The sequence below is a fragment of the Arvicola amphibius genome, chromosome 9 (genome assembly GCF_903992535.2).
Source record: "Arvicola amphibius chromosome 9, mArvAmp1.2, whole genome shotgun sequence".
Lineage (NCBI taxonomy): Eukaryota > Metazoa > Chordata > Mammalia > Rodentia > Cricetidae > Arvicola > Arvicola amphibius.
Genome location: NC_052055.2, coordinates 22,579,532 through 22,651,620, shown reverse-complemented (window position 1 = coordinate 22,651,620; position 72,089 = coordinate 22,579,532). Strand labels below are relative to the sequence as shown.

The following is a 72,089-nucleotide window of genomic DNA, read 5'->3' as shown; positions in this document are numbered from 1 at the left end:
CTGCTCACCTGGGTACCTTGTGACCCGTAGCTCTCTAGCCTAGTTCTCCGTGAAGTCTGCAAGACAACGGTCTTCTAATGAGCATTTTAAGAAAAGAAAGGATGGCACTAGAAATACCGTCCCATTCAGACTGCTCGGGGAACAAATGACTTTGCCATTCGTCCCAATGGGACTGAAGCTCTCTGGGTTAACTTCGCCAGCAGGTCTGCGATGCCTGCGAGAGCTGGAAACTTCCCGTGTAAGAATCACTACTTCAGGACAATAGGACTGCGCCCTGTTGCCTGGGTACAGGGGAGCCGGCCCTGAGGGCGTGAGAGTGGAAGAGTGAACCCCAATGTCGTCTGTCCTTCAGTGGTGTGAGCAAGGGAGAAATACTACACCCTTGCCCCTTGTCCCTTGCCAAAGTTGGTCATGGGGGTCACAAGAGCAGGAGAGGTGACTGTCCCTCACTGGCTGCAGCACTCAGAAGAGAGGGCCGTGTATCTCGTCCTGGCAGCAGAGTAGAGCTAACCTTATTGATAGGGGCACAGGTGATCTGCCCCCATGAAAGTGTATTGGAGTTCTGGCTTCATTCTTATTTGCCACACTGTGGAGTGGGCTAGGAAGAGAAGACCTCTCCTGTTCCCTACCCCTCACAGCCTGTGGTGGTTGGGAGACCTGGCCTTGAGGTCATGAGAGTGGCAGAATTGGCATTGCTCCTCTCCCCCAGGGAGCACGCTCAGTAGAGCTGATTCTCTTGGCAGGGGTGCAGGTGAGCCAGCAAGGAGGGTACGAGAGCTGATCGTGTCCCCCCTCATCTGCCATGTGGTGGCATGAGTAAGAGAAAGATGCCCTGCCCCCTCTCCTTGCCCCTTGCTACCTGCTGGTCCCGGGATCTTGAGAATGGGAGAATGGTTCTGCCCCTCACTGGTTGTAAGTACAAGGGAGGGCAGGTGCTCCACCTTGCCTGGGGGGGCTTCTAGAGCTGGGGTGACAGATGTGTACAGTTACACCTGCCTTTCTAAAGAAATTAATTAGAACAAATTTCTAAGTTTTCAGAAAAGTTAAAATTTTTTGAAAAGTTGGAAAGCAACACACTTCCCACACTGTTTTAATTCTCTGTGAGGCTGCTATCCCGGTGTGGTATATTTGCCAAATCTAAGAGAACAGCCTGAGCACATCACTTATTAACTAAACTACACATGAGTTTTAGGAGCTAATGACCTTCCGTTGGTATGCTTGCTTTTCCAGAGCTGAGGTCAAAATGCTACAATGCCTTCGGTTGCCATGTCTCCATCTTTCTTTGAATCTGTGACAGTCTTCCATGTTTATATGAATTTTAGTTTCAAGGAGTACTTTGTAGACTCTCCCTACATTTTTATGTCTCACCCCCCCCCCCCCCCGCCATTCTACTGAGGTTGTGGAAATATACTGCAGATACAAAGTTCTGTTCTCATACACCCGCGTGCACTTGTATCTGATGATGCTGAGTTTGAACCCTTGCTTAGAGAGGAGTTTGTCTAGTTTGTCCAGCGTTGTACTCTTCTCCAGCATGGGTTTGGGGGTGGGATGCTGTGCAGTAGATGATTCTAATTACTACTTTTTAGACTGGTTGCTTGGCTGCTTGTCAGAGGACAACTTGCAAGAGTCAACTCTTTCCTTCCACCATGTGGGTTCTAAGGACTGAAATTCCATCAAGCATCTTTTCCCACTGAGCCATCCTCCTGGGTGGTTGTTCTATTGCGTTCCCAAATCCTGTGTGCGCCAACCTAATCCAGCTCTCAGACTATCCTTGGTTTTTCTTCCAACTGTAGTCTCTTACCTTGACAGTCCACCGCTGCTCCTTCCAGACTGTGCTGTTTAAATGCCATTTTTGAAATTTTGAGTTCTGGTCAGATGTCTCTGTTTTCATTAAGTGTGCCTCCATTCCCCTCTTTCTTTACTTTAGAAATCCCTTTACTCATTCCTATTTTTACTGAGCACTATCTAAGAGCCTGAATATTTTCAGGACCCTGGGCCAGGAGGTGAACCAGATAGAATCCCTGTTCTCTGGAATCTAGCCCAGGGAAAATGAATAATCCAGCAGTAAAAAAGAAATACCTTCTTCTCTGATGAGCACATTCATGTGATAGAACTGGTGGACTGGTTGTGCCACAAACCGTAACTGTGAAATTAGTTAAGAACAAATTCAGCACACACACACACACACACACACACACACACACACACACACACACACACCATGTGCTTCGAGTCAGCAGTTGTGGTTGGTGGCTACAGTGGAGACCTGGGTGATGGATGATGCTCCTGGTTCCTCTTGGAGTCACTGAAAGCAAGTGTTGCTCGTCTAACCCATCAGGGTGTTGAAGTCTTATGACTTAGAAGCACTGAGGGGATTTTCAGTGGTGGTAGGGTAGAACTCTCTCCTTCAGCTCTTTTCAGTCTGTCTACTCCTGTGTTAGCCGATGGAAACCAATAGCTCACCCACCTCAATGCCAAGTGGAAATTCTCTCCAGCAGGGCTGGTGATAGGATAATACATGGCTTCCAGGGAGAGCCGGATTCTCTTTCAGGGTTTATGACTATGAAGCTACCTGATTTGATCTGGAAAGTTGGAGATTACTCACCAAACTTCCTCATCTGGTCAACGGCCAGACTTCTGATAGTTTGACTGCTGTCTATGTATGTGTGTGTGTGTATGTATGTAAGGTGTTGTGTATGTGTGCTGTATGAGCATGATATATGTGGATGCTTATGCCTGCAAATGGGCGTTGAGGCCAGAGGGGGTTATCAAGTGTGCTGTTCTGTCACCGTCTACCTTATTCCCTTGAGGCAAGGTCTCTCATTGAATCTGAAGTTGGGCTAATGGTCAAGCAAGCCCCAGAGATCCTCTTGTCTCTGTCTCCCATGGCACTGAAGTTGCAAGCACACACATGACCCTACCTGACCTTTTATTTTATGTAGATTTTAGGGATCTGGACTTGGGTCTTTGGGCTTACGCAGCAAGCACTCTTACCCACTGAGCCCCCTCCCCAACCTTATTGTCCTTTTCTTCTTCTAGAACATAAGCTGCACAACAGAGACCTTCCATCACCATTGCTTCTCAAGTGTCTACACCTGAACCCACTGATGCAGTAGATGGCACATATTAGTGGAATAAATAAATGAATGCCATTTCAGAAGGACCAAGAAACCAAGACCACCAATGCTTTTAATGAGAAAATTTGATTTTGTTCTTCTTTGGTTCAAAGTCTTTTTCTCATGTCTTCTTCTGGTCTGTAAGGCAAGCAGAAACACTTCAGCCTGTTGCTGGCCAGGGTTCTTTTTAGCTGTAAACAATAGAAACTAACATCTAGCTTGTCTAAGCAAACAGCACATTATACACTGCACTAAAAAGCCTTCTGAGTTATTGCTTACACAATCATATACTTCCTTCAGGCACAGATGGATCAAGGTGTGTGGTCAGCTCATCAGAACTCCGCCCCCCTCCACATAGACCTGTGAGTTGGCCTCCTCTCTACACAGACTCTTCTTATGTGGTTGTTTCTGGTTACTTGAGCCAAAACATTTGAAGCCAGTTTGAGCTTTTTGTTGCCTGCAAAACATTAAAAAGTTCCAGAAGTCTCTCTCTTAATCAGAGCCTGGCTTTGTGGATGATTGAAAACGGTGAAACTTCAGGAGGAAGAACAGAATTCTTCTTTTTCTACTTGCTCATGATCACTGACCACTGGCGGAACCTGAAGCCCAAGTCTAAGGACTTCATCTTAGAAATAAGACAATAGCAAATGTAATTTAAAAATTATAGATTTTTGTGGCAACTTGTAAATGTATTTCTATTATAATAAATTGATACTCTGATTAAGAAAGCACTATAACAAAATACACTTTAATAATAAAATTATAAATGCAAATTTATACCTGTAAATGAAAGACTGCATGCTTTGTTTGGGATGGTACATTTCAACGCATAATTTGGTTTTCACCGGGCAGTGGTAGTGCACTCCTTTAATCCCAGCACTGTGGAGGCAGAGATAGGCGTATTTGTGAGTTCAAGGCCAGCCTGGTCTACAAGAGCTAGTTTCAGGACAGGCTTCAAAGCTACAGAGAAATCCTGTCTCGAAAAACAAAACAAAACAAATTTGGTTTTTGAAAAGATCACATTTATTTATTTGGGGTGTGTGTGTGTGTGTGTGTGTGTGTGTGTGTGTGCCATAGTGTACAGGTGGAGGTGGTTCTCTGCTTGAAGAACTGGTTTTCACTTTCCACAATGTGGGTTCAAGGAATCGAAATTAAGCTGTCAGGCTTGAAAGCAAGGGTTTTTATTTATGAGATAGCTTGCCACCCCTAAATTATGTATTTAGACAAGCATGGAGGTTGTTCTGGTTAGTTCTGAAAGACTAAAATAGCCTGGAGTCATTTGGTGGGAAGCGTTTGATGAAGAAACTGCCTAGATCAGTTTGAGGTGTGGGCTTGTCTGTGTAGGATTGTGTTGCTTATTAATATACCAGGAGGGCTCAGCCCACTGTGGGCAGCACCATCCCTAGGCAGGGAAATCCTAGCTGTATTGGAACTCTAGCTAAGCATGAGGCTGTAAGGGGGCCAAAGAGTGATCCAGCAATCAGAATTTCTTTGTGGTTCTTGCTTCCAGGTTCCTGCCTTGAGTTCCTGCCCTGATTTCCCTCAATGATAGATTATGACTTGGAATTGAGAACCAAAACAAACCTATCCCTTCCCAAGGAGGTTTTGGTCAGACCATTGTATTACAATATCAGAAAGGAAATGAGAACAGAAATATCTGTCTATAATCTCAGCATCCAGGAGCCTAGGGCAGAAGGACTGCTAGTTAGAAATCAGGCTGAACTATGTATAGAGAATGCCATAAAACAAAATGTGTTTTAGAGATTGGAGTTGAATCATCCCATACTTTTCTCCAAACAGTGGTAGAAATTCTTGATAGATTTCAGGGTACTGATTTTTTTTTCTGCCACCATCAGAACAGAATATAACCCATAGTCTTATCTCCAAAGAGCTCAGCTCCAGTTTGTAGAGATGGTCTACTTTGGAAAGGAACAATGAGTTTGTAGTTAGCAACCGAATTCCCATTATAAACTGTGAGCATCTTTGGGGATCTTTTGCATTAGGTTTCTGAAAAAAAAATCCAGAATTTTTTCCTATTCTTATCACTTCTCCTTTGCCAACTGGCCAACTCTGACCACTGGATCTAAATTCTACCTCCAGGGTAATCCATCTTATAATGTTCCACAGAGCCACCACCACCAGCATAGACTCTTTTGGGGTTATCAGGACAGGATATGGAATCATGTCCCATCTCCCACAAACAAAGCATTTTATAAAAGGAAATCCTCCAAGAGCTCGGTCTCCCTTAGCTCTGTACCTGGTTGTCTCTTGCTCAGTGGACCCAGACTGGTAGATGACACTCTCCAGTGCTGTATCCTGATTTTCAAGAGCACTGGTCAGTCATCAATTCCATGGCCAGGTTTCTGCAATGGAAACTTACCATTGCAGTTTCCTTTTTGACTTCTTATTTAATCATCTCCTTCCAACCGACTTTTTTAGAGATGGTTGTGAACCACCATGTGGTTGCTGGGAAATGAACTCAGGACCTCTGGAAGAGCAACCAGTGCTCTTAACCACTGATCCATCTTTCCAGCTCTGAACTGACATTCTCTAAAGCAAATGCAGTTTCTTTTCCTTATTTCCTGACTGTCTGTTGCTATCATCTTCCCAAGGGGGAGACATCTGTGAATTCTCTTAGATAGTCCATGAATCCATTCATATGTACACTTAAGTCTTCCTTCTTTCTGTTTTATGTTTTGTTTGGGAGGGGTGCCTTATTATTCTCTCTCTCTCTCTCTCTCTCTCTTTCTCCCACTCTCCCTCTCCCTCTCTCTCTCTCTCTCTCTCTCTCTCTCTCTTCTCTCTCCTCTCTCTCTCTCTCTCTCTCTCTCTCTCTCTCTCTCTGTGTGTGTGTGTGTGTGTGTATGTGTGTGTATGTTTGCAGGAACATAGACACATGCATACATAGGTCCACAGGCATGCTTGGGAGTGTGCTTGGGGAGACCAGAGGTTGATGTTTGGAATCATCCTCGGTTGGTTCCGTCTTATTCATTGAGGCATATCTCTTAATTTAACCCAGAGCTCACCAGTAGGGCTCATCCCCCTAGTCAGCTTGTTCTGTGAACCTTCTGTCTCTGTCATCTGAGGCTAGAAGGACAGGAGGGTTACCACATCTCTCAGGCATATTTTACATGGATTCTGGGAATCTGAACTCTGCTGCACTCTTACACGACAAATACTTTAAACACAGAGGTACATCTTCAGTCTTGGGGGTTAATCTTTTTTAATGCTTGAATGAATGACTTCAAGTGGTTACTCCTGAAATCATTTTTTCTAAGACCCCTTCTTCACATCTTTTCATGACACGCAGATGAGGTGGATGTGTTTGTTATCTGTGGTAGCAACCTGTGCTCATCTGCCATGATTTCCAGAGGTATATCTTCACAATCCCTTGTGAATCTCCAGAGCATCAAGTCAGAAAGGCAGAGAAGCCTACCCTCTACAGTGGCTTGACCTTTGGAAGTGGATGGACACCTTCCCAAAGACTTACTGAGATCCCTCTCTGGAAGGAGGAGGAATTAAAGAAAATGGGAGAATAAGAGTGGGTACCTTGTCTTAGATATTATTGAGATATGTTGCACACATGTTATCAAATTATCAATGAAAACATAAAACATGTTTTTTTGAGTTTTTCAAGACAGCTTTCTCTGTAGCTTTGGAGCCTGTCCTGGAACTAGCTCTTGTAGACCAGGCTGGCCTTGAATTCACAGAGATCCACCTGCCTCTGCCTTCCAAGTGCTGGGATTAAAGGTGTGTGCCCTCACTGCCCAGTTATATAAAAAAAAAAAAGTTCTTAAAGACCCTTCCCAGTTATGTCTGACTTGACAAAGGAAGGTGACTGGAAATTGAAAATATTAGTAGTAAACAGTTTTAAAACAATTTAAATAAGAATTTTCCTGTCTGGGGAATCATCAGGTACAATGGGTTGAAAAGGGAGATGGGACCAGTTTTTCTGAGTAGAAAGGGAAGCTGGGTGTGGTGACCCACGCCTGTAATCCCAGCACTCAGGAGGCAGAGGCAGGTAGATCTCTGTGAGTTTGAGGCCAGCCTGGTCTACAAAATGAATTTCAGGGCAGTCGGGAGAGAAGCCTTGTCTTGAAACCCAAACCAAAACAAACTGGAATGGGCAGCCCTGCATGTCCTTATCGACTTGTAGTGGTGACCTAGCAGCCTCTGAAGATTCCTGTGACTCACCTTGCTGGTGCTGAGTGGTGGAAAGTGTTTTGCAACTGGCTTCACGGTGGCCTCTCCCAATGGCTGCAAGGGAATTCCTTAGTGTATCATTGTCATGAATATTAAAAGTTTAACAGTGATGCAAAGGAAGTCAAAATGTAACACATAGAATATTTCTTCTCAGCTAGTATTTGGGGCTTTGCATGTCCACCAGTTTCCCTCATGGAAAGGCAGGGGCTAGTAATTAGCTTTGGCCAGTGAGCCATTTCCAAATCCAGGTCATGAAGAGTGCAGGCCTTTCTTTGTGCTCTTTAGTTACTAAAGAAAACTATTGTTTAGGGTCGCTTGGCCTCCAGTTCATGTTTTGTCAATAAGAACCAAGAATCACTAAGACCTCAGTCTCTTTACAGCTGCTGCCGAGCTTAGCTCACCTTGTCTAATAGAAATAACGTGTATTTCCTTTGCACTAGAGTACTTGCATGGCTGTTGGCCTAGATGTGTTTAAATGAAGCCATGAGCATCATCTTGGTCTATGTATTTATTTACTTTTGACTTCTGAAATTTTCAGTGTTGCCTTGAAATCACTTGGACACAGTGGACACGGCTTGAGTCAGAGAGCTCGGCCCCAAGTTCTCTCACTAACCTTGTGGGAATTGTTTTACGGTGCCGAATTCCCAGTCATTTGTAAGAAATGGCAAATGGGGCCAGGGAGATGGGGTCAGTGGGTGAAGATGCTTGCTGGGTGAGAAAGACAGTCTGAGTTTGGTTCTGGGAAGCGGTGTAAAGGTAGACAGAAAGAACTGACTCCACAAAGCTGCCCTTCAATGCTCAACATGGCGACAATAACTACTAGTCATAATTCCAAGCAAACTCTTTGTTGTCCCAACTCCAATCTCCTTCCCAGTTAGGGACAGAAAATAATGTTCCTTGGGTCACACAGTTGGGCAAATAGAATTTATTTTGCAATGTATACTCTTTCTTTATTTATACATTTCCTTTGTTAATATTTTCTTTTTTTTTTGTATTTCTATCTTTTGCTTTAATTAAGAGCCTCTTAGGATAGTGAAAGTCAATTCCTGAACGTAGAAACTACTTCTCTGACAATTCATGTCCAGATTTCATGTCTTTATCCTTAAATATCTTGAAATCCCCGTAGGGATTCTGTATCAGTATTTGTTCACTTTGGGTTTTTCTTTAATTGATTTTATTAAGCTATTCATTTTTTTTCTGCTCCCCTCCCTTTCTCTCCCCTCCCCTTCAACCTTCTCCCATTGTCCCCTTGCTCCCAATTTACTCAGGAGATCTTGTCTTCTTCTACTTCTCATGTAGATTAGATCCATGTAGGTCTCTCTTAGGCTCCTCACTATTGTCTAGGTTGTTCACTTTGTAATTGTAGCTTTTCATTCACTAACGGCAATGCTATTTATTTACAGTGCATGGTATTTTAGTCATGTGGAATCCTTGCATTGCTGGATGAAGGGAAACTGGAGATTTTCTTTTGAGGTAGATATACCAGCAACCATTGAGCTCAAGTGTCATTGACCTCTGAAAGTAAATGACAAGGAAAAGAGCAAAGCCTTAGGCTGGACCACTGTGGTCCTTCACACTGTTCCTTGTTTGTCTCTCGAATTCACCAAGAATTCTATTCTCACTGTCTCTCTCTGCTTTATTCCTTTCCTTTTCTTTTCCTGGACTGTACTTGGTCTAGGACGCCTTTCCTTTTAGGGGAACTTAGACTCTTTCTGTGCTTGAGCTCGTGAGCTGGTAAAGAAGAAACTTTGAAGCTGAGCTCTGAGCACCTCTCCCTCCCCTCTCTCTCTGTATGTGTGTGTGTGTATGTGTGAGTGTGTGTGCATGCTCAAACAATGTGTACCCTAGTTAAGGAAGGTGGACTGCTGCCGGAAGCAGAGGGCAAAGTTAAATCCACACCTGAAGAACACACTCTAATATACAGATAAACGGAGAACCTACCCTGTGTCCCGAAAGAAAGCTGCAGCAATTGCGCTGATAAACAGACTAATTGAGAGCAATCGCCATCTCAGCTGCTTATCTGAAACCAAACAAGAATGGGCACAGAAAGTCTGTAGGTAAGAAGTCACCTGAGAGGAAATCCAGGGAGCCGAGTTCCCTGTGTCCCCTGGGAAAGAGGACTTTGGCACTAGCGCCCTCCCAGTGCCCCTCTGCACTCAGACACTGAGAATGTATAAAATAAGGAGTCTTGGGCAGGATCCCACTAGGTACTAGGTTTTGCGATAGGGAACACAACTCAGTTCCAGATAATGGCAAATTGGATTTGTGTAGAAATTCCTTCCTTCTTTCCTTCTTCAGTACTTCTACCTGAATTTTGTGGTTGTTTTCAGAAGGATTGGCGCCCCCAAATGAATGGTAGAAAGAACCAATTGACTAGTCTCAAAACAAAACAAAATTCAACAAAGGTCTTTTTTTCCCTCTCTGACTATTCCCATGGAAAGTAAAAGCTGAGCCGGCTTGGAACTACCTTACTGCAAAACAATGCTACTTTTATGAAAGGCAGTTAACTTTTCATTCAATTTAAACATGGCTCCACAGAAACTGTCCAAGTCCTCAAAGAGGATGTAATCTTCAGACTAGAGGCCAGGGCAGAGAAATTTAAGGCTGAAGGGAATGTTTTCCTTTTGAACGAAGCAGAAATAAAAATCAGAAGACCACCACTCTCCTCGGATTATGCCAGTGCACACAGTAAGATGCCCTGTTAAGAGATTGGCTAGGGAACAGAACGCTTGTCTGGTAGTCCTCTCCCTGGCTTTCCAGAAACGGGAAGCTGCTTTGCTTTGATGATTTCTGAAAACTGGTCTAGTATCTGTAGGAGCACTTTTAGATGTGTTTGGGATCCTGCATAGTTTATACTTAATAAAACATATTTATATGGAGATGGGCACATTGCCAACTTAGTCTTTGGAAACATGCACGTCAGCTTTAAAACCCACGGCAGGGAGAGAGAAAACATAGCCACACCATGGAAAGACTTGTCCTGGTTGAGTGAGCAGGGCAAGGGACTTGTGTGTTTTTCTTTAAAGTCAAGTGTGGGGAATCTGTTGTAACTTGCCATCCATTTCTTTTTCCATTCTGTGTCTCAGGAATCCTCCTGAATACAGTCCCCCCTCCTCCCCCTCCCCCCCGAGAAGGACTAAACACTTGTGAATACAGCTTCAGGAAGCCTCGCCTCTTTCTCCTGGGAATTCAAGCCACCATTAGTTTTCATTTAAACACATCTCCTTGGCAAAGGGCACAGTGTGATAGATCTCAGCGTTAACTTTGACTTGGGTATATACCAGCTAAGTGTGTGTTCATATGTGTGTACACGTATGTGCAGTGTGTATGTGTGTGTATGTGTGTGCTTGTGCGTGCATGTGTGTATGTGTGTGTTTGCGTGTGCATGCCTGTGTGTACATGTGTGTGCACTTGTGTATCTCTATGTGTGTGCATGTGTATATGTGTGTAAGTAAGAGGATAACTTTTGCGAATAGGTTCTCACCTTCTACTGTATTATGAGATAGAGTCTGTCTTCTCATTTCTGATGCTAGGTTGCTTGCCCTGTATGCCTCTAGCTGATTCTCCCATCCTGCCTCGCTCCTCACATCAGGGGGACAGGGATTTCAAAAGCAAATTTCAGAAGCATGCTGTCATATCAGGCTTTTTATGGGATTTCCAGGATCGGACTCGGGGTGTCAGGGTTAGGTGTCTGGCTTTTACCTGCTGAGCCATGTTCCTGGTCCTGTTCACTTTTTTTTTTTTTAAATAAGAGAAATAACTAGAATTTGAATAAACCCAAGCTCAGCAAAAGCAACTTCAATTAGACGGCAGCTTCTTTGGAGACAAGGTGTATATCTTATTTGCTGTTTTGCCTTCTGTTTCCAGCACACAGGGCTTGGGTTAACGACTATTGCAGGGTGAGGTCAGACACTGCTGCGGCCACCTTATCCCTCCTTCATTTATGTTGGGCATGACCACCCAACCTAAAGACGATGTCAACCTCAAGAAAGTGGCTCTTTCCTTCGCTGCTACCTTAATATGAGCACTAATGGGATTTTTATTTTGAAAGCAGTTCATTACCCAAGCTCACAGTGATGTGACCAGCCACAGTAAAGAGTCAACATGGGTGTCCATAGCAAGTTTTACTATCTTTTTAAAGTCTGCACTCTGCTCCAACTGGTCCACAGAGGAAATCAGTAGGAGGGATCTGGGGAGATAGCTCTGGTGATGAGGTGCTTGTCCTGCAAACAAAAGGACCTGCCGTCCCCAGGAGCTACGTAGGCCCAGTATGATGGTTTACATTTGTAATCCCAGTGTCAGAGGGGTGGAGATCAGTGGAGTCTTTGGGACTCACTGGCCACAGGGCCTAGACAAATCAGTGTGTGCTAATCCAACGAGAGACCTTTATTTCCAAAATACAGTGGTGTGACACCTGAAATGCTCCTCTGGTTTCTGGATGAAAGTGCACCCCCTTATTATATGACAAAAACTTTTCCTCAGTAGATGATACACATCTACTCACCCCAAATAAGGAACAAATGATAGGCCAAACTATGGCTACCATCCAAATCCAATTTAGTGAACCAATAAGTTTTATTGGGGTTACTTACAGAGTATGGGTGATGGGGTTCCTTATAAGAATGTGGGGAAGGGATTATTTACAGTAGCAGAAATGACTCAAACACAGCTACATCACCAAGGCCCACCCCAACATGGGTGACAGCTCGCAGAAGCTCGAAAGCCTAGAGTACACAACCTTCAGACAGCTCAACAGGTTGGAGATCCACCTTTCCTTTAGGTGCCCCAGGTAGCCTAAACTTCTGGTAGGCAGCTCGGCTGGTTTCTGTTCTTCCGGGCAGCTGGTCTACTCTGAGTCTTCTTTGACTCGGGCCTCTGCTTACTCTGACAGGGAAGGGCCTAGTGAATCTGGTCAGTTTTAGGGAGTTCTCAAAGCTCTTTTTGTTGTTGTTGTTGTTGTTTTATTGTTTACCTCCCTGCTTAAGGAATGTCCCTGCAGGATGGAATGCTTTAATCAGAGAGGAGACGGTTATCTAACATTCCTGCACCCCTACATACATCTGTGCTCACCAGGGTCACACAGACAGACAGACAGTCAGTCAGTCAGACAGACAGTCAGACAGACAGACAGACAGACAGACACACACACACACAAACATGAGTCAAGCATAAAAGAATTCAGGAGGACAAGAGTTCTAGGCCATCACTGGCTACATAGCAGGCTAAAGGCCATCCTGGCTATTTGAGACTTGGTCTCAAAAATGAAAAAAAAAGAAAAGAAAACAAAAATTGGCATGAAAAATTTAAAAAGGTGATACAGATCTTTGCTACCTCTTTCAATTTTTAATTTTTGTGCCGTATTCTAAGACTTCATTAGAATGAGTGCTGGCCATCACTCCTTATGTTACGTGTTTTCTTTACCCAACCTGGAAGTCAGTGGGACTATCTCCGTGAATTGCGTCTGAGAAAGCAGCACTGCAAAGCTCAGTTGACTTAGTGAAATGATATCCAAACCGGGTTGGGTAGTTATGGCCTTGGGGGAAAAAAAAAAAGAGAAATCAAAAATAGTAGGAATATTCATCATAAAGCAGAAGTCTGGAAAGCTGCCCATGCTCTTAGAAAATATTCTCACCAAATTATTCAAGTCCCTGTTCAGATTTGAGTGGGTAAAACTCCAAAACCAGTTTCTCTAATTCAGAGGGAAAGGGAGAGGGTGGGGAGGGGAAGACATGGAAACAGAAGGGGAGGAGGACCCACATTTGTAACAGTGATCTAATTCCGCTAATAATGAATTTACTTGTGAGGATTAGATAATTTATTAAATATTTAATCACAGACTTCTATCTAGAAAAGAAAAGATTTTTTTGGTGGGTGCATTTGGAGGCATCTAGTACCAGTTACAGCTTTTCTCTAATGGTTTGTGTGACCCTGTACGTGTCTGAGCTTGCTCTGCCTCCCTCTCCTCGGAATGAGTCTGAGAAGATCTGTTGACCTGAGATAAAATATCAGAGGACTTTGAAGCACACAGTAAATGCTTTACCTGTCTGAGGTTTCATTATTATCTTCGCTTCTCTATTTAGTCATTTTCTAGAAGAGAGGAGAAAAATGGCTTATACGACGTTATAGAGGCATTAAAATTCAAATAAAAAACAAGGCTATGCATGATGACTGTTAAGTAGTTTTCTGTTAATTGAATCATTTCCCCCATTGATTTGCATAAAAAATGATGATTGGTTTCCATGAGGGCAGGTGGCTCACAGCAAAGCAAAAATCACACTGAGAAGTGCAGAGTGTCTTCCAGTAGTCATTTAGAACCCCCAAATGGGTCAAAGGTGAGTAGGAAACCTGACAGTGGGTACACTGGTGTTTTAAAGGGAGAGGCTTGGGTACCAGGGCCTTCAATCAGACTTGGAGGAATTAGAATCTTTCTATTTGTTGTGGGAGGCAGATTCTTTTTTTGTTTTGTTTTGTTTTTTGTTTTTTGGTTTTTCGAGACAGGGTTCCCCTGTAGTTTCTACAGCCTGTCCTGGAACTAGCTCTTGTAGACCAGGCTGGCCTCGAACTCAGAGACCCGCCTGCCTCTGCCTCCCAAGTGCTGGGATTAAAGGCGTACACCACCACCACCCAGCTGAGGCAGATTCTTTGAATAAAGTAAGGGAGTAGATTCGCAAAGTTAGGGTCTGACTGGAGACTACCAGCTACGGCGCGGATTCTAGAGATTCAGGCACGGTCTGTTTATTTATAACTGGTTATCTATTTATTTGGTTTTGAGGTAGGCTTTTGCCCTATATAGCCCAGCCTGGCCTTGACCCTTCTCTCAGGTCCAGGTTGTCTTTGCTTTGATCCTCCTACTGTAGCCTTCAAAACACTAACACTGTAGGCATTTGCTACCATACAAAACAGCAAAACAATAGGTGTATCCAAAAGAATTAAGGCCACCTCGGGCTTTTGGAGATAGCCGAAGAAGGTCAGGGACAGCAGCCAGCTTTTCTCGCCTGTGGGCAGGCCCAGTGGATCTCAAAATTTCTCTCATTCTCTCCTCCCGTCCCTCTCTCAGAGGGCATCCCAACTCTCTCTGAGGGGCCCTCCCAGGAACTGTTTCGAGTCTCATGGGCTAACTGACATCCACTTGAAATTCCAGAACACTGCAACTTTTGTGTGTGCTGGATCCTGACGAGCAGTCACCCGTAGAGGATGATCATCTTCCTCAGAGGAAGAGAGGACAGCGGGAGAGATGATGGGTGAGCTCCTGTCTGTCCAACCGGTTGTCAGTGTCGCTCCTGTGGTGGCATACCCAGGTTATCGCGGGAAACTCCTAGCTGCTTTTTCTTTTTGAAAGAAATACCACTCATCTTCAAAAACGGATAATAAAATGTAGGCTCAGAGACATTAAATAGTTGGCCCACCGTCCTATACCTGAGGTTTATCTACTTGAATTCAAACTCTGTAGAAGGGGAATTCTCATCTCTGTCTCACATCTAAGACAATGATACCTTAGTGGTATCAGAATCACCTAGGGAAAGCCCCTTGACCCCAGAGTCTCTAGGTCAGCAGCTCTTGGCAGGGGATGGGGTGCTGAGATATGCTATTCAGCAGGCTCCCTGGTAATGCTGAAACTGTAGGGCCCTAGAGCAGTGGGGTGACCCTTACCCACAGGTACTGGTACTCAGCCAGGCAGGGTCTATACAGTTTTCAGTATTTTTCCTGCCCTTGCAGATGTTTAGCATAGACTAGTACAGATGTTATCTCTCCTCCCCCTCTCTGTATGTGTATGTGAATGTATATGAGGGAGAAAGAGAGTTTCTGTATGATGTATGCATATGTTTTTCAGCATACATGGGCTCATTTTTCTGAGCACCATCTCATATGGAAAAAAAAATCTAAGGAAAGAGACGGTTTCTCACAGCCCCTTCTGTTTTTGTACTTTATCTGAAATTGTGTACACATGTGTGGCCTGCAAATGATGGAAGCTTCTTGAAAACACATCTGGGATCTTCATAGTCATGGTGGGTTTCTTCTGCCAGGGGTAAGCAGTTGGTGATTTAACGAACTTATGTCGCCACAGGTAGACTGACTGCCAATTTTAAGATCTTGTGGGTCAATGTGAAGACCAGGGTGAGCTGGGTGGTGTGCTTAGGGTGTAGGATCTGAAGAGACACTCATCTACAACCTTGTTAGACACCCAATTACTGATGTCATCGGACACTCCATCTACATACATTGCCTAAGATGGTTTTTTATTGGCAACTGGGCTTCAACTTTGAATAGCAATACTTTTCGCTCACACTATTTCCAGGAACTGGCATTGCATTGTCTAGAGCCTTGACTCTCCAAGGCCACAGTATTGTTATTCATTGCTCCCGGTGTGCAAAGCTTCTGTCTGTCACATGCCAAGCACCGAGCTAGGTGCTGGAGACACAGAGACACATACTATGGACAAATTTACCTCAGCCCCATCTTGGCTTTCTTAGAGGTCTTGAAGGGTTGCTGTTGGGGCTGGGAAAATCTTTAAGGTTTATAATCTTTAGGTTATAGACCTAAGAAGGTAAGGAAAATGATGTAATACAGACCAAACATTGTCGCAATTTGGAGATAGACTGTAGCTGGAAGGGTGCACGGATGTGAGGAGGAGGCCTTTGATGGCTTGCACTCCTGCAGCCAGGCTTTTGGGCTTGCCTAATTCCTGGCACTTGGCCCCAGTGGTTGGGCTCATACTCCAGCAGGTACCTCTTTTCTAGAGATATGCCCTGTATCAATGCACGCTCCTCTCCTCCAGATGCCTGGAGATTGTATCTGCGGCACGACTTTCTGAGGGGATGTGAACAAACACTAGTAACCTCTGACAGGACACCAACAATAGACCACAAAACACGATTCCATTCAGGTCTGTCTCAGTGAAACTGTGAGTTGGGGGTCACTCACTGACGTGCGGATGACTTGGACAGCGGAGTCATTGAAAAGCCCATCCTAGCAAGGGGTGATGGCTCATGGCAGATGCATTTGTGGAGCTCCACGCCCAACTTGGAGGAAGCTCATGAAGCTGTCTATTGCTTATATAATCTTGCAGAGAGAACTCTGGAGTCTTTTAAGTTCCTTGTGAGCCTTGTGGGTGCTCCACTCTTCAAGCTTCTGCAAAATACCATCCTCTTAGGTGTCTGTGTCCCCTTGGATGCACAGCTAGCACCAAGTAATCAGTGCTTCTTCTCAAGGTTGACAGCTTTTCGGGTGCCTTTTTGGCCTAGGGCTTCATCAACTGAGACTGTGGCTGGCCTTAGTTCTTCTCCCTATTCTTTCTCTTTCAAGAGCAGAGACCTGATAACCATTTCCACAGGTACCTATCCGGTGCTCTGCTTGGGGGGCTTTAGACTTAAGATAGGCCAGGAGAACTTCAGTGTTGATACAGTCATCACCTGTGGCCTCAAGGGCTTTCTGGTTCTTCTCCAACCTCTGACAAGTCCCTCCTGATTTGCAAGCCATGCAGCTGAAGGCCTGAAAGAGTTGAGGAACTTTGCTTAAGTACACTCAGCCAGACTATGAACCTTTCTCTTCTGTCTGGAAAGGTGATCCGCCCCTCGCGACATCAGCAAGAAATCAGGAGAAATAACACCCGCGGCAATTTCTTTCTGTCACTACATTCTAGATTCAGTGGTGATGGAGGGAAAGAAGCGGCAGTTTCCCGACTGTGTGAGCCGTGCTTTGGAGGGGGCGGTCAGGACTCACGAGTCATGGAACGTCTGGTAGGACCACTTAGGTTTTCTGTTCCGTGTGACGCAGATCAGGAACAATGCGGCGACTGAGGGCAATGGAACAAACAAAAAAAGGAGATAGATGCTTGCTGTGGTAGAGAAGACATTTTATATAATTAGAAAGAGCTGGATCCTGGGTGGGAGAAACGTGAATTTTCTCACTAAAGCTTGTCTTGCTGTCAGGGACTCATCTTAGGAATGACAGAAAAGCCCCACTCTTTTCTTTTAGCAGAACAGATCCAAGAGTCAAGTCATCACTAAACAGGGTGGATGTTGGCCCCACATGGCTTCTAAGTAGAAGAGCCCTCCTTGGTCTCTAAGTCCAGTACCTGGCATGAGGCATGGCTCCAGGATCACAGCGAACAAACGAACGGCTTCTGCCTCCTGTGGCTGAATGGTTTTTCTAAGGCGGCTGCTAAAACGGTTCTGCTTGGAGCCTCCTCTGCAAACTGGGTCAGCAGGTCAATTGGGCCTTTTATATGCCAACCAGGCTGCCCGTACTTATGTCTAGGGTCAGATCTGGGACAGAAAAAGACTCAGGCCAAAGAAATCCATTTAGAACTTCCCCATGTAGACTCTGGTGCTGTGGAGGAGCTGTTCATTATTTATAGACTGCACAATTGTGTTTTGTACAGTAACCTTATTTGGGCATCTGAATAAGCAAAGGCTAAGAGCAGAGAACAAAAATGCATTGATTTTTTTTTTCTTCTTCTCAAATGAAAGGTAGATGGAGCGATTTTATATTTATGGATTCCTGGCTGGTTGTTACTCAGACATCAAGAGTTAGAATGGAATTAATCCTCTAATCTATACTAATGGGGGTATTAAAAGCACAGTTGTCTGTTTTTTCCTAAATTCATCTTTTTGATATTTTTAATATATTCCACTGTAGCCTGGCATTGTACAGGGAAATAATAATACTATTTGGCAGGTGTTAGATGCTTATTATGATTGGAGTAGGCACTGTACTGAAATGCATTTATCCTTATTCAGTCTTTATTCTGTACAAATGGGAAGATTTATAGCCAACTCCCATTTTATAGAGGAAAAAGTTGAGGCAAAGACAAGTACACTGGGTGGTTGAAGTGGATCCTATTGCCTCATCCAAGTCTTTGGTGCTAGGTTTCTGTTTCATGGGACTGCCCAAGCCACAGTTTCCCAGCAAGGCTGTACACAAATTCCTGGTCCTGTGACACGGAGTTGATTTGTGCTCATTGATGTTTTTGGTCACTTTTTGAGATAATCTATTTAAGCCGTGATAAATGTAACTGAGACTCTTTAGGCTGGAATGCTGGATAGGGATGATGGAGAGGGCAATCAGGAAAGGCTTCCTGGAGGAGGTGATGACTGAACTATGTCAGAGAAAGAGAGAGAGAGATTTGTGTGGTAGAAGTTTCTAGGCTAGTGGAACAATATGTACAAAGGTTTGAAGACTCAGCTCAGCATAGAAAACTCAGCACCTGCTGGACCAGAGAAGCAACGAAGTAGGTGAGGGGGATGGTTCACAACGAGGCTGCTGTACGTCAGCGCTGCTATGACCACACACGTGGGCCCAGAAGAAAACTCCCTTCCTCACCCTGGAAATGAGAAAGCAGAAACTGGAGAAGGAAAAGGATTTGATTTATAGTTCGGTCAAATGAAAGCAAGGGTTGGAGTCTAATTTGTCCTCTGCCATGCCTGTGGCCATCTTACAAAGGCTAGGGCATATGTCATGTGTGAATTTAACTGTGAGACAAGTTAATTGGTCCTTTTCTTTGGGTGAAGCAGACCCAGGCCCAGGATAACCCCACTCCCTGTGGCAGAGGCAGTTTTTCGTTCAAGACCAGAGGAATGAAATAGAGTATTGAAGATCCCCTATATCTTAATAATATTTTATTTTGGTGTGTGTGTGTGTGTGTGTGTGTGTCTGTGCACATGTATAGGGTACCCACTGATATCAGAAGAGGGTGTCAGCGGCTCTGGAGGAGGTTGTGAACCACGTGACATGGGTGCTGGGAAGTGAACACTGATCCCCTGTAAGAGCACGAAGCATAAACCGGGCGGTGGTGGCGCATGCCTTTAATCCCAGCACTCGGGAGGCAGAGGCAGGCGGATCTCTGTGAGTTTGAGACCAGCCTGGTCTACAAGAGCTAGGTCCAGGACAGGCTCTAGAAACTACAGGGAAACCCTGTCTCAAAAAACCAAAAAAAAAAAAAAAAAGAGCACGAAGCATTTCTGACCATAGAGCTATCTCTCCAGCCCCAAGAGTTCCCCACTTCTGAAAGAGAGGAGTCTTGAACTTCTTGTGGTTATGAGTTCCCTATGCAGCCCGGGGCCAGATAGAGTTCTTTGTTCCTAGGCCCATGAGGTCAAAGCCTCAGAGACCCTCTCTTAGGAGGTCAGCTTCTGCTTTGCCTCCCACACATCTGTTACACACATGATCTCTGCAAGTGAAGAAAAGTGCCCATCCACCAGGTGAAGGGAGCATCTTCCTTTTGGATGTCTCTTCTCCCACCAGGACTTTGGCACAGGTCATGGCGACAGAGCAGTCAGTGAGAAGTAGAGGTTTCTGTGAAGTAGGCTGTCTGTCACCCCTCAGTTCTGTCTGCGTGAGCTCCACACCTAGTTAAAGGCTTAGTTTGCCTGATCTTTCAATTTGTTTGAAAGAATTCATAAATTGTCTTAAATAGAAAAGCCTATGTGCAAAAGGCAGCTAATCCAAACTGCTTGGTAAGAACCTTCCCTGCTCCTCAGCCCCTTCTGAAGTCCCCTCCCTCCCCCATGAGTCAGCTGGTAGAGGCTTTGACTCTCCATCTTCGTTCACGCTGACCTTTGCTCTAACCTGCTATCTGGTTAGCCTGAACGCCATGGGATTGGTACAATGATTAACTAACCCAATGGCTTTCCAAATGGTGGTGTACACCCATTCAACCACACTCAGTCAATTTGAGGACATATGAGGAATGCCACAGGAACTCAGCCAAGCCACCTGCAGCTGACGGTTGTCACAGAAAAGGAGTCAGAGCAGAGGGCCAGAAGGTAAGAAACCTGACAGTGTGGATAGTGAGTCCTACGTGCCCTTCTGAAGTCACAAAGCCGTGGTGTTTGTGCTTACGTGCCCTGTTTTAAGAATATGGCTTTAGGGGGTTGGAGAGATGGCTCAGTGATTAAGAGTACTGACGGCTTTTCCAGAGGACCTGGGCTCAATCCTCAGTGCCCACATGGTCACTCATAACTCTGTAACTCCAGGATCCACCAACCTCACACAGTCATACATACAGGCAGAAACACCAACACAATTAAAAAAAAGAAAAAAAAAAGAACCTGGTGTGTGTGTATGTGTATATATATACATATATACACACATACATATACATATACACACATATATACATATATACACACATATATACACATATATACACAGACATACATATATACACACATATATGTATCTCTCTCTATATATATCTGTGGAAGTGACCATGCCATGGAGAGAGATGCCAGTGGCCTCCGGGGACTTCTTTTATGTATCGGGCCTGAAGGCTGCAGGCAGTGGTGTATTTAAGCCCCCACAGCAGCTCTAAGTGGTTGGGATTATTGTGGTTCTGAGTTCTAGAGAAGTTTACTGCCTTGCCAAATGCCTTGCAGCCAGGGAGGGGCAGGGCAGAAACCTTTCCGAGGTTGGCTGAGAACATATATTATTACCCGTTCCTGGTGAATTCCTTCGCAGAAGTGAATGAGAGGAAGCAGTGGGGTCTCTGAGTTTTGTTTCAGGGAGGACCCCAGCACCGGCAATCCAGGCAGGTGGGCAGGTGATAGCTGTTTCGGAAGAAATGTTTAGAGAGCAAGCACAGTTTTGGGTGCTTTTTTTTCCCTTCAGAACAAAATGTTTTCTTCCTCACTTCCGGGAAAGATACCTCTGATACTATTGAGAGAGACTTAGATTTGAACTGAATTTCATGGACCACCCATGTAACAAATGTGCTGAATTCAACCCAGGTGATGTCTTATCCAACAATCAATTATTTCCATCGGATCATGTGCCTTGGTGTATGGTGGGAAATAGCATAAAGTAGAGGAGAAATTGTTGGAGCCTGGAAAAATGTGGCTTTCAGTCCCGAGCTAGTCCCTGAAAAATGTCCATGGATGCCTTATATAGCCTGTCTGGGTACCAATCTCACCTTCATGTCCATGGATACCTTATGTAGCCTGTCTGGGTACCAATCTCGCCTTTACATCTGTGGATGCCTTATGTAGCCTGTCTGGGTACCAATCTTGCCTTTACGTCTGTGGATGCCTTATGTAGCCTGTCTGGGTACCAATCTCACCTTTATGTTCATGGGTGCCTTATGTAGCCTGTCTGGGTACCAATCTCAGCTTTATGAGGTCAAAAGTACTAAACTTAGTGTCACTAGTGCTCTGGGCAGAGTCTGAGACGTGGTAGATGCTCAATCAAGCCATGTTGTATGCATAAATGAATGAGGAACAATTGGAGAATTATTTTGCAGAGCATATGGGTCCCCAAGTGTGTCTGCAGGATTTAATATGTTTAAAGAAGGAATTGCATGGGAAGAAAAGATAGACATCAGCATGGTGACAAGGATTCCAGGCTTGAGGGACAAGGAAAGACCAACAGAGAGGACAAGAGGATGAGAAGGTCCAGGATGCCACAGTGACTTCTTTGTCCTGATTTCTTAGAGCCCAGTGGCTTGCTGGGTGCTGACACCCTTTTATCAGCTCTTTTAGCCTCAGATCTCAAAGCACTGCAAGTGTTAATTAACCCTGTTCACTCCTACTGAGACAAATATCATCTATCTGCCTTTTCCAGATGAGCAAATCCAGACATATCAGATGGTTTTCTAGGGCAGTGCCCAGGTGGGTGCCAATTTCCAACCTGTCTCAGAATTGCCAGTCTTAGGAGGAAGCAGAAAGAAAGCTTAGATCCTTTGCTCATATATACAAGAAACCAAAAATTAGTATGATATTGAAAATCATTGTAAGTGGCTTTTACACATAAAGCAGAGAAAACCAGCCTACAAATCACAATCCCAGAGAACCTAGACAACAATGAGGACCCTAAGAAAGACTCCATGAATCTAATCTTCATGGGAAGTAGAAAAGACAAGATCTCCTGAATAAATTGGGAGCACGGGGACGATGGGAGAGGGTTGAAGGGGAGGGGAGAGGCAGGGAGGGGAGCAGGGAAAAATGTAGAGCTCAATAAAAATCAATAAAAAAATAAAGACTCCAGTATCAAATAATAAAAAAGAATCACACAGTCACACCAAGATGGCACATAACATTCCTGCTGAGGTGAGCGCTAGAAACAGCAGTTCTGTGATGCCTAAGATGCACCAAAGAAGAGATTTCCCTAAGTCAGTAAGGGACCTTTGGGATACTCTAGCTAGGATTGGGAGGGTGAGAGAAAGTGAGTGGGTAGAGAGGAATGGAAGATAAAGAACAGATGGAGCATCAGGGCAGGAACAGCCCAAACTGAAGAGAGGTAGAAAGGTTCATTCAGACGGAGAGGGAAAAGCCCTAATGGGTGGACATGGGGAGAAAATGTGTGCTAGGGAGGAAGGGAGGATACTGGGGCATTAAAAGTTTAAGTTGGGCTGGAGTTGGGAGTAGGGTGGGGGAAGGAGGATATGGAAAGTGGATAAAGCAAAACTAAGGATACGTGAAGACTCATATGAAAATCCACTATTATGTTAGCTAATTGAAAAAATCTAAGTAAGGGCTGAAGTGATGGTTCAGCAGTTAAGAGCATGTCTTGCAGAGGAGCCAAGTTTGAGGCCAGCACTCAAGTCGTAGCCAAGCCTAATGACCTGAACTGGATTCCCAGGCTCCACATGGTGGCTTCTAGCCCCCTCTACCTCCAGATTCAGGGATTCTGACCACTATGACCTTTGTGGACACTAGTGCTCATATGTATGTGCTACCCTAATACATATAATTTCAAATCATACCAACATTTAGTAATATATAATTAAGAAAAAAGAGGAGTTTGAATGGAGGCACCCTGCATGCTTGGACAACACTGCTCCTGCAAGACATTGGATATTAAACAAAACCCCAGTGTCGATTATGGTGTACCCTGCTATGAGCTGTTGGTCAGGAAGGGTCAGAGGCCCCCAAAACAACACAGGCTATTACCATTGCTTTTGATTTCTGACCAGAGCAGGATGGCCAAAAACTATTGTTGAAGATACCACACACTTTTGTTGTAGGACAGGAGCCCTCCTCCCTGCCTTTCAGAGTGATAGAAAATGCTATACAGGCAGCTGGTGGAGAAAAATAGGAAAACAATCGATGATTTTATCCATCGCTGGACCTTGAATGCTATAATACTTACCCACCCAGGAGGATTAGTCCACTGGCGTAAGAATTGTATGATTGTTATGGGGGTAATCAACCTCTCTCCCTTTTTCTCCCTCCCTCCCTCCTTCCCTCCCTCCCTCCCTCCCTCCCTCCCTCCCTCCCTTCCTTCTTTCCTTTTGTGTGTGTTGGCACATAAGTCATAACATATATGGAGGTCAAAGGACAACTTTGGGGAGCTGGCTCTCTCCTTCCACGATGTGAATTTTGGAGATCCAGCTCAGATCATCAGGCTTGGCTGCAAGGGCACCTACCCCCTGAGCCATCTCACTGGTCCTCCACCTGGCTTTTTATGTGGGTGCTGTGATTTGAATTCAGGTCCCCGTGCTTGCATAGTAAACACTTTGACAACAGAGCAATCTCCCAAGCCCACACTTTAAGTATTTTCTGTGTCTGTTCACCATGTTCTGATTGGACTTGAGGCCTGCTCCACTGGAGGGAATTCATGCTTATGGTCAGAAGCCCATGACTGGAGGTTATCGGCTCCTGGGGAGAAGCTACTGTTGTTTTTTTTTTTGTTAGATTGTCATATTTATGTTCATAACCATAAATTTGGGCTGCTGTCCAGTTTGGTCAGAGAAGCTCATTTCTGCACTGGGCCACAATTAATGTAGGACTCACAACTGGTCTCAGAGCTGAGAAATGATTGTGACATTTTAGACCTAAATGGGACACCTACCTTAAGTCTTTACCCCTAAGACTCAGAGCATATTGCAGAAGAGGAGACAGAAAGAATGTAAGACCCAGAGAATAGGGAGGGGAATGGTGTAATATCAACTTCTGGACATGACGTGGCCATTGCACTCCCGAATTTACAGCAGCTGTGGCCACCTGAACAAGACTGGGAGAAGATCAATAGTCCAGCACAGATGGGGCAGGGACTCACCACGTGATTTCCCTATTCACTAAGGAGCTATTGGGTTCTGGGGAGGGAGAGACAATTTTCTTACAACTTGTAGGTTTCTCACTGAATGACCCTACACCCAGATGCATGTGGACTATATGAATTAGGTTCAATGCATCCTAATGAAAAAACCAAAAAGAAGAGGATGTAAAGTTGAGAGAAGAAACTTTGGAGGGAGGCCTGAGAGATGTTGGAATGAGGGTTTGACAGGTGGATATGATAAAAAGCATTGCATACACATTTGACATTCTTAAAAAAATGAATTAAAAATATATGAAGGTTCATTTAGCAAACATCATTAAAGTCCTTATTTTGTTTTGTTTCTTTGTTTGTTTGTTGTTTTTTGAGATAGGGTTTCTCTGTGTACTTTTGGAGCCTGTCCTGGAACTTGCTCGGTAGACCAGGTTGGCCTCAAACTCACAGAGATCATCCTGCCTCTGCCTCCTGAGTCCTGGATCAAAGGCATGTGCCACTACTTCCCAAAAGTCCTTTTTCTTTAAAGGATGTTGATTATCTGTCTAGATTCTAACCAGGCTCAACCTTGCTTAGCTTCTCAGGTTTTGTGTGTTTAAGGTGGTATGGGGAGGGACAACTCATACAATAGGCCATTTGAAAATCCATATAGAAACCTACTACTAGAATAAGATTCCTGCTGTGACCTTCAATAGAGAATAGTTATTACATTAAATTGCTTTAGTCCCATCAGAAAGCAGATTGTTAACATAAAAGTCATTTTAAAAGCAAGTAGGCTTTGAGTCAAGATATAGGATCCTCAGCTATTGCTCTAGCACCATGTCTGCCTGCATGTCACCATGTTGTACCATGCTGAAAAATGCACTAAACATCTGAAAATGTAAGCCACCCCAATTAAATGTTTTGCATTTATAAGAAAAAAAAAAGAAACCTACTACTGTAGAAGCTTCCTAAAATACAAACATATACAAAAGGAATTTAAATGAAGGTCACTGTATAATGGGGGAGACAATGCCCCAACTAGATATGCTACCAAGTAAAACATCTAGTGCTGGGAATGGGTTATAGTGTGCTGAGTTATCAGAAGGTTCCCACAGATCCCCCAAATATAACAGGCTCTTGCCAACGCTATTGCTTACCTTCAATAACCTGATAGCTATTGCTGAACACGGCACTTACATTATCAAACATGGAAAAATCAAATTGGTGCCCAAACAGAAGTTTCACCTCTACCGACTAGCATTTATGATGCTGGAAGGTACTTTCCATGCCTCAAGAGTAATAATCATAAATATCATTCAGCTACAAACTCTATGGCCTATCACAGTGACCTGACAGCAGGATATTCTGGTATGACAATGACACCAATGTTATGTGAGTGGTGACCTCTTTTTGGTTGGACTTCAGGAAGGGCCCATTCTGGGAGAGGGAACCCATGCCTGACCCTGGCTGATAATCTGAGACTAGATAGGTCATAGGCCTAGGGAAAAATCTACTAATATTCTGCTAAAGGAGCACAGCAATAGAGTGACTTTTTTAAAAATTGTTTTTATTGAGCTATACATTTTTGTCCACTCCCAACAGAGTGACTCTTAATGACCTACCATTTTATCCATAGATCCATGCATCTCTCAACCTTCACCAGAGAAGTTTCTTCTTGTCATAGATGGTAATTAACAAAAGAAAGGCTGCCCGGTCCTGGGAGGAGAGAAAGCAGGAAAACAAGCTGGAGGGATGTCAGCTAGATGACGTGAAGCCCATACTGGGTGATTCTGACATCAATATCGATGCTAAATCCATGAGAAGGAAACTAGACTTGTCCACAGACCCTGGTGAATGGCTCTATTTTGAGTTGCTACAGCAGGACCCCCCAAGGTGACACAGAGACTGGATTTTTCCTTTATTTTCATTATTGTAGACTCACCAGGAGATGAGCAGCAAGCATTCCTATATCAACTACTTTTCTTGTCACTGATAAAATATATACCAGGAGTGACCTGAAGCAGGTAGCAGTGCTTCTTCACATGGTGAGGATAAGGAAGCACAGAGAACCAGATCAGGACCAGAGATAACAAAATCCCCAAGGCTTGCTCCTGGTTACTTCCATCTGCCAGTCAGACTGTATATCCCGAAGGTTTCACCATCTCCTAAAGCTGCACCACCAGCTAGGGGATGAAGAGTTCAAACACACGAGTCTGCGGCAGACATTTAGCATTCAGATCATACCAAGGACGGACCAAGAAAGGATCACTGTCCCGAAGGAAGAAAAATGGAAAAGGGGACACAGGCATCAGAAACGACAATGGATGTGACCTAGTTCTCAGGAACACAGTGGGGGAGGGTCATGCGGAGAGGATCTGAGAACTTAGCACGATTGAATGGTTAAGACTTATGTGCACACATGGAGTGCTAGAGTGGAACCTAATAATTTAGATAATTAATATACATTAATAATCATAATTAAAAAGACTTAATTATGATACCTGATCAACTAGTAACTATTAGGATCCTATATGCCTAACAGACTAGAATGCACACACATTGGTTTGCTGGCTAGCACACCAGCCCGTCACGGAAGTACAATAGTGCTGATGTTGTTTGTAGCCGAGGATGATTTTGTACTTCTGCTCCTCCTGCCTCCATCTCACAGATACTGAGATTACAAGTGTATAGCGCCATGTCTGTTCTACAGAGTGCTAGGAAGAGAAGCCAGGTCTGTGTGTATGCCAGGCAAGCCCTCGACCAACTTAACCACATCCGCAACCCTTTAAGTCAGTGAAATCAAAACTCAAAATTCAACATCCCTTCATGATAAAGGTCTTGGAAAGATCAGGGATACAAGGAACATACCCAAACACAATAAAAGCAATATACAGCAATCCGGCAGCCAACATCAAATTAAATGGAGAGAAACTCAAAGTGGTTCCACTAAAGTCAGGAACAAGACAAAGCTGCCCGTTCTCTCCATATCTATTCACTATAGTACTCAAAGTTCTAACTAGAGTAAGTAATAAGACAACAAAAGGAGATCAATGTTGGAAGAGGCTGCTTGTTCATTTCCTGGTTGCTGGGTACCAAAATAATCACACAGAAACTGTATTAATTAAATCACTGCTTGGTCCATTAGCTCTAGCTTCTTATTGGCTAACGGTTACATCTTAATTTAACTCATCTCCATTAATCTGTGTACCACCACATGGCAGTGGCTTATCTGTATCTGTGTCCAGTGGGGCTACATGATTTCTCTCTTACTCCACCCTTCTTTCTCCCAGCATTCAGTTTAGTTTCACCCACCTACCTAAGTTCTGCCCTATCATGGGCTCAAGACAGTTTTCTTTACTCATTAATGGTAATCATAGCATACAGAGGGGAATGCCACATCAGATTAAGGGGATACGAGTTGGGAATGCAGAATTCAAACTTTCATTATTGGTAGATGATGTGATAACATACATAAGTGACCTCAAAATTTCTACCAGGAAACTCCTTCAGCTGATAAACACCTTCATTAATGTGTTGGGATACAAGATTAACTAAAAAAAAAAAAAAATCAGTAGCCCTCCTATATACAAATGATAACCAGGGTGAGAACAAGAAATAAAACAAAAAGTTTAAGATATATAATACCCATTGTTTACAGTACCTGGAGGAACTTCATGTTTGGAAGACACCTTTCTTGGATCAGGATCCTGAGTGTTGTTTTCTCTCATTCTCCACCATGCTGTGTGTTTTCTGAAAGTTCCTATCCCTGCTCCTGCTCATGAGATGCAAGCTCACTTGGAGCACACAGCATTCTTCTTTGTGTGAGGGAGTTCACAGGAAGGTTTCTTTGCTAAATGCATCCCTAGTATGATGAGCATCGTCTGAAGCACCTAGATTGGGGTACCGCTGACAGTGAATGGGGTGTATATCACAACTACATGAGAGCAGCAGGCTCACCCTGAGGATAGTCTGGTAGCTAGAGACATAGGGTTACCCCACCTAGCAGTCATCCATTTCACTAACTGGTTCCCAGTCTTCTTTCTGTCTTCATTTTGCTCCCAGTCACTTGCTTTCTCGGTGACTGGACATTCCTTCAGCAACGCCTATAGGCATGGTGTTAGCCACCAGGAATCTCAGTTCATCTTCTGTCTCAGAGGGATTGCTTGCTGAACGACACTGACTCCGGTAGCCTCTCTTAGTTTTCATCCTCTGATGAGTAATTAAAAGACGTGTTCATGGAGAAGCTCAGGATGTAAGACGAGGCATGCTCCCTGCCCACCCCTGGCCAGCACATGGTCCCTAGGGATCTGTGACTGCTCTAGGGTACAGCATCGCTTAGCCAGTGGTTCCCTGTGGGTCCTCACACACACATGTTGATTTCTCTGTATTTTGTTTCTTTCTTGGGTCTTGTCACACTAGGAATTAATTATTTGTAAGCACTGGTTTAATACTTGCCAAACAAGAAGGTGGACCGTCCCCAGGGCCTAACAGGGGCCTTGGCTTATGAAGTCTTCTGCAAATATTTGCTTGCTGACAAATTAACATCAAACCTAAATGAACAGGATGCCTCCGATGCGCACCTTGGAGAAGTGAGTTTCCCTGGCAAGCAGCAGGGCACGGGAGGACAGAAAGTGCCAACTAGAGTAGGACACACTGGTGGATTGTGTGGCTAAGAGGGAGGGAAAACAATGTGACTTGCTGTGGATGTCCTATCGAACCCTTCAGGAGGGATGGGGTCTCTGGGATTGTCCAGCCTCTGCTGTCTGGTCTGTCTCTCAGGAGTGTTTACTGATCAGGGAGCTTGAACAAGAAGCCCCCTTCCCCCAAGGCTGAAATGAGCCCTCATTTCCAGGATTCCAGATAACTGAATGAAAAACACCTGGGGCATCTGGTAGCAGGTGTGTAGGTAGTAGTCTTGCTGTCACAACTCATCTGGAAATCTGAAATCTGCTCTTTCCTAACCTGTTCCCGGATTCTGAAGCCGAATGCTGGAGCTGGCATCGTGAGGGCATGGATCTGTGAGCGGCGTGGATGAGACCCTAAGGAGAAACTGGGAGTGAGTTCTCTGAGGCTGGCAGTGAGACAGGGTATGAATGGGGAAGTTCTGGGATCCAGAGAGGTGGGACTGGGTATGGAGCCCAGCCCAATGCCGGGTTTGAGCTATACCTGAACGCAGATGGTTGTGCAAAGCTATCTCTTTCCCGCAGCAGAAGCTGCAGCTGGTGCCCGTAGCGAATGGCTTTGCCTGGCTTTGCTAGTCTCCCGAGAATGCTAATAACAGCAACCTCCCAGGGGCAGATAACCTCATAGCATTTCCTGGAATATAGTATTTGACAAAAGCAAAACAAGCCAGTAGCATAATGGTGACATAGGCCTGTAATCCCAGAGCTTGTGATAAGGAATCAGGGGGACTTCAGGTTGGAAGCTGCTTTAGTTTCTTTTGCTGTGTTAAAACACCATGACCAAGGTGACACACAAAAGAAAACATTTGGCTTACAGTTTCAGAGGATTAAAAACCACGATGGCAGAGCAAAGTGAGAGTGGAGACCCCACATATAGGTCCACAATCACGAGGGAGAGAGGGAGGAAGGGAGGGAGGGAGGGAGAGAGGGAGGGAGAGAGAAACAAAGAGACATACAGACAGAGATCACATCACACTGGGAATCACAGGACACCTTTGAGACCTCAAAGCCCAGCCCAGTGATACACCTCCTCCAACAAGGCCACACCTCCTAATCCTTCCCCAAGGGTCCTATCAACTGGGGACTGCAGGATTAAAATATATGAGCCTATGGGAGTTCTTCTCATTCTAAATACCACAGAGGTCAACCCGGCTTGCAAAAAAGACTTTGTCTTCAAATCAATCAGCCAACAAAATCAGAGAATTCTATAACAAATAGACCAAGTCCCTACCCTGAGGACACTCATAGTTCAGTGGGGTAGATAAAACAGGAACACAAAAACTTTTAAATAAATGAGAAGTGATAAATTACTGGAAGGAGGTAGAAACACATCTGAGGGGGTGAACTTTTAGCAGACACGAAGGCAGAAAGAAGTCTGCAAGACAATATTTGCATTAGATTGGAAAAGAAGATGAGTTCTTAATCATGGCAACTATAACAACAGGATGTGCAGGTGCACACCTATAGTCCCAGCATTAGGAAGTGAAGGCTGGAGGGTCAGCGGTTGGGGTTCAGCCTTGGCTACATGAGATCCTTTCTCTAAAATCAATCAATTAAATGAAGAGTTCAATAACAACAACAACCATAATAATAACTTATTTTTAATTATTCTTGCATCTTCTGAGATTATAATAAAATTACATGATTTCCCCTTCCCCTTTTTTACGCCCTCCCATGTACCCTCTTGCTATTTTCAAATTCACGACTGCTCCTTTCACTAATTGTTGCTGCATACATTTGTGTATATATTTATCAATACATGTGCTACATACATTTGTGTATATATTTATCAATACATGTGCTACATACATTTGTGTATATATTTATCAACACATATGCTCCTAAGTACTTAAATATGATCTTCTCAGCCAGAACGTTTGCTCAGTCTATATAATGTTATTTGAATGTGCATTTTCAGGGCTGAACATTTGCTATTAGATAACCAATTGGTGGACTCTTTCCTGGGAAAGACTATTTCTCCCACTCTGCATTCTTTAGTTGCCTGTTGTTCTTTAATGACGTAGTTTTTTAATCATTTGCTACAAACTCTCTTCTGTATATGTCTTATGGAAATTATTTCTATACAATAACTCCAGGAAAAGAGCTATTCCTCTCCCTCTTACAGGTTAAGAAACTGAGGATTCCAATAGATGCCTAACTGGGCTAAGATTTCATTGCTATGCAGTGAGAAACCAGAGTTTGATTCCAGGCTCCTTGGATCTGGGGCCTTATACCACTGAACCCTATAGAGACAGTACCAACTTCTGTATGCTAGAAGCACAGAGGTCCCAGGATGCTTAACCCCAAACTGCTGAATCTTTGGGATGTTTTGTAAAGACCTTCTTCTTGTCAATCATCTTGGTTTTAGCTGGTCCTCCATGAATGCTTAACTGAGCAGCGGGTAGAGTCTGTGGAGTGCTTGCCAGATGTTTGGAGCTATCTCAAGAACTCTGTATTAACCTATTCATCTCTCACAACTACACTATAGCAGCAAACATTCACTAATACCTTTTTGTGGGTGAAGGAAACAAAACCATGTAAGTTTTGTTTTTATTTACACTTTATTTTTTATTTATATTATATTATATTATATATTTTTAATTTAATTTATATATATTAGTACCAGTCACAATTCCCCCTCACATCCCTCCTCCCGCTCCTCCCCTCATCCACTCCTCTGAAAGGGTAAGGCCTTCTTCCATGGGCAGTCTACAAAGCCTGGTACTTCAGTTGAGGCAGGACCAAACCCCTTCCCACTGCATCAAAGCTAAGCAAGGCATCCCGTCACAGGGAATGTGGTCCACAAAGCCAGCTCATGCACCAGGCATAGATCTTGATCCCAGCGCAAGCTATTTTCTCAAGGTCATGCAGAAAGGGAGTGGGTCTCAGAGAGCAGGAATGCCAGGCATTTCTCATTTTGTAGTCCTGAAGGATTACTTCCTAGTTCTGGGTTTGTTTTCACTTTATTTTTCCATGTCTTTGTCTGCCAGGATGAGGTGACTTATTCTGCGATGGGGTAGGAGGGTTTTCCCACAGATAATGAAGGCAAACGTGAAGCAACTCATTCCATTCCAGGGTCAGGGCGGAGGAGATCTAGCATCTTCTTTCCTGGGTTTGAAAAGCAGTGGAGCCCGCTGGCCCTGGAAAGGATTGAGGAGACTGCTGTAATTTGCTTCCGCTGACTTAAGGAATTAGTCTGGCTGCATTAGGGACTCCTGGATTTTGCTCGTGTATTATATCCCCGTGGACGGGGAAAACACAGCGAACTTCCCGGGAGACAGGTGTACAGAGAGCTCGCTTGACTGAAGAGCCCATATTTAAAGGCCTCTATGATCCTCTCCTCTTTCCCTGCATGCACCCGTCTTCCTCAAGGGCTGAAGGCCGTGCCGAAGGTAGGCAAGCGCCTTTGCAGGCTTCGGGCTTCTACAAACGCCTGAGATGTGCTGCAGGTGTATCAATAAGAACGTGATTCCTACATTCATTCCTCTGTGAGGTTTATCTCTGCAGTGCTTGGCTTCTTTGGTATTAGCTGTTAGTTTGACCTTGGCTGTCAGCCTCTGTGGGCCTCAATTTCTTTATTTGTCAAATGGGGTGCTAATGCTGGCTACTGATGTGAGAGTCAGGCGGGGCCTACAGCAGGTAGGCCGTTCGCGGTGCATAATCCAAACACTTTTCATCATGCACACATAATAGGAGTTCTGCAGCCAGGCAGCCTGGCTTTGAATTTTGGTGAGTGTTACATCTGTGTCTGCTGTAACTTCCCAAACTGTGAAGTACAGGCTGATTTCATCCTCCTGTAGGATTCCAGAGCTGTACTAGAAAAGCTCTGTGTTTAAGACAAGCAAGGGGTCAGTGCTGAGGAACGCCAGGGGCTCTGTCGATGCCATGATGCACCCTCCATTTGGTGCATAAGACACAGGGGCCCCGATGAGGCTTGTAGGTAATTTGGGGACTGTTGGGTTTTCAGAGGGGCTACCCTTACTTAAGGTCTCAGCATACATTGCCCTGGATCCTCTTTGCCCTTTGGAAATGAGGTTTCTTGGGCTCTCTGGGCTCCTGTATCATTCACCCATTCCCGTTCTACAAGACATTGTCATTTGCACTGTAACGGGCTACCCTTCTCATCCTCCAGGGCAGCTTCCAGGGTGCCCCGTTAGTCATTCGCTTCAGGACTGGTCTCTCTTGTTCTACTGCGGGTTTTGGCAAAGCCTCCCTTTCTGGGGGACACAAGCTGCAAAGGAAGGACAGAGGCAGGATGCTTCATTTTTATTCTTGGTATGACAACAACCCATGCGATAAAAGCCAAGCCAAGGGGACAATGAAAACGGCCTTCTCTCCGGTGTTTTGTTCAAAGCCTCCAAACAGTGGAGCGTAGCCCTGGACTGTTTGCACCACTGCACTGGACGCTTTATGGAGGACCACAGTCCCTGGCAGGAGCACTGCTGGCCCTCCCCGAGTTTGAATAAAAAAACACAAGCCACAATACACATAAAACCCTAATGTGCCTTCAAAATTACCTCATCTTTTATTTAGAGGGTATTTCGCCCTTGTCTTCCTTTATCGCTCTTTATATGACTGAAGTGGGCGAGCAGCGCCAAATGAGGCCATCGCGGACGCTGAGCGCTGGGAGTGTTTATGGCCTAACTTTGGCGAGGCAGCAAGGCCCCAAGAGTCCCTTCACAGAGGCCCCTGCTCTCCTCCACCTCCCAAGCCAGCTTCTTCCCATAAGGAGGCTGCTGCTTCCCTATTAGGCCTGTTTCTCTGTCTCTTTATTTTTTTCATTCCGAACGTGAATTTTATTGTGTTTCTAAAGGAAAGGGAGGTGCCTTTCTCCAGCCGAGTTGTCGGTGTGGTGCAAAAGCCTGCTGGGCACGGGAGCTTCCACCCTCATCCGGGCATAGGGACCACGGGTAGAGGTTCTTGTTCTCGGAGCTCAGTTGAAGGTCGAGAGGAGAGCTGGGTGTGGTACCCACCTTTGATTCCTGCACTGGAGAAGCCGAAACAGGAGGATTAGGAGTTTAAAGCCAGCCTCAACTACATAGTGATCTGGAGGCCAGCCTGGACTATGGGAGACCTTGTCTCAAAAAAGCCATAAATAAAGGACATCGAGCCTATAATTCGTAAAAAATCCTAGAGAAGCTAAATAAGAAGGTGAATCCAAAGAAAAACATATAGTTATCCTCCTGGATATTGGAAGTAGACAAGATTGCCGGACAAAAAATGGGAACTTGGGGGTGGGGTGGGATGGGGGATGGGGGGATGGGGAGAGAAAAGTGTGAAGTGGAAAAAAAATAATAAAATAAAATAAAACAACCCCAAATTTTAAAAAGTCCAGCAGAAGCTGTGGTATATTTTATAGTTCTTTAAAGGAAGGGGTGAGGAAAAGGGAGAAGGAAGAGATGAGAAAGGAGGCTTTTACAGACATTTTCCCCAGACTTTAGTATAGCTTGGGTACCCTGGAAGGCTTTTGGAAACAGCTGAGTGTCTAACTCTCTTTCAGGGGATCTGATTTTGGACACCTTATCTAGATCTGAGATAGTGTACTTCTGAAGGGTTCATGGGGGATGCTGGTGGTGCGATAGTGAGGGACCTCACAACACATTGAGACACGGTGGGGTGGGGGAATCCGTGATGGAGAGCGTGTGGTAAGACATGGTGTGGTATGTGTGTGTGTGTGTGTGTGTGTGTGTGTGTGTGTGTGTGCACTTGTATGTGTGCGTGAGAAAGGGTTGAGGATGGTGGGAAGGGAGGAAGGAAGGGAAAGAGGCGGTAAGTAGAGAGCATCCTCTGAGTAAACACAGTGTTAACTTCACTTTCTACCTAGAGGGGGGATGGGCTCCAGGGATAAGGAACTGGGATCTAGGCTTCAGAACTGTGAGGCTGAGAAAACTCCAGCTGCAAGCATCTCCTTCTCCAGAGAGTTCATGGAGCAGAACAGATATCAGACCTTGGGAATGGCCAGAGTTCTCTTCTGCTGGGAGGCAGATTTTTTTTTGTATTTCATCGTCTTTAAAATTAACTGGATCTCCAAGGACGTATGGCCACAACTCTTTAAGAGATCCAGACCACTGGTTAAGAAATGCTCTGGGGTCTTAGCAATGGCAGTTCTAGAACGCCTCTCTGACCTCAGCATCTGTCGTGGAATGGAGTGTGAGCCTCAGCAAGCGCAGCAGTTGGGATGATGAGGGCCTGTGAAGCGTCCTAGCCTAGTGCCTGGGCATGGTCATATCAACCATGCACCATCACTCTTGCTGAACACCTTCAAGCCAGACCTCAGGCACCTGCTGAATGCTTATTACCGGCCAAGCTCTTCATCCCTGGACATCTTTGTGCCCTTCAGACAGTGATTGAGGTTTTCTGCCTACTGACGAGAAAACTGTTCCTCTGAAAGGTGAAGCGATAGGCACTGTTGTTCAGGCTCTGCCAATCCAGACCTCATGAGGATTCACTTGAGATCGTCCCTATCTTTCTCCTTCCCACTACTCGGCCAGGGTTCGCATTTATTTACTTCAGCTTGGGGGCTACATAAAGATAATAAAATGTTCAAAAAACCTTCTATAATTTTATCGTCCCATGTGCTTGGAATTGCAATGTTGCATTCAATGTGGAACACAGTAGTACAGCTGTAGATCAGCTTGCTTGTGCACCAACTCCAGAGAGCTACTCACTTTGGTTTTAGACACAATCTTAAGTAGTTCGAGCTAGCCTCAGCTGTAGTAAATCTGCCTCAGCTGCCCAGTGTGAGCTTCATTTGTTTTTCTTTTGTGATCAGGGTGGGGACGTAATGCCAGTTCTCATGAATGCCACGCATCTGCTCTGACCCTGAGTTCCTGCTCTTACGCTTTAGGAGTAAGCAGTCATTCCTGAGCGAGGCTTGAAAGAAAGGCGTGCTAGAACTGCAGAAAATGAAGAAAATGAGTCTTCATTCTATAAAAAGCATTTCATTGTTGTTTTGGTTGTCTAGATTCTGAGGTTCAGTAGTTAGCTGAATATATTAACTCATATGGCTCGATACCCAGTAGCAGGCATATTGGGCATGCTATGAAACTGAATTGAATCTGTGTATTAGTCCTTAGTGTGGGAAGTCACTGGAGAGGCCTAATGTTTGCCCATGTCCTCTTATAATGCTATTTGGCAGAAGCTCGTATCTGCTGTGTGTCTACCAGGGAGTTCTCTTTTTATTAATTAATTAATCAATTTCTCAGCCTGATCACATTTTCCCTCCCTTGCTCCTCTCCTCCCAGGCCTTCTCCCAAATCCCATCCCCCCACCCACTTCTTTCTCTTTCAGAAAAGGGTAGACCTCCATGTAGATCAGCCAGTCATGGCAGATCTAAAGTTGCAATAAGAGTAGCTACCCCCTTTCTTATTAAGGTTGGACAAAGCAACCCAGTAGGAGGAAAGGGTTCCAAAAGCAGTCCCTGTTCCCACATTAGGAATCCCACAAGAAGATTAAGCCACATAACTGTAGCATACACGCAGAGGGCCTAGGTCAGTCCCGTGCAAGCTTGCTTGTTGTTCAGTCACTGTGAGTCCCTATGGGCCCAGGTTAGTTGATTCTGTAGGTTTTTGTTTGGTGTCCTTGGCCCCTCTGGCTCCCACAATCCTTCCTCCTCCTTCTCCTCCTCTTCCTCCTCCTCCTCCTCTTCCTCCTCCTCCTCCTCTTTCTCCTCCTCCTCCTCCTCCTCCTCCTCCTCCTCCTCCTCCTCCTCTTCCACAGGATTCCCCGGACTCTGATGGGACTCTGATGGGTCTCTGCATCTGTTTTCATCAGTTGCTGGGTGAAGCCTCTTTGATGAAAATTGGGCTAGGCAACAATCTTTGTGTACAACAGAATATCATTAGGAATCATTTCATTGACTTTTTTTTTTCTTTATTTGCCAGTCATGTTTGGTTCTATTCTAGGTCACTGGGCTGTTCAGGGTCCTGGTCCTCTGGTCAGTGTCAGGGCTGGGCTCCCTCTCATGGCATGGGTCTCAAGTTGGACTGGTCATGGGCCATTCTCATAATTTCTTTTTTTATATTTATTTATTATGTATACAGTATTCTGTCTGCATGTATCCCCACAGGCCAGAAGAGGTCACCAGACCTCATTACAGATGGTTGTGAGCCACCATGTGGTTGCTGGGAATTGAACTCAGGACCTTTGGAAGAGCAGGCAATGCTCTTAACCTCTGAGCCATCTTTCCAGCCCCCATTCTCATAATTTCTATGTCATCTTTACTCCAATATTTCTTGTAGTCAGGGTAAATTGGAGGTCAACTGTAGGTTGGTGCCCCAGTTTCTCTACTGGAAGTTTTGCCTGTTTAACAGAAGTGGTCAGTTCAAGTTTCCTATCTCCTACTGCTGTGAATCTTAGGTAGAGTCACCTTCATAGTTTCCTGGGAGTTTCCATTGCACTAGGTTGGTTTCTAGTTAATATCAGAGATGCCCTTGATTCCAGTTGTCTGTCCAGTACTCTCTCCCTCCAACCTCCTCCAACCTGATCCCTCCTGTTTGCCATGCCCACCTCCTATCTAGACCCTTTGCCTGTCTATCTGTGATGTCTATTCTATTTCCCCTTTACAGTGAGATTCATGTGTCCCTCTTGAACCTTCTTTGTTATCTAGCATCTTTGGGTCTATGGATTGGTATTTTGTTTTGTTTTGTTTTGTTTGAGACAGGGTTTCTCTGTAGCTTTTGGAGCATACCCTGGAACTTGTAGACCAGGCTGGGCTCAGACTCACAGAGATCCACCTCCCTCTGCCTCCTGAGTGCTGGGATTAAAGGTGTGCGCCACCACCACCTGGCTTTGGGTCTATGGATTGTACATGGTTATATTTTATGGCTAATATCTGCCTCTAAGTAAGTACATGTCATGCTTGTCTTTCTGGGTCTGGGTTACCTCTTTTAGGATGATCTTTTCTAGTTCCATCCATTTGCCAGCAAATTTCACATTGTCCTTGTTTTTAACAGAAAATTAATACTTTTTAGTTCCCTTCTGTAATGTATCCTGGTGAGTCTGTAAGGCAGAAGCAATGATCTTGTTCTACAGTTAAATACGTTTAACTCAGTCCGTCATTTTCAAGAGTCCTTCTTTTGCAGTTTCTAAGTAGCTCTTTGTTTGTCTCTCTTGCCTCACTCATTCTGTGGGAAGCTGGTGACCACTTCATAAGCAGCCCAAAGTGAAGCTAATGTGTCAAGGAAGCAAAGTCTCCAGCAGTGGTCAGAGGAAGTAGAGCCTTCAGTCAGCCTAGGAGGAATACTGTCTTAGAAGAACTTGGCAGATAACTCATCATGTCCCCAGCCAGATCCTCTCTGCTAAGCCAAGCATGAATACTCCATCTTTGGAAATGATAGGAAAGAAAGATGCTTTTAGTTTTCAGTCGCTAGATTTGCCATACAGCAAAGATATCAAATATAATTTCCATAATGGTTTTTGGGAGACAGGGATTGTGATCTCTATTCCATAGCTGAAGAAACCAAAGCTAGCAGAGATAAACACAGTAGGGCCATTTATTGTTTAGAGTTGGACAGTTTGAATGTGCAAAGGGCATTTTTACCAATTGTCCTGTATAGTTGGGATGGTACCTGGGTCCCTGGCATAGCACAAGAAGTGATCATGCTAAATGAACTTGAGCAGAGTCCCCAGACACGGAGCATCAGGGTCAGGAGTGGTCTATGATGTGCCTCTTTCCAGCATCCACTTCTCTGTGAACATCTTCCCTGGCTACTTCATAGGCACATGCTCAGGAGTGTCAGGAATGCAGATGTGACCCGTTATAATGTATGCACAATGTAAACCATATGTACAAATGCAGGAAAAAGAAGACAGGGAGAGGTTATTTTCTTCCTTATGATTTTGTATATGCTACTTTTATAATTTTAAAGCAATACATCTCTATGTGTGCATGTAGGTGTGCACATGTTCATTCATGTGCAGATGCATGTGTGTGTATGTGCATGTACATATGTTTGTGTATGAATGTGGAGGCCAAAAGACAATCAGAAGTTCCTCAGGAACTTTCCATTTTGAAAGCCTGGTCTCTCATTGGCTGGCCAGTGAGCGCCATGTATTTTCACCTCCTCAGGGCTAGAAATGCAAGCACGTGACAATACACCTAGCTGTTTTATATGTGTTCAGGGGTTCTGACCTTATGCCCTCATGCTCACAAAGCACGAACTTTACCAACAAAGCTCTCCCTAGACCCAAAGCTAGACACCACAGCTGTGATGGGCCGCAGACATCACCAGCAGGCAGTGCGAGTCTAGAATACATCAGGTTGAGTCATAAGCTCATGGCCAAGTGCCCCAGTTAAACACATTCTCTTTGTCTTCTCTAGTCAAGTCTGTGCTGGCAAAAAGAAAATGGAGGCCGGCATTTCCTGGGGCACCCAGGAGGTCATTCTAGGCTCCAGAGTTCCACCGCATACACCCTCAGCATATGTAAATGTCAGAGGACATGGGGAAAGGAGGGCTGTCATATCACCATCTCTGCTCATCTTTTTTCTTTTCTGTGTCCCCATGCCTCCTTTTCTCCTCCCTTCTCTCATATCTTTGGACCCCTTTCTCCCTTTTCTTGTTCTGCCATCCGTTTGGTTGTCCCTCTGCTTATTCATCCAGTAAATATACAATTAAAGGGTAGATGCTGTTCCGGAGGTGCAGTCCCTGCTAATGGGACTTATGAAAAAGGCCAATGTGAATACAAATGCCTTGCTCTTGCAGCTGCAGGAGCTCCCATGAGGGAAATACGTAAACCACACAGCATGTTAGGGGGTACTAAGTCTACAGAGAAAAAGAAAAGTGGAGAAGGGACCCAGCAGGTGACAGCAGGGGCAGGGATGGTCTCCCTGGGGGATGTGTCAGCATTCTCAAGAAGCCCTGGGTCTGGGGAAGGTCAAGATAACTGAGGATACAGCAATTCTAGGATGTACGTGCAGAGGCCCCAAGGTGAGACTGAACCATGTTTGCTTATGTCACAGCAAAGAGGCTGCTGAGGAGGTGGCACTGAGAAGCAGAGGCAAAGACCTTGTTGGCAGAAGTTCGAAGGGTCTCAGGAGTCAAGGCAAGGCTTTGCCTTTCATGTTGCTATGTAAGAGACCGTGGAAGCCTTTGAATGAGGGTATATGCGTCACAATGAATGATGTGCAGCTTACCCGCTTTTATCTTATCTTGTCTATCATCTATCTATCTATCTATCTATCTATCTATCTATCTATCTATCTATCATCTATCTATCTATCTATCTATCTATCTATCTATCTATCTATCTATCATCTATTTGCTGTGGTAATTCTGAGGAACAAGGTCTCAGTTCTTAAGAAGTAGGTAGCCCAACGGAAGAGAAAGTTCCAGAAGCATTTAGAAGATTATTTTTTCCTTACAGCCCTTTCCATTCTCGGGAGTTCCTCCTCACTTTTCCTTAATTGACATATACTCTGCTAAAAATAAGATTTATGAAGGTCAAACAAAATGCCAGAAATCCTGTGATAGGGTCAGCCTGAGGATATCAAGAAGAGAGATTGCTAAGATGGGATGTGGGGAGCCCTGGGTTTCCACCCAGCGATAATCTTCTGAACTGAGGCTTGAAATTTGAGTGGAACTAGAATGCAGGGGAGGGGAACTTTTGGAGAGTCTTCTTTAGAGGGTTCTCACTGCATATAAGCCCCGGGCAGCCTGAGATTCCAGAGGCAGAGAGTGGAGCAAGACAGTGAGTATTCCTGACAATGTTAGTGCTGTAACAACGATAAACAGGCTGGGGAAATAGCAATGAAGCCTGGGTAGTTGGTGTAGAGTGATGGAAGATGTCTGAGACAGTCAGGGAAGCTTGCGGAGAGATGAGCAAGGGGAGAGAGGAGGCCTCAGGATTGGGGAAACAACATTCTTAGGCAGAGAAGATAACAGGGACAGCGGTGAGGCAGAAATGGTCAGATCAGTAGAGGGGTAGAGCAAGGATGAGGATGGAGGTCTGCAGGTCCTTGGGGCTCTGTGGGCTGTGCTAGAGACTTGGATATTTCCTGTAAGTGTGGGGAATTTGGAACTGGTGGTATATGCTTAGAATTAAGGTGCTGGTTGAACAAAGGGTGGAGACCAAGACTCCAAACAGACAAGGAGGCAGTTGCCATAGATATCTTGGGGGTTTCCAAGAGAGTAGGAAGAGTAGGTATATCATAATTGATTCTTATATTGAAGGGGATCCACAGAGCTCTGAGATTGTCTGCTTTATCCCACCACAAGGATGCAGAAATGAAACAGTGTGATTCCTGTTCCCAAAACGTTTATGTCTTCATAGGAAGAGACACACACAAAAAAGAGATCTTTGTAAGTTCATTAAGATATGCTGAGAGTCTATAAGCCACATCACAGACAGAGGCTAGGAACAGATTCTCACAGGCTGAATTCTGAGGAAGGATATTTGCTCAGTGGGGAGGAGAGTCATGCTTTCAGAGGACAGGGAGCATAAAAAGCTCTTGTGCTTGCTCAGCAGTCTTTTCCTCCACTGAGAAGGCTGGGAAACCTGGTCTGACTGTGTTCTCTGACGGGAATGCCAGCCTCTGCATCCAAAACTATATTTAACAGACTACAAAGAAAAATAGCAGCATGGTCTATTTTGGGTCTTACAAGCTTCCAGTTTGAAGCAAGAGGTGCTTCAGGGGTGTAGCAAGATGTCTCCAAATTGTGGTGGAGGAATGAGGAGGATTGAAGAACCGCAAGGCTGGGCTTGGGTGGTTTGAATAGGGTTTGGACTAGTTTAACAGGACTCACTGGGACAGGTGTCATGTTAATGGAGGTGATGGTGGTCACTCCTCTGCATTTGTTCCTCAGCACCAGCTCAAGAATAGAAGTAAGTCTGTATTGACTAAGATTGGGGATACAGTGTCCACCCTCCTATGGATTTAGCCTATGACAATCAGGGAGACTTTGCAAAGATTCCTGAAGGTGAAGGTGATGTGCAGATGAGAGTTATCCCTGGTTACTTCAGAAGACAGAGCAGGTAAGGCAAGACAGCCCCCAGGGGAGCAAGCAGGCTAAGGAGGCTTCCGTAAACCTCCACCATGATCTTCGCTGTTAAACTTCCTTTGGGGACATACACCAGATTGCACTGGGAAATTCAGGCGCGGTAACAAGAGACAATGGTTGGGAAGTAAGTCCCAGTACCTTCTGCTGCTGCTTGGGCCAGCACCATCTCCCTGTACAGTTTCCAATCTCCATTGGCAGCTGCCATATGAACTGGCTTCGGGCAAGTTCCCGGGGTAAAAGGTGCACCCTGGGTGTGTCAGACAGGCTTCCTTTTGAAGGCTCACCCTTGCATCTCAACCCAGCGAGGCCTACCCCTGCTGAGTAACAATCAGCTACAATTTGCCGGCAAAGAGCTCTTGCAACACACCATGCCAGGCTGCCAGGTAAACGGCCAGTGTGTATGCCCAGAGCTGTGTGCTTACGTCTGTCTTCCAGGGAAACCTCCCTCCCCGCTGGCCTCCAGGCTGGGCCTCCACCCTGCTCTCTATCTTGTTCTCGGAGGCTGCCAGTCCTTCCCTGGGAACCAGGTCAAGATCACTAGCTGGCAGGTGTCATAAGACATGAATCAGGGCCCTACAAGGAGAAGGCGGGAAATGTGGGCCAAGGCCAAACCGGAAGGTTTAGTGAATGATTGATCTGGTCAACAGCCATTATTCACTAAGCTAAGAATCTGCATATGACGGGATCTGTCTTTGTGTGAGAAGTTCAGGTAGCTGAAAAAAATCACAGTTTGGTCAAGAATTCGCTTTTCTCATGCCTTCAGTGGGGAATTGAATTTTAGACAGGAGTGAATTTCAGATGATGGGAAGGTAGTTGCCCCTTCTGTGTGGTACTTAGATAAATAAAATTCATTGATTTAGAGGTGTTTCAAGAGTCTAAGGGTGGCTGAATTTTCCTAATATTTACTGTCTAAACTGTTGAGAGACTGGTGACCAACTAATTCTCAAATGATTCGTCTCAAAGACATAACAACCTTGACCTGAGTTTGTCTCCTATTCTCATGTTCATTTGATTAAATATATTATAAGTGGACGTGATCTATGCTGCTGGAATTTCATAAGGGTTAAATCTGGGTCCCTGGTCTTGGACCTCAGGCTCAGAGCATAATACTGGGATCAGATATAATATTTAGAAATGATGAGGTGTAGTGCATTCAAGGGTCATTGAGAAGCAATTCAAGTTGATATAGATAGTCAAGGAATGATTTTGTGAGGATATGCAGCCTTAACTGAGCCTAGAAAGGTCCATAGGAATAGGTATTCTATAGTTAGTGATCAAAGGGTTGGACTTGTGTTGTACTAGTGTTCACTATAAATAATTAATTCATTTGGAACATTTAGTCAAAAGAGTTCACCAGCATCACAGGAAAGTTTATTCCAAGCATTTTAGTAATGTCCCTCTGCTACCCTTCTCTTGGGGGGGGGGGATGCTTCATGGTTGGAACCCTTTACGAAGTGGTTTATAGTGTGAACAGCTCAGAAACCATTATGGATGATGATCTGCAAAGCAAATGAGATGAATCAGCATCTTAAGTTAAGATGTTGAGCTATGCCATTCTTACAACCTTTCTCCTTGCAAATTGCCGTATTCCTTCAGGGTGAGGATGGTTTCTTATTCACCTCTCTATCTTCAAGTGCCACCCATCTGATTGTTCCCTTCACACTTTTCGTCATTGGTTGACTCTCTGCCAAGTAAGCATTCGCAGACGACTAACGCACGATCTCACAGTCTGGAGAGTGCTAGGTTGGGAGAAGCAGGATTTTGGGAGCCCGAGGTCACTGTCTCTAGACCTCGGATGTGGAGGAGAATGGCTGGTATGCTCATGTGGGCAGAGGGATTGTCCCAGGGAAAGGAACAGAGGTAGCAAAGACTGGCAATTTTTTAGCGCGTCAGTAATAAAGAACCACATTCTGAAAGGCCAAAACAATCACAAATATGGAGGGCCGAAACCCAAGAGCCAAGTGTTGTTAGATCAGGCTCCCAACTCAAGACTCTAGGGGTAAACCTGTTGGATGCCTTTCTTTGAGCTCATTGGTGTTGCCCTTAGTTCTTTAGTTTCCTTGGTTTATGGATCCATAACTTTTATTTCTGCCTCTTTGTCTTGTGTCTGTCTCTATCTGTTCTTATAAGAGCATCAGGCACATTGGATCGGGACCTATTTAATTAAGCGTGATACTATCTTAACTTGATCATATCCACGAAGGCCTTATCTTCCACCAAGATCCCATTTGTGCAACCCAGGAGTATTGTCTCTAACATTTCTTTGAGGATGTGCACACTAATATTCAATCGATAACACAATCTTTGGAAAAAAGACTCATTTTGACCGCAGCCCAAGAACTGAGTGTGGATCATAAGGGAGATGAAATTTTATAATCTTAACTTCTTGGCTAAGCTTTGAGAATTAACATATAGGTGACGGGGGCTAGGGATTTAACAAAGACAGAGATTGTCTTTTACTTTTGTGTATGGTGCTGGGACTTGAACCCAGGTCCTTGTGTATTCAAGGTAAGCATTCTACCGTGAAGTTGAATTCTCAGCCCTAGATATTATCTTCTACTGGTGATACCCTCTGCTGCGATGCCTTCTCTCTTTGTAGTAAAAGATCTCAGTGGGCTCCAAAGAGTAAGATGCTCTTGTCATCTTCCTCTGCTGCTCATGACGAGACATGGAGCAGTTAAAGATGCTGGGTCTCATCTCTGGAAAGGTGTTTCTCATCATGTCTCTGTGGAACTGGCTGATGCTTTCTGCGAGATGCTAGTTAGTATGATGGGGAAGACAGAGGAAAGAAATGGTGTTTAGACTGTCGCATGGATGAACTAAAAAATGTTGCCAAAGGTTTATGGTATGGTTCTGGTGTACTTCACTTGAAATCCTTCTTGAAAGACAGAGATGTAAAAGAATGAACGAGATGAAGCCGGGCGGTGGTGGCGCACGCCTTTAATCCCAGCACTCGGGAGGCAGAGGCAGGCGGATCTCTGAGTTCGAGGCCAGCCTGGTCTACAAGAGCTAGTTCCAGGACAGGCTCTAGAAACTACAAGGAAACCCTGTCTCGAAAAACCAAAAAAAAAAAAAAAAAAAAACAGAAAAGAAAAGAATGAACGAGATGAAATTTATAGAGATAACATTTCAAAAGTTACAGTGGGCTTAGATGTGACAGAAGGTGAACGCCTGTCTCAAGAAAAGGGGAAAAAAAAACCAAACCCAAAACTAAACTTCAGGGAAGGAAGAAAGGAAGGAAGAAAAAAAATCCAGTACCTTGCCTTGTGGAACTCACTGGAGGCAAACTTGCTTTGCAATGTGTTTGTCTTCTGAGTGAGTAAGAGTTCAGAGGCAAGTTCAAACACACAGAAGTGCGCTATGAAAGCAGAGCCATCACCCTGGGGAGAGCTCAGGAGAAGAGCTGACTTCTTACACAACACTCAGGTTTTTCCTTTGGAATCTCCTTACTTAAAAAAAGACAGACTAGATCACAGCCGGTACCTCTTCACACCACCGCAGCCTTGGGGATGGCTTGGGAGGGAATCACTCACTTGCGTTTTTTCTGTCTAAGAATGAAAAGGAAGATAGTGGTCTCATCATTTATTTATTTATCTATCTATCTATTTATTTATTTATTTATTTATTTGTGGTATAGAGATGCTCCCTAGCAAAATTCACATTATTTAGAATCAGGTAAGAGATCAGTGAACGCCCACTTGTTTAATATGTCCTCACTATGTGCTAGGGTTATGTGAAAGGGTGAATATTATCACTTGTGGTGTGAAGACAGGCATGTGCTTCCAGGCTGCCAATTTGGTGTTAAGCCTGGTACTTATAGTAGAAAGTTCTAGTTGACGAGCTGTGCCAAGTGTCGGGGTGGGAGGAATTCATTCTACTCTTCTGAGACATCTGTGGGGCTGTTGCTGGCATTCACTCAACTTTACATATGAGTAAATGGAGGCATAGGAAATTATAGACACGCCCAGCGTCACAGAGTTAGAAAGTGGGTGGGGCCGGGCTAGCAGAGTAGCTTGGTGGTAGATGACATACTTACAATGTGATGCTCTTGGCTACATCTTCAGCCCTAAAAAACCATAATGATGACAATTAAAAAGAGCATCAAAATAAGAGAGTAGGGCCAGGAGTTGGCCCAAGAAACCTGCTCTAGCCCCAAGACCCCTACGGCCACATATGATCCTAAAGCACCCTTTAGCTTGGCTTCACACCTGCCAAACCCTGGCACTGTTGATTGATGTCCTTAAGGAAAAGAAAGAGGTAAGGACGTGTAGGAGAGAAAGCAGCAGGGTTCTGAAGATGGGTTAGGTGGTTCCTCCGGGATATGAGGGAATACTCAACTGGGAAACCACAGAGACTCAGTCAAAACAAACCACGTTAGCTGAAGTGATGCAGATTCCCTTTTATGCTGGGAGGTAGATCAACAAGGAGACCCTGAATAGGTCTTGATACTTGCTGTTCTACATCGATTCAATAATATGGTGGAACTCTGGAGAATAAGGTTGGGGATGTTAAGAGGTGGTGAATGGCCACTGGTGCTTAGCTCAGTGCTTGGACTCAATAACATAGCTGTCTCTGAGCATCCACCGGGGAGTGATCCAGGACCCCCCTGCAGATAGCAAAGTCCTCAGTTTTCTTCTATAAAACAGTGCGGTATTTACACATAGCATACTCTCATTTTCACACACCTCCATATACTACAAACCAGCTCCACACAGCATCATCATACCTCCTGCATCATCAATGCTATATAAACACTTGCTATCCTGTATGATTTATGGAAAAGTGGAAAAAATAAAGGTTGTACATGTTCAGTACTGATGTAATTATTTTTCAAATATTCTTTTGGTCTGGAATTTGCAGATATGGAACTATTTTAGGATTATCTCTATGGAGTTCGTTCAACAACATTTGTGTGTGTGTGTGTGTGTGTGTGTGTGTGTGTGTATAGGTACATGAGTGTGTGTGGCACTTATGAATGTGTGTCTACTTACATGGGGAGGCCAGAAGAGTACCTCGCAAGTGGTCCTCAGGAATAATGTAGTATGAATTTTCTTCATTAGCCTAATTAAGTGAGACTGGCTGGCCAGTAAACTCCAGGAGTCTTCTTGTCTCCACCTCCCCATTTCTGGGACTACAAGCTTGTGCCACCACACTTGAAAGTTTTACGTGAGTTCTGGGTCAAACTCAGGTCCTTGTGCTTATGAGGCAATTGCTAAAACTGTGTAAGCCTTCCCCTAGCCCAGCCAAAACTATTTTGTAACTCTGAGCAGGCATTGGGGTAGCAGCAAATGAGATGGGATTGCTATCCTCATGAAGGCCGTCACTTAGTAGAGAAATGGATTAGTTCAGGTGTTAGACATATTTATTGACATATTTACAGGCTGTAAAAGTAGAAGATTAATGAACACAAGTTTGGTTGTGGGTTATAGTACAGTATACAGGGGGGCACTACCATAATGGGCACAGTGACTACATGTCTTTTCCTTAGTGAACGATCTAGCAGGATCTTTTGGCTGTCACTGAGTGGTGGGCAGTGCCTTGCCTTACAAAACTTTAGTGTAAGTGTCACTGAGCAAGGAACAGTGACCATCTTAGTAGGCTTAAAGAGCTTCTTTCTCACATGGCCTCTGATGGCTTTGGTGGCCGTGTTTTGTCTTCACCTAAACCCATGTTCCTTTCCTTTTAGGCACAGATCCAGGTGACATTCACCAGCCTCACTTTCTGGTAGGTGGGGTGTAATGAATGCCATGTGTAGGTCTCACTCTTACCCTGACTTTCATCCTCTGGCTGATGGATAAGGGAAATGGTGCTTTGGAGTATCGGAAGCGTCAGATGGAAGGAGACTTCATCGCTGAACAGGTCTGCTGGAGACCCTGGATCCTACACAATGAATGACAACTGGAGGGGAAAACAAGCTTTGTGGTCAGCCAATGGTATTCAGAGAAGTCTACCCAATCCCTTCCATTTTTGGAAACAAAGTGTGACAAGAAAGGAACAGTGTGGACCTTGTACCTAGTATACAGAGGTGAATGAGAAATAATCCTATAGTTCACAGGCCAGCCCCGCAAGAAAAGCAGTGTGCTGTCCCAAATGTTGAAGGTTATCTCTAAGAGACTGAATTTCATTGTGTAGTATTATTGTATGTCTGAGGTAATACTATAGTAAATGGCTGTGAACATTAATGGGAGGATATTTCGATTATTCATTCAACATGCTCTTAAGTATCTGTGACATGCCAGGCAACTTTCAGAGACACTGGAGATACAGAAGAGCATGGGTCATGGTCTTTGTTCTCATGAAGGCTGTGTTTTACAGTGGATGTGGGGGGAGAATAAACAACCCCCGTAGAGCATCAACAGCATCAGCAAGAACGACTATGGAGGCAGGAAACCAAACCTGAGAGAGAAAAGCCTTCAGGGAAGCGCTCCATCTGCATCTCGGACTGAGAGTACTCTGGGTGTGGCAAAGGCACCATGGCGAGAATTCTGCCTCAGCCTCACTCTGCAGCCTGGACCTGTTGCCCCAGCGTTAGACTCAGGACTCCGCTGCCCACCGCCTCTCTTTACATGGATGTCCTGGATCATGTGAAACTTCACACACCTCAACATGGATTTGGCAATTGTTGCCTTTTCCTCTCTTACCCCTCAGCTTGGCTCTGTTGATTGTCCTCAATCTCAGCATCACCCACCCATGACCTCAGTGTCATTTTGGGTATCTTTCTCCTCTTTAGTTTCACCACTCAAATCTTGCCGAACTTACTCTGCGTAGCTTTGAATCCCCGCCCCATCCCTATTTCCATCAAAACCCAGTCTCCGATGGCCACTTTCCTTCCCTTCAACAATGTCATAGTTTGTCTAAAAAGGAAGTCAAGGCTCAGAGTGGGGACAGTCCATCTCTTGGGGTCTAGCAGGAAAGGTAGTAGTGTCTTTCCTTTTCTTCAGGAGGAGAGATGTGCAAATACTACCCCGGCTACACTTTTTGACCCCGAGGACTAGGTTGTCAGTGGATGTCACTGCCATCCATTTATTCAAAATCCTGCTAGAGCCTGACCCGGAGTCTGAATACGAGCCACACTATACTCAGTTGCCTCCCAACATAGAGAAGGGTGCTGGCATTGCTATTCTGTCCTAACCGTTATCAGGTGAGTCACTTGTCATCAGTGAGGGTGGGGGAGGCACTACAAGTGATGGCTCTACACAGAACTATTCAACCCTTGTGCGGAATTAGCCAGAGAAAGAAGATGGCCTTACATTATTTTAAGTGTCTCTCTGGAACCACGCACTGTGAATCTGTGGATTTAAGCAACCTTGGCCTGGAAGGAGTCAGGAAAATTTGGATGTGTACTGAACATGGCCAAGGTTTTTAAGTCTTGTCATTAGCCCATGAAGAATACAGTGTAGCAACTGCTTATGTGGAATTGTCAATATATTAGAGATTATAAGTAATCCAGGGATGAATTAAAGTACACAGGAGTATGTTTATATGCCACGTGCAAATATTAGACTTTTATTTTTATGATTGTACTACTAAAATGCTTTTATTCTTTACAAATTTCAGGTTGGGCGGTGGTGGTACACACCTTTGGGAGGCAGAGGCAGGAGGATCTCTGAGTTCAAGGCCAGCCTTATCTACAAACAATACAAGAATTTCATAAGTGTATACATTGAAAGATGATTCCGTCCCTTCCCACCTTCATATCCTTTTTTATTTCCTAAGCCACTGAATCTCATTAGTGCTGCCCATGTGTGTATCCGTGTGGGTCATTCACTGCAGTTTGAGAAACCTCCTCGTGTTGTGGCCACAGTCGGTAGAGACTGATGATTGTCCCTTTCCTTGCAGCTCTCAGCTGCCAGCAACACCTCATCAAGGGGCGAGAACGACCTTTCGGCTGACTTGGTTTGTGCCGATGGAGATAACCATAGCCTATGAGTCAGGAGTGCAGTGGCCATGCCACGTCTAGGGACAGCAGTTTATAGCACCCCTCTCCATCTTCCGGCTCTTCCATTATTGGTTACTTCCTCTGTGCCATTTTCTGGGTCTGGGGAGGGGGAGGGGAATGGGTAATAAAGATGTTCCATTTAGATGTAAGTACTCAGTCTCTTAGCTTCAGCACTCTGACTCATTTTGACTCTCTGTGTTGACTGCTACCCCATGCAAAAAGCTTTTCTGACCTAGACAACCCCTGTCTATGGGTAAAAGGTAAGTATGTAGAAGGGAATTTGACAACATCCCCCTGTAGCAAAAATAACAACAGCAGGCTCTTCCTCACAGTCCCAGGCTTTTGAGCAAGATTACAGTACCGGGCATGAAATTCTCTCCTGTGGAGGAGGACTCAAACCCAATCAGAAAGCAGTTACATCATAAAAGTTGTGCCACGGTTGCACTGTTGAGACAATCATGCCTGACAGATCAGTATTTTAGCATGCAGGAGCCAATGCTGGGTAAGACCATTGCTGTCTTGTTGCCTGGCAGCCTGTACAGCATCTTCCAGCACTGTGAAAGCTAGGCAGTGGAGAGAGGAAGTTTCCTTGTTTGTCTGGGATTGATTTCCCCATGTCCTATAGCCAAAGTGAGAATCTTAAGCAATAGAATCTAACCATCCAACACAACACTTTTGTTTGTGGGAGTTGAACATTCATAGGTGAGTGTGATAGATGAAATTTCTTTTCTTATTTTTTTTAAGATTACAATGTAATTACTTCATGCTTTAATATTTTTATATATGCTCGTTCTAACTTTCTGATGTGGAATCTGCAGATAGAGACAACTGGTTATACCTTAGTCAAGTGACAGAAGACAGCAGTTCAGGTTTTAAGAGCCCGTGAGGAGAAACAGAGCCCCATATATGGGTGAAAGCGGGGAAAGCCGACATGAGGCAGTAGAGACGTGGGGCCTGGGTCTGTGTGCAGCCAGTTATGTGGCCTGGGTCAGCAGTTTCCAGACCTTACAGCACTTGGGTTCTTTGTCTGTGAAGTGTGTGCTCAGTGAAATGGCGAAAGACGCATGGCTTGTCAAAAGAGGTACAGTGAGGATGTTTCGGGGTTCCCCACAACAGGGGAGGCAGAAATGCTTTGCAAGCCATGTTCTGCTTTTCTTAGTTCTGTTATCATGGCCATATCACTTCCTGAGCTGCACGGTGACAGCGAAGAGTTCAGTGGAGACTACACCTAAAGAGATTGACAAGCACAGCATCAGGGCCTGTAAGATATCTATTCACGGTTCTTGGTAGAAACTCACGGTTTGAATGTCTCACTGACCTCCAAGTTTGGATGATCAGTTTAGTTGACTGTGTTCATATTCTACTCCTTCCTGCTATTCTTCTCTTAGGAACCTGGGTTCTTCATTTCCAAAATGAGGGCATCGCCTGGTGGCTACTGCCAGCCCTGCTCAATTCAAATCCACTACTACCAGGCCCTAGCAGTTTGTGCTGGTCCCAGCCATTCCTACAGTTATCCAATGTCAGCTATGCCTTGGGCCAGCAAGATCAACATGCAGATGGTTGAGCCTTCTCTTCTCATTCCTGTCTTTAAAGTCCAACCTTTCTGCCCAATTCAGTCTCTCAACTCACATTCCTGTCTTCACTAATAGATCTTTCCATTCCCACTTCAGACATGTTAGCTGTATTGGGGATGCAATATGAACCTATAGTTTGTTTTCTTATTTATTTGCATTTTCTTCTGTGTGTGCATGCAGAGGCCTGAGATTGGTGTCCCATGTCTTCATCTAATATTTTGAGACAGGGTCCCTCATTGAACCTGAAACTCACTGATTTGATTAGATCGGCTGACCAGTAAGTTCTAAGAATCTCTCTGTCTCTGCCTCCCCAGAGCTGGTATTGCCAGTATGCAGCATTGCACCAGGCTGGGGATCTGAACTCAGGTCTTCACGCTTGCGTGGTCGGCCCTTTGCAGACGGAGCCATCTCCCCAGCCCCTACGAATACATTTCCCTGTGGTACTAGACGTCAGGCACTAAGCTACTTCCTCTGTGAGTTTTCAGGGTGTTCACATCTAATCCTTCCGGTGGTGGTCATCCTTCTTTTAAGATCCCATACTCTTTTCTATGCAAAGTCACTAGAAGCCGTTTGAATAGAGCAGCTCTGTACTGATACGTTTTATCTTGGGCTTCAGCCTATCAGCATGTTCCCTGTGGTTTTTTTTTTTTTTTTTTTCTATCTGCATGCACTCAGGGAGATCAGAGTCCAGTCCTGGGCAATAAAATGATCAGGGAACAATCTCTCTGCCCTGGGAAGGGCACCTGGAACTCGGCTTCCCTGATCCTTTCCTTTATCTCACTGCCCTGGTTTCTCCCCCTGCCCCCCATTCTTTTTCGGTATACGAGGTATCTTATTTTTAAATCAACTTTATGGAGGTATAATTGACACATAATAAACCAACATATTTAAAGTAACAATTTGATAAGCTCTTACACATGTGTGCATACACAAAGCCATCACCCCAGTCAAGATAATGAACTTATCCATCACCCTTAAGGTATCTGTGACCCTCTGTTATCTCTTCTGTTCCCTTCCTTACTGTAGTTTAAGTAAACACATCCATACACTATGAACCGTTTACAACTTCTGGTATCTTTTACTTAGCACAGTATTTTGTGGCTCTTTCATGCTGCTCTGGCTTCTTCATTTTTAATGTCAAGTAGTATTTCAATGTATGAATACACCGACACACCACATTTTTTTTTCATGACAGATGGTCACATGGCTGTTTTGGTTTTGGAGTATGACAAAGCAAGCCTCTGTAAACATTTAACCAAAAGTCGTTGTGCGGATATAGCTTCTCACGTTCTCTCCGTTAGTGTCTAGGGGAATGGCTAGAACATGTGGAAGGTATCTGCTGGCACCAGAAACGTCCTCTCACAGACTAACAACGTTGGGCATCTGGTTCCCAGGTGACACTGTTCTTAAAGATAATGGAAATATTAGGAGATGATACTTTGTTGGAGAAAGTGTCACTTTGGATGTGATTCACTCTCTGTTTCTTGTCTATCGCAGAAGAGCAATCTCCTTCACACACTCTAGCCAGCATGATATGCCAGGTCTCCAGGAGCTCAGAAAGAACAGAGCCTAGAACTGGAGACTGAGACTTTTGAGATGAGGAGTCAGAATTGGCCCTTCTTCCCTTCATTGTATGTGAAAGGCTTTGACACAGAAAAATCTTACTCATATAGTAGATATTATAACCAATCATCCTTCCTTCCGTCCTTCCCCCTCTACCTCAGACTCCTTTATTTTTTCTAAAATATGCCCCTAACATCTCTAAGGGGTACATTTGCTTTCCCACTCAACCATTCCCCCTAAGATAGATCCTGGGGAAGGGAGAGATCTTTATGATAGCTAGCCCCCCTCTCTCTACCACCCCGCTCAGGTGCCCACATTCCTCTGTTGTCTTCTGCTTAACCCTCTTCATTGACCCAGGCTTCCCTCTCACTCAGGTACCCTGGACATTTTCTTCACTTTTTGGCTTACTGAGACGAAGCCTAGATATCCAGTGCAAACTGATCTTGAGCTGGTAATTCTCCTGCCTTCGTCTCCCAAGTGCTAGTTAGCAATGCAAGCTTGTGCCCCATACCCTTGCCTCACATATTTTGACAGAAGTACAATAATTTCATTCCTTTGTCTTGTTAGAAATCTAAAATGTGTTGGCTGACACAGTTCCTGCTCATCTTCATTCTGGTGTTTTTATTTCCGCTGACCCCCAGAAGGAACATCTTTCTGTGAGCCTTGTTGTCAACGCCCTGACGGGAAGGAAGATATCCTAAAGACACATTTGCGCCCATCCCTTTGGTGATCAGACTTTAAAAATAATGCACTGCAGGAAACATGAATTTCCCCATGGATCACAGGGTAGGAAAAAGGAAACGGCTGGAAGTGCAGGATCAGTCATAGGGATCGCTTTTTCTCTGGAGAGAGATGTGACACAGTTTTGACTTCGTCAGGTCACCTTAGAGGGCAGACTGGAGTCCAGACAGGACGGGCTGAGGGCCACATCTTGAGCAGGGCTTATGCCTACCTCCTGCCCTCTGTTTAAATTTAACCCTCATGTGAGGACACTGAAGATGGACTCGGAAATCTCTAGGTCTCTTTGCCTGTCTCCCCAACATGGCCACCCTGCATTAAGCCTCCGTTTTGTTTGTCGTGACTGAATGTTTGGTTAACACTGCTTTTCCTTTGGTAGGCTGGCAGAGCAAAGAGAAGTTACTCACTAACAAGACATGGCCAAAGACTGGACTTTACAGCACCCAGTGGCTCTGTGCCTGACATCCCTTTCCATGTTTCCTATTCTCTCTTCTGGAGAGGGTTGGGGAAGATCCTTCCAGAGAGGCTTGTCCTCTCTCATGGGAGGGTCTCTGCTATTGGAAAGGTAACTTTATCATTTGGGCTGTTTCCTAGTGAGCTTGGCCCAATTGCTCTTGATATTTTCTCCAAGTCTTTTTGCCACTTACACCACTCAATAGCAGTCGAGGGTAGGGATTGGAGCGATTGGTACTGTTTGGGACAAGTTCAACAGTGATTTTAAAGAGTGCTCTTTGCAGGCAAAGCCTTGCCAGCCAGACTGCTGCTAAGTGGCTGCGTTTGAACATGGCATTAAAACCCCCGGCAATACAATTAAAGCTGAAAACGATCAGCTGGGATTAGAAGGATTCAAAGGGTAATTGCTTCAAAGCAGGCTGCATTGCTTGGAGTAGCAGGAATGATTGGAGGAACAGGAATTAATTATATTGGGATACTTGTTTATTTTTATAGAGACTTTTAAAATCATTTGGAATTGGCCAAGTTGTGCCTTTTCTCCAGTACTCTCGGGTTTGGTTAACTACTGAGGGTTTGTCTGCCAACCGCAATTACTTCCGTTCTTGGAAACCATGAAGGCCCAGAACCATACTCACAATAAATCAGCGTGATAAGTCCTTTATTGCCTTTGTAATAATGATGCCGAAATTTGTCGAGTGCTCATAACACTTTCAAAATGCGTTCACATCTGTTATCTTTGTGTGTCTTTGCAGCAACCCTACAAGATGGCTCAGGGCTGCCACTTCTTCCTAGAGGTGACGCAGGTTGATCAAAAGCACACAACAGGTTACTCTCTGAGCACTTACAGCAGCCCACAGTGCCTGCCTCTCACCTGGGATGCTTGTTCTATTGTACTGGAAAAAGAAAAGCAGCTTGTTTGCTAATTAGGCAGGACTGGGCCCCACCATCTTGGAGTGAAGAAGCCATGGTTGAGGCTTAAGCACAAGTTGAAGCTCGTTAATAGATTGGCAATTTAAGCTGAGGGTGGAGGAAGCAAACAATAGCACTCGTGAGATAGCAAATGCACATTCTAGATGAGGCCCTTGGAATAAGGCCCAAGGGATGATGGACTTTGGCTTAGAATTGGTAACCTTGTCTTTCTCCTGCCTTTATCCTTTCATCATTTTGTCGCTGTCAAACGACTGTGCCCCCAACACCTAGTTTCCTTTCTGTGGCACAAGTCTATCAAATCACGACCTACTCCAGTGTTATAATTAAGGCCACATGAAGCCTTGACTGCGTTAGAGCCAGAGAAGTCTGAGATACTCTGGCCACTGGCATTTTCTGCCTGACATGTGCTTGTCTGTGACATCATCAACAAAGGCCAGACCCTACGGCAGCTTGTTTCTCACCATGTTTTCCTCTATGCTTGTCTTAGTTAAGGCTTCTTGTTATTTATTTGTATTTATTTGTTTATTTTAAGCTTTATGTGTGTTGGTATTGGCCTACATGTATATATGTGGGAGGGAACTTGAGTTATAGATACTTGTGAACGCTCCTGTGGGTGCTAGAAATTGAACCTGGGTCCTTCGAAAGAGCAGCCAATGCTCTTAACTGCTGAGCCATCACTCCAGCCCGTTAGTTAATGTTTTGATTGTTATTGTAAAACACTATGAATTAAAAAAAAACACAAAATAAAACATTGAATTTGGGGCTCAGTGTTTCAGAGGGTTAAAGTCCATGACCATAATGGTAGAGAATGTGGTAGCAGGCAGACATGTCAGTAGCTGAGAGCTTCCATATTGGTCCACAGCACAAAGGAGAGAGAGAGAGAGAGAGAGAGAGAGAGAGAGAGAGAGAGAGAGAGAGAGAGAGAGAGAGATATCTAGAAGCCTGTCCCTAGTGACACACCTCTTCCAACAAGACCACACCTTGTAATCCTTCTCATTATTCTCAAATAATTCTACCAACTGGGGACCAAGTATTCAAACCTATGAGCTTAAGTGAGCCATTGTCTTTCAAAACTACCACAGTGTTCCAAGGTGTGTTTAACAGAACGTCTTACTATGACAGAACAGGTTTGTAGGATTTCAAAATTTGGGAAGAACAGACAGAGGTAGATGAATACAGGGGAACCCAAACAGCACCCAAGAAAAATCCCTTACAGTACAAAAGCCAGGTTCTGTGACAACCCCATGTGTCACCCTGCTCCAGCATTTGTTCTGAGGACGGAGTTTTCATACAATACTTGCTTCTGATTGTAGAGCCACAGCCCACAGAAACAAAACTTCTAGATTTCCCAGGCTGCTTCTGGGCAGTTTATTGTGGAGCAACTGCCCAACAGAAGGCCCAGTTCTGTGCATTATGAGAGATGGAAATGAAAAGTTAGCTTGCCTTGAAGTCAACACAAAAAAGTCAGTAGCTTTCCAGGAATAGGGAGGAAGCTCGTTGCACAAGAACACTGGCTGTGCAAGCACGAAGACCTGAGCTTAAATCCTTGGCACCCATGTAAAGTGCTGAGCATCGCCGTGAACACCCGTGTAAAGTTGTGAGCATTGCCATGAACACCCGTGTAAAGTGCTGAGCATTGCCATGAACACCCGTGTAAAGTGCGGAGCATCGCCGTGAACACCTGTGTAAAGTGCCATGGATACCTATTATTCTAGAACCTTGGCAGGTAGATACTTGAGGATTGCTGGGGCTTATTAGGTGCCATCTTGGCTCTAGTTTCAGCGAGATGGGGTGGAAAGTGACAAAGAATCCTCCTCTGTCTTCATTATGAGCATCCACACCTGTATACACATGTGGGCACACACGGCATAAACACACACAAAGTGCACACAAACATATACACACTCCAAAAACCTCAGTAGCCTTTCTAGATAGTAACAGTCAACTATCTGAAAGAGAAATTAAGAAAAACAATCCAAATTATTCTAGATAAAAAACAAGGAAAATATTTGGGAATAATTTTTTTTCAGCAGGATTTATTTCGGTCTATCATGCTAAAATTAACCTTTAACTCCCGCTCTCCCTGCCACAGCTTGCCATGTGCTGGCTGTACAGAAATGGGCCACCGTGTCCAACAAGAGAAAGAATCTTAGCAGACACTTATCAAAGGACACACAGAATTGCAGATATGCTTTGAGAGGCTCCCAACCAGCAATTATCATAGGAATGCAAATTAAACTCACAGTGTGGTATCATCTTCTACTTGTTAGAATTATTTTTGTTGTTAAAAAGAGGATAGAGAGAAATTGATAGAGAGGATATGGAAAGAAATAAGCACACGGTTGGTGGGAATATAATTAATCTACCCCATATGAAAAAGCAATATGGAATTTCCTCAAAAATTAAAAATAGAACTCCGAGGCTTGAGGGAGGGGGCAGTTCAGTGGCAGAGCACCTGCAAGCAGTGTGCAAGAAGCTATGTGGCTTTGATCCCTAGAACTGAAAAATAAGGCTTGCATAACTAAAGGAAAATAGCATCAGTACATTGAGCAGCTTTCCGCTCTGTGTGCATTGCAGTGGTTTTCATTACAGGTCAGATACAGCGTCAACCTTTGTGCTCGTTGCTAAATGAATGAAAAGGGAAAATGTGTGCCCACAGAATTCTATCATCTTTACAAAACAAGAAAGTCCTTTCAGCTTTCAACAGCAGGGGAGAATCTGGAGGACATTATGCTAAGTGAAATAAGCTAAGCCCAGGAAAGCAGATGCCACACGATTTCATTTACACACAGAGCCTAAAAGAGTTGAACTATGAAATATGAAGGGCTAGAGTGCTGTTGTTGAAAAGGGTGTTCTAGAAACGTCTATCTAAGGTAAGGATACGAAACTTCAGTTAGAGAAGAGAATAAGTCCAAAGGTTTTTGTATGATACAGCCATTAGTATTAATATTCTTTCTTTCCTTTTCTCTCTCCTCTCTCTCTTTCTTCTCTTCCTCTTTTCTTTTGCTTTATTCCTATTATTATTATTATTATCATCATCATTATTATTATTTTATTTTAAGAATGGTTTCTCTGTATAGCCCTGGCTCTCCTGGAACTTGCTCTGTAGACCAGATCTTGAATTTAGAGATCCATCTGCCTCTGCCTCCTAAGTGCTGGGATTAAAGGCGTGCGCCACCATGCCAGGAATTTTCAATAGAGAGCAGAATGAGACAGGCATAGTGGCACACACCATTAATCCCAACACTTGGGAGGCAGAAGCAGATGGATCTCTGTGAGTTCGAGGCCAATTCTGTGTTCCAGAACAGCCAGGGCTACACAGAGAAACCCTGTCTCAAATATATATATATATATATATATATATATATATATATATATATATATATATATATATATATATATGGAGAGAGAGAGAGAGAGAGAGAGAGAGAGAGAGAGAAAGAGGAAGCAGATTGAAAATTGAAAATTATTAATTTAGTGGCTGGAGAGCTGGCTCAGTATTTTCTGGTAATACAGAGGATATTGGTTTGGTACCCCACTGCTCACAACTATTGATTAACTCCAATTTCAGGGCATTTACGCTCTTTTCTGGCCTCATTGGACACCAGACATGCATGTGGTACACAGACATATACATGCAGGTACAATGCTCATACACATAAGATAAAAAATAAATAATGAATCTTTAGAAAATTATTTATTGAAGTAATTTAAAATATAAACAAAGTTATTTATTTCTGTTTCTCGGTATGTGTGTGTTCAGGTGTACACGTGCCACAGCTTGTGCAAGGGGCTGAGAGCTGGCTCTTGCCTTCCTCTTTGCTTAAGGCAGGGCCTCCCTTGTTGTGTCTGCTGTGTTGTACACTCTACGCTTGCTTGCCAACAAACTTCCAGGCAATTCCCCTCTTGCTGCCTCCCATCCCTCTTTGGAGGGCTGGGGTTACAGACGCATACCACTGCAGTTGGATTTCTGTTGTTGTTGTTGTTTTGTTGTTGTTATACAGTTCCCAGTGATCACATTCAGGTGGCCAGGCTTGTGCTGTTATCTGCTGAGTGATCTCGTCAACCAAAAGGTAGGTTTTAAATGTGCTCACCGTAAAAAATAAGTCTGGGAGGCAACTATACATGTTAACTAGCTCAAAGCAGGTACTCCACAATGTATACATATTTCAAATCATATTATACGTTATAAACATATATGAATTTTATTTGTCGTTTAGACAGTTGGAAGACTTTCAGACACAACTTAATTCACCTGTCACCTCTAATGGCCCTCTCACCCAGTGCTCCAGATTCAGTGAGTGACTCTTCCCAGCAAGCTCTGTGTCTGGGTTCAAAGGCCCAGAAGTGTGGGTGAATAGAGAGTACAAAAGAAGTGGCCTTCCCTGAGGGTAATGACATGGCACCAGGTGACTGTGACAGTTGGGGTCCAATCTGTTGGATTTGGTTCCTGGATTCATCCCTTGTACCCTGGAAATTGTTGAGTCTTTCTGGAACTCAAGTGGGCATAAAGGAGAGTGAAGACCGACCTTGTCTTTAGCTGAAATATCGTCTGGAAAGCATCTAACACAGAGCATAACCCAGATTTGCCAGGCCATGGCGCCAGTATTCTGAGTCCCATTTTATAGTTGGTCAAGACCTTGTCCTGACTGTGAACCCAGACTTCATTTTCAGCTTTCTCTCTAAGCTTCTTCAAGCCACTTAGTCTGACTCTTCTTTACCAAATGGAATTTAATGTGCCTTGCTTAGACTCTTTCCTGTATTCCTGGTTCAGGAGAGATTGCCATCCCCATCTCTGATGTGGTCAGAGACTGAATCTAGTTCTTTGCCCTGACAGTAGCCTTTGCACATGAGAATATGCTTACAGTTCACAAGTGTGTTTGAACTCCCACACCTGGTGTCAGAAAACTCAAGGCTTTTCCTCTTGCATCTCGATTCTAGCTGCTTGCCTCCTGCCTCCAGAATGCCATTGTTATGGCAAGGCTTGTCCTGATGCTAGCTAAACCTGGTAGGATAGCTCTGCGCTCGTGAACTCAGGTCTGGCGTACACTTGGGTGTAATACAGACTGAGCCCATGTTGAGTGTACACATTTCTGGGGATCAGGGAGAATACACTTCTAAGAGAGGAACTACTTAGATTAGAGGCACGTACCTACCCCTTCTGGTTGAGTGGGCATTGCAGGTGCAAACAAACCTGTAGTCATAATTCATCTTACCAGGAGAATCGGAAAATTGCGAGTCTTTCCAACCATGCACTTATGTTAGAACCTCACTTTCAGCCTTTTGCAAATCTGATGATGTGAACTGCCATATCTAATTACTGTTTGAATTTTTATATTATTAGTAAGGGTGAACACTCTAATATTTGATTCCTGACCAATTATGTTTCCTATTCTGTGAACTGCTTTCAGTTGGGCTGTGCCCTACTTTTGTATTGATTGAATAGGTATTCTTCATATGTACTCTGGATATATAAGAACAAGCACACATATGTGTGCCTGTATATTCTGGATTAATTTGGTCATTCCCATTTTTTTCCTATGTACTATATTTTCCTATACCATATTGTTTCTTTTAAATAGAGTATTGTATTTAACAAAGTCTAATTCACCATGCTTTTCTTTATAGTTGGGACTTCTTTCATGGTTCTCACTACTGGAGACCATATGCCTCTAATAAGCAGGTAGCACAGGCAGCATGGGGGTGGGATAAGTGGAGACTGATGCAGAGGCGAATTATAGTGGGAAGACTTGCCTGGAAGTTCTCACTTCAGCTTGTTATGATGAAAGAGTTACCCACTCATAGCAATCCTGCAAGCAAATGCACAGGGAGGGATGGACCCAAGATTCTGTTTTCTTTAGCAGCAACATCTTGCATAGCTGCGGTATGATGTCATCAAAATCAGTAGATTCATCTTCATTCGGCCCACATGATTTATTCAGATTTTATTACCGGTCCTTGCCCTCTTGGGTATCCGTGTCTGTATAGTGAATCTCTTGAAGCCTTATTACCAGAATAGACTCCATCATCCGCCTCTGCAACCAAATCACAGAGTTATTGCATGACTGAAGGTCCTGTTGCTACCCAAGGCTAACCTGTGATTTTGTTTCAAGTATCTCAAGACGTGGCTGCTAGTATAATTTTTTTTTTTGGTGAATTTAAATAGTGTATTTAACTTTAGTCTTTAAATATATCAACATCTTTTGTATCTGTGAAATAGTGTCAGGTTCCCTGGAGATGCTCAAATCCCTATATGTTGAAGTCTCACTTTATAAAACGGTGTAGTATTGACAGAGCTAACATATGTCCTTTATATATTCTGACATCTCTGTGGTGTGGGATGCCTCTATGTATGCTGTGAATATGTTTTATTACCATTGGTTAATAAAGAAGCTAATTTGGCCAACAGCCAGGCAGAATAGAGCCAGGTGGGAAATCCGAACAGAGATACAGGAAGAAAAAAGGTGGGGTCTAAGAGCTGCTAGCAGCTACAGGAGGAGCAAGCTGTGAGGTAACAAGCCTCGAGCCTCTTGGTAAAATATAAAATAGTAGAAATGGGTTAATTTAAGTGGTAAGAGCTAGTTAATAATAAGCCTGAACTAATAGGTCAAACAGTTTACAATTAATATTAAGCTTCAGAGTGGTTATTCGGGAACTGGCGGATGGGAGAGAAACCTCCAGTTACATCTCTTTATGGCTTCTAAGACTTAGCATAATACATAGCCTATGTAAAAGTTTTTGATGGTGTTTCTTGGAGAAAAATGGCCAATATTGATACATGTTCAGTTCAGACAAAAGTGCTAAAAATATTTTAAGCCTCAGTTAATCAATTCCTTATGTACTGGTGAATTTTTCTGTTCCTTGAGACACAATTCTTGGTGCAGGCAGCCTAAGAGAGAAGAGCTTTGTTTTTGGCTCACAGCTTAAAGGGTTACAGCTCTTCATGGTGGGGAGGACATGGCCGCTAGGACTCCACCTGTGGCATGACATGGCTCTTACGTGACTTAGCAACAGATGGGAAGCAGAGACATGGGACTGGAAGTGAAGCTGTCCTAGAACCCTCAAGTCCTGACCCTCAGGCCCCACATTCACCACGCAGGAATTATGTTCAAAAGATCCTGCAGCTTCCTTGAGCAGCTCTGCTAGCCAGTGACCACGTGTTCAAACACAAACGCCTGTGAGGAACAATTCACATTTGCACCACAACCCACGGATTTGGATACTGCTGTTACAAAGGGATGACAATATCCACAGAATGCCAAGTGGAATGAGCACGGATTCTGGAATGTGGGGTGTCTGTGCTTGCAACACTGCAGGGTAACCTTGAATGACCTTCTCTAAGCTTGTTGATAAGGGCGTAATAGAAGGAGGACTTGAAATACCATGCAGCCTTACTGTACCCTGACCAGTGTACATTTTATGAGTGATACTTAATATAATCAGGGCTTTCTATCTCCGACATTAATCATGATTCTGATTTTCTTCCATTGGAGTAGAAATTGTTGATGCATTTGTCCCTACTTGTCACCTCAGCTTATGGTGAACCCTATTTGAGAAATTCCCTAGCTTATGTATGTCTACTTCCTTCAGTTTCCTCCAGAGGAGGAGGAGTCCCTGCCACAGGAGGACCCTAAGCCCAGCTCTGGGGCCTCACATCTCCCCTTTCTTTGTGGCTCACACATTTTCCGTTTCCTCTGCAGTCTGCCAGGAAACTGCTGGCCTTGGCTGCCTGTCTGGCTGAGAAAATCCTCCCTGTGCCTGCGCTGACCTGCTGGGTGCCCTTTTAAGAGGACTGCTACAGGGGCATGATGGTTTCTGATCCAAGCATGGATGGCTGAGTGGGGAGAGTCCACCGCATCCTTCCAGGGGAGAAGCTATTCTGGGAAACAATCACTCCAGTCACCTCATTAGCATAATCTCGGGAATTAATGGCTTGATTGATGTCCCAGGTTTCCCTGCAGTTCTCTATAAATGATAACGTATTAAAACGAGATGGAGGAAAGAAAACATGACACGACATATATTATTTAGGTGTTTGCAGAGAGGTTGACACGCAAAAACACACAATTTATCAACAGTCATTTTTTTTTTTTTTTGCATGGTGTTCTGAGCCCGGAGCCGCCAAGATGTGGAATTAATTTCATAGCAGGTGATTCTAGACTATTTCACATGGGCCATCTGTCGCTTCTTCATTTACCTCTCTGCTGTTGCAATGATTAATCATTTCAGGCACAGGCTTGGCGCAGGCAGCTCTATCCTGGCCGAGAGCTCTACAAGAGGGAATAGCACCGAATCGCTTGCTCTAAAGCAGCCCATTTCCATGAATCAAGGGTGTTCCCACTTTTTTCACACTTGCTTTTGTGTCTGACACCAATGTCTCAGGAGTTGGAGGTGGCTTCACAAGTATTGCAGCAATAATACATGTTCTTTTTGTGCAGCAAAAAAAAAAGCAAAGTTCCATCAGGAAAGTCCGGTCAAATACTTGACTTCACATATCTAATAGGAAGGGGTGGGACAAACTCAGCTTCATCACATTTTCAAGCCCTAGTCGTTTGTTAGGATTTGAACCTGAAATGTCCCCCACAGGCTGATATTTTGAGTGTGCATTGGTTATTTTTTCCCCCTTGCTTTGACAAGGTACCTGAGAGAAGCCACATAAGGAAGGTTTATTTTAGCTTACCGTTTCAGGATACAGTTCATCAAGGCACGAAAGTCATGGCAGTGGAAGTATGAGACCTAGGATCACATCTTGTCCATAGTCAGACATCACAGGGTGCTGTACGGTGACGTCCAGTTTGCTGCCTCCTTTCCCCCCATTTTTTGTTCACTTCAGGAGCTGAGACCACGGGATGGTGCCACCAATATTCAGGGCCCATTTTCCCTTGTTACCCTCTCTGGTAGTAGAGTAGAAGTATGTCTTAGGTAATTTTAAATCCAGTTGTGATGGTTTGAATGAACATGGGCCCCAGAGACTCATATATCTGAATGCTTGGTCCCAAGTTGGTGGAACAGCTCTAAGATTAGGAGATGCAGCCTTGATAAAGTGTGTCACAGAGGCTGGGTTTTGAAATGTCAAAAATCCATACTATGAACAGTTAGAGCCTCTCCCCATCACTTGCTTGTAGATCAGATGTATAATCTCAGCTACTGCTCCAGTGTTATGGCGTCTCTGCCTGCCTGCTGCCATGCTCCCCACTGTGATGGTCATAAACACATCCTTTGGACCTGTAAGCTATTTCTTCTATAAGTTGCCTTGATCATGGTTTTCTGTTTGTTATAGAAACAGAAAGGTAACTAAGACAGAAGGGGAGATGAAAATGAAGATGAAACACCATGGGATTCTTGGCCCCCCACTCATGATGCTTTTTTGAAGTTTGGAGAGCTTTTAGGAGGTGAGGCCTAACTAGTAGAGATGTGGAGATGGAGGCTGCTCGTTTGGTTGGTCCTGGTCGCCCAGACCCAAAATAATAACAACACAGAAACTATATTAATTACAACACTGCTTGGCCAATTAGCTTATGCATATTTCTAGCTAACTCTTTCATCTTAAGTTACCCCATTCTTATTATTTTGTATTTTACCACAAGACTCGTGGTTTGCTGGTAAGGTTCCTAGGCATCTGTCTCTTTCAGCATCTCCTACTCTCTCTCTACCTCTCTGTTCAGATTTTCTGTCCGGCTTTACTCTGTTAAGTCACTGGCTGAAAGCAGCTTCTTTATTAACCAATGGCAATAAAACATCTTCACAGCATACAGAGGAGAATGCCCATCAGAGACGCTTCACTAGGAATGAGTGAACACTGCTTCGGGTCTCATTCTCTCTGTGTCCTGGTTTCTGCTGTGTAAATGGCTGCTGCCTGACGTCCTCTCTGCCACAGCTGAGCCAATCCTATGGTCATGCGCTTTTTTTTTTCCCCAGAGAGATTGAACTCTCTCTGAAACTGCAAGCCAACATAAACTTTTCATCTTTAAGGCATTTTGTCCCAGCAATGAAGAAGCTCACAAGTGCTTCCTTCTAGTCTTTGATTGGAAGGATGTCTCCAAGAGAAGAAATCTTACTAGAGATTAGGGGACACTGCTGCAGACCCTACAAGCCTTTGATTTAATGGTCTGTTAGTCCAGACATTGTCAGGCAGATGTGTGAGTCATTGTTCTACTGTGCTTGATGAAACAGTGGGAGAAAGAAAGTGCTAGGGTAGCTTCTTGATGGAGACATTCTCATCGACTAGAATGTGTTCAGTTAGTTATTAATGATACATACTTATCGACTGACTAGTTGGTTCATGCCAGACATAGGGTCAGGTGCCAGAGACATTATGGAAAAGTTCTTTTACCCATATGGCAGTGGTGTTTTAGTAGAGGGATGTGAAATGAATTGTAGGCAGACTTTTCTTTCCTGCCCTCCTGTTCCCGAATAACTGGGATGTAGACTTAATATTCACTGCCAATGCTCAGCCAATAGCTCAGACTTATTACCAGCTAGCTTTTACTTTTATGTTAACCCATATTTCTAATCTATGCTTTGCCACATGGTGGTACTTTTATTAACATGGCATGTTCATCTCCTGCTCCTTCTGTGTCAGACTGACACACTCTCTGACTCCACCCTTCTTCATCCCAACATCCTTAGTTTGGTCACCTCACCTATACTTCCTGCCTGGCTACCAGCCAATCACCGTTTTATTAAACCAATTTGAGTGACAAATATTTGCAGTGTACAAGAGGATTATTGAATGGCAATGAGTTGTTGAACAAACAGATAAAAGTAGGGATGTGTGTTACATTAGAAACATAGAGAAGAGACAGAGGAAGGGAGGTGGCCATCCCTTGGTCCCCAGACCATATATGTACATGTGTGTAGATGGGATGGTCTGAGAGAAGGAGGCCGTGTTATGATTTGACTGTAAAATGCGTTTTGTAGGCTCATATGTTTGAATACACAGTTCCCAACTAGTGGCCTTGTTTTTGGGAGATTGTAGACCCTTTCGGCATGAGACGAAGCTGAAGTAAATGGATCCATGGGGGACAGGCCTCATGACTTGTAGTCAGTCCCCAATTTCTGTCCTTTTTTTTTTTGCTTCACAATCATCCCAGATGTGAGCAAGGAGCTTTACACTCTTACCAAAACACCTTTCCTTCCATGATGAGTTACACCCGTACGCCATGAGCCGAAATAAGCATTGGTTTTTCATTTGCTTCCTGTTGGTTATTTGGTCACAACAATGAGAACAATTTTAAGTACAGACCAAATCTGAAATTGCCCCTGCAGGATGGAGCTATGCACATGACAAGTAGGAGGAGGGGACTCCTACCTGGAGGGCTCTGCATGCAGAAAGGCCCCGGGCTTGAAGACAAGCCGAGCAGGGATGATGTAGGCCAGGGGAACCGGGACAGGAAGGTATAAGAAGGAAACATGAGACATTATTTCATACTTCCCTGTGGGTCATGGTGGAGGGTTGACTGTGAATAACAGAAAACCACTGAAGGGCTTTAGGAGATTTTGATAGGCATTTTATCATTTCCATTTTCCAGATGTAGAAACTGAAATACAGAAAAATAATTGGATCCCCCTCAAGAGCCCTACATAGTTAGGTAGCAGAGTAACTTCAACTTCTGAAGCCAATACTCTAAGACGGGTCATCAAACCATGGCCAAAGGGGCGACTCCAGCCTCCTGCCTGCTTTTTAATCACAGACTGCCTCTGGAAGATGCACATCCTGCATCTATTTCTGTCCTGTGAGATTGCTTTCCTCCACAAAGGAAGAACTGACTCCTTTAACAGACAACACATGGCTTATGGGCCCTCAACACTCACTATCTTGGCTTTTCATGAAGCTTACCATCTCCTGAACTAATCTGTGAATCCCACATAGGAAGGGACGATGTCCATCTGCTCCTAGGGTCTCCCATGGCCAACCGGTGGCTGAATATTTAGCTGGCATCCAGCCTGCATCTACAGATGAATAAGGAACAGGAGGCATTGGGCCAAGGACAGAAGTGAATGGGCCACAGATTGAATGGCTAGGGTCGACAGGAGACAGGGGACTCACAGTGAAGAAAGTGACCCAGTTGGGCAGGAAAGCAGGGTGTGCAGCAGATAGGAGCAGGTGTCACATTGGAGATCCCCCGGGGCTTGATTGAGAAGATCCTTGAACGCCATCATCATTAAATGCTCAGGACCTTTAAGTGGCTGAGTTAGCAGTCAGAGAGGCACTGAAAGAGACCTGCTTTTCCAAGATGAAGATTGTAATTGGTTATTGATGTCCTATTTGTATGCTAATGCTGCTCAATAAAACAGCTAAACCATAATTAACACTCCAGCTTCCTTTCAGGAAGGGGGAAAAAGATAGACGCCTGTGGAAAGGTCAATAGATTTCATATAGTAAATTATTAAATAATGGGAAACACAGGAAGTCAATTTCTGAACTATAATCTTTTCAAGTTTTATTAACTATCATTTGTTACAAGCGTCGACAGCATTTGCATTCGGCTTCTGCCGTTTTTCCTGCGAGCTCCTGAATTTTTGGATTGCGAGTCGGTGTGGAATGGCAAAATGTATTGTTTGTCAGAGTTCCTAGGTTTGAGAATGAAGAGTATTGCCTGTCATTTTGTCAATGATCAGTCATATGGGACAATGGCTCCTTGGTAGACATTGTACTCTATTGAGAATAGTGTGAGCCATACTACGCTGCCAGTTATAGATAGCCCTGTAATGTTGGTGGCCCCCAGGCCGCTTCCCAGGTAAAATCCCGATTCCTGCTATGAAAATTCTCCCAGAGGGAAGATCTTGCTTGTGAGATATGAGAATGACAAAGGGGTGCCCCTAATGGACTTGGGGTGTGAGCTAGGACTGAGTTTGAGTCCCGATACTGTCACTTCTCAATAGCTGTTAACTTTGTACTTAGCTCTCCGGTGCATCATTTTATTCATGGAGGACGTAGAGACATCAGCAAAGTCCAGAAGGCTCAATAAGACATGGTACATAAAATGCCCAGGAGAGTGTCTAGCGGGCATGAAGATCTGCTGGGTATGGAGCATTGTGGAAACTCCATAAGGAAAGCTTAAAATGCCCAAGTGTGGTGATCCACATCACACATTGAAAGACTTATTGCCTTTTAATTCTCCTTTCAGTCACCAACTAATTCATTAAGAGTTTGCCTAGCCTTGCTTTGTTTTTGAACCAGAGTCTCACGTATCCCAAGTTAGCTCCAAATTCACCTTGTAGCAGAAGATAACCTTGCATTTTTTCTTTTGCTATAGATCTCCCTATGTAGCCTTGGATAGCCTGAAAGGCACCCTGTGAATCAAGCTGGCCTCACACTCATAGAGATCCACTTGCGCCTGACTCCCAAGTGCTGGGATGAAAGATGTTGAGTCACTGTGCCCACCATGACCTTAAACTTCTGATCCCCCTGCCTCTAACTCCTGAGTGTTAGGATTCTAAGTGTGCATCACTGGGTCCGTTTGTGTGGTACTGAGGAAGAAGCTCAGGACATCTAGGCAAGCGTTGTACACATTCTCGGTCTCATGTATGTTATATTTGGGGAAGATACTGGAAGAACACAATTCATTCTTTTTTATTAAAGAATTTTTAACTCTTAGGTGAGGAACGAAGTTAGAGTCCTAGAACACAACCCCAGGAAAACCGCAGCCACTTTTTAGAAAAACACACTGTTCATTTGTTGTGCACCTACTGTGTTCTGGGAATAGGATGGGTGATGGGGAGAGAGAAAGGAATCCAACCCTTCTCAGCATCTAGTGGGACTGCAGATAAGTACTTCAGCGAGGAGGTGCAGAGTCAGTACTAAAGGTGTTCTCCACAGAAAGAATAAAGATCTGAGCTATGGGTTTTTGTCATGGTTCTGCTAATAATAAAATTTCAACACATTTTCGAGACCTAATTTCTTCTTTTGTGTTTGCATCTGTGAAGGTCAGACTTGATTGTCTACTTGGCTGGACATGGAATCAGTGAAGAGGCCTCTGGAAGGGTCTATGAGGGCACTTCCAGGGAGGATTAGTTGAGGAGGGAACATCCCTCCTTAGAACGGGCTGCGCCCTTCTAAATCTGCTCAGATATAAAAGGGTATGAGGTAAAAGCAGTACAGTCCACTGGTCTGTCTCCATTTCTGGATGTTTCTGTGTCTCTTCAGTTGCATCGCCTCATTCTTTGGGGATTATCACACCCCCAACTCCTTCGGGTCCTAGCACAAACTGAGGATCAGTGATTCCCCAAGAAACTTCCAGATTGTGACTGCTGCAGCATCCAGCTCATCGGACTAAGCAGATACTTGGCTCTCAGCTTTTCTAGTGTGCAAGTGGCCATTGTTGAGTGGTCAGTCCCTACTGTAGAATCCAGTTTGATAAATTCCCTTTTATAGCATGTATTCATTCTATCAGTTCCTATACAGAACCATAAGACCGAGTCGAAGACAAAAACAATGCATGCCACACCCACTCCCTAAGGCTGTACAGCCTTTACATGGAATAATGTATTACTTGGCAAAGTAATGTTTGGTATCTGACATTCAAAATATTCATTTAAATGATGACAGTCATATAGTATGTTACAATCAAACACAGTCCTAGCATTTTAACATTACGATTCTAATGCTTTATGTGTGCTTGTTCCTGTCATTTTTTCCCCTCCCTGTCATGTTTTCAAGGACAGTTTTAACTGATGCCAATCACATTCCACATAATTTATGACCACATGTGTGTAGAATCAGATATTAATCATAATATCATCCTGGACCACACTCTCATTTTCCCATGCCCACAAGACATTGTGTCCTTGTGTTCTCCACTTCAAATTCAATGCTATAGAGCTGCTGCTTATTTTTAATAAATGCTTTTAGAATATCACTGTTGAAAGTATGAATGAGCCGTCTGTGTTTTCATTTGGCTTAGATGCTTTACACTTCTACTTAATTCTGACCATCTGAGCTTTCACGGGGTGGGGGTGGAGTAGGCAACTAGAGAAATTCAAGAAGGCAACATCTTGGCATTACCACTTTTAACCAGAGTCATGGAAAAAAAAAAACACATTGGAGAACAGAGGCTAGGAACCTCTCCCAAGTCAGACTGGAATCACACCATCACTGTGCCTCTTCTGACAGTTTTGGCTATCCTGGCTGACCTCTTTACCATTTTAGATGTCACCTATATGTACCCAGTGGCAGGGAGAATACTGTGACCCACATTTAGACTTATTATCTTGAAACTTAGAAAACAATGAAGACACTAAGAGAGATTTACATAGATCTAACCTACATGGGAAGTAGAAAAAGACAAGATCTCCTGAGTAAATTTGGAGCATGGGGACCTTGGCGGAGGGTTGAAGGGGGAGGGGAGAGGCAGGGAAGGGAGCAGAGAAAAGTGTAGAGCTCAATAAAAATCAATAAAAAGTACTATTTTTGAAAAGAATTGTTATCTTGAAAAATAGACTACTTTTGAACAGTTTTAGATGTATAAAGTAGTTGAACAGCAAGCAGAGTTTGTTTTATATTTAATTAATTAATTAATTTGTGCCCCACCCACAGTTTCCTCTCCTTCCTCTCCTCCAATTCCCTCTTCTCACTTCCCCTCTGCTACCCCCTCAATCCACTCCTCCTCTGTCTCTGTTCAGAAAGGGGCGGGCCTCCCATGGGTACCAATGAAGCATGGCATATCAAGTTGTGGTAAGACTAAGCACTCCCGCTTATATTAAGGGTAGGCAAGGCAATCCAGTATGAGAAGTAGGTTCGTAAGAGCCAGTCAAACTTTAGGGACAGCCCCTGTTCCCATTGTTAGGAGTCCCACAAACAGACCAAGCTATACAACTGTCACATATATGTAGAGGACTTAGGTCATTCTCATGCAGGCTCCCTGATTGTTGGTCCAGACTCTGTGAGATCCCATGAACCATTTTTATCAATTTTCTTGTAATGTCCTTGACCCCTCTGACTCCTACAATCTGTCCTCCCTGTCTTCAACTGGATTCCTAGAGCTTGGCCTAATGTTTGGCTGTGGGTCTTAAAACAGTTTCTTGCAAGTCCCCAAATACCAAGGTTTTCTCTGTTAGGATCATGCATGGTTGGTATGGTGAATTTGTCATATTTGGTGAATCTATATTGATATGATTAACTGAACTCCATAGTTTGTGTTAAGGTGGTTCAGTCTTACTTTGTACATTCTCCATCTCCTGACAAAATGTGTCTATCACCTCAGAACCACACAGAACAGTTTCACTCCCTTGAAACTTCTCTGTATTCACTTTGGTATGGTTATCAAATACCGAAGGGCCAGCTCAGAAAACATACTTACAAGTCATGCCATACAGACTGAGATTACATTTAGGAATTATATGTATATGTACATAAGAATACACATACATTTTAGTGTAGCAGCGATCAATGAGAAAAGAAACCATTGATTTGAAAGAGAGCAAGGAGGGGTTTGTGGAGAGTTTTGGAGGAGAAAAAGGGAGGGGGAAGAATGTAATTATATTATAATCTTAAAAATAAATAATTAAATGAGATACAGAAAAATATATTCCTTTGTGATCTGCTCACTTATGCCCCTCTCCCGCCCATTCATCCTCCTCCTCCCCTGAGAGAAGACCATTGATCTTTATAACCATTCTTCCATTGCTGTCTTCCCAAATGTGTTGTAATTGGAATCTTAAGGTTCACAGCCCTGTTAGATAAGCCTTTTTTTTTTCGTTTACAAATCTGCATGGAAGGCTCCGCCACGGCTCCACAGCTCATTTACTGTTTTGCAGAATGACTCACTGTAGAGCTCAACCACAGTTGGCTTACATAGTAACCCACTGACTGGCATCTCAGTTGCTTCTGTGGCTTGGTAATTATGAATAAAGCTGCTGTGAGCACATGTATAGAGCTGTCATGTGTAGATCAAGTTTTCAACTTCATGAATATCAAGTAAGATTTT

General features: G+C 44.2%; 1 long non-coding RNA gene across 2 annotated transcripts; it reads left to right on the top strand.

Annotated features, from left to right (window-relative positions):
• Positions 1–19,954: 19,954 nt before the first annotated feature.
• LOC119823391 lies at positions 19,955–50,055 on the top strand. 2 transcript variants are annotated; one of them, XR_005286945.1, is made up of 3 exons: positions 19,955–20,083; positions 47,651–49,105; positions 49,522–50,055. It is a non-coding gene; the product is annotated as an uncharacterized LOC119823391 (long non-coding RNA). The 2 variants fall into 2 exon arrangements; XR_005286944.1 differs by having other exon boundaries at positions 47,651–50,055.
• The last annotated feature ends 22,034 nt before the right edge of the window (positions 50,056–72,089 follow it).